Here is a 52,128-nt window from a genome sequence, read left to right on the forward strand (position 1 = left end):
ACTCGTTTCACCTCGAAAATGATTTTTTTTGATCGAATTTGTCGAAAATGATTGGGGGTGCGCTTTAATGGGATATTTCGTTCTTAATACCGTTCAACTTCTAAATTATGAAATTGGATCTATTATGCATACATACAGCCAGAACAAAAATGATGTGCGGTTCAGTGTTCGCGGTCTCGCACTTCTCTTTGGGAATAATTATCCAAAATGTTCTAAACAATTAATACAATTACAAACTCTTCAATTTTATCAATTTGGTCCTAAAAATCGTCCCTAGCTAGCACTTGTTTCCCCTCAAGAGTAGTAGCACGCCCGATAAACTTTGGCAAATTCTGACAAATAAATAAAAAAACTTTGGCAAACGACAAGTCGTGTTAACCCCCCCCGCTCGGTGGTCGTTCCTTTCACAACCTCGGTGACGCCGCTCGCCGCCGCCGAGCGGCCATATCCCCCTTCCTTTCCGGTGAAGTAGCCGGAATCGCGCCCCGACCCGACGGAATCCTCCGACTACTTGGAAGGGGCACAGCGAGCCGCCTCTCTAACCTCGGACGCGTCCGAGTCGGAGTCGAAGTCGGAAAGCCTCCATCTTCATCGGCAGCGTTGAAGAAGCAAGAGATGCTGAAATCCAATCGGTTGATCGGTCGAAGCTTTGCGAACAGAGCTTCGGCCCTGCGTCCTGGGGCGTTCGCACATGGCGACCAGGAGCTCGTCGCCTCTCTGCCTCCGCAGCATTTGGCCCGGAGGACCTCGGCTCGCTTCCTCGACATTTACCAGGTTTCTCTCTCTCTCCTGGTCCTTCGCGGCATCGACTCCTGTCAGAATCCGGTCGTACGAGAATGTTGTTGCAAGCTGATTATTTACTTTTTATTTTTATTTTGCCATTGGGTGTAGATGGGAAACAAGGCAGCGATCGAGAAAGAACGTGCCCGGCTGTAAGCCTTTTCTTTTGTTCTTGTCCTGTTTCTGTAAAATCTTGAGTTCCTGTGACCGACGATGTGTTCGAAATTCGACGATGGGTGATGTGCGATGTGGCGTAGGGCAGCGCGGATGAGATGAACAGAGGCTACTTTGCTGATATGTCGGAGCTTCGGAAGCATGGTGGTAAGGTAATTTAGTGATTCTTCATTGGTATCAAAGCTCACTTCACTGCCTTAAGTTGGTTTTGTGCTGGGATTTCATGTTTTGCAAGGGCTCTTCAATGCTTGATTTCAGAGACTTCGCTTCGTTTTGCGGCATTGATAGCCGGAGTTCCCGATTATTCGATATAGAGTTGAGAGGATATTTCCAGCAAATCATACCTAATTGCATTTTGTTCTTAAGTTTAGCAATGGATCTATTCATTGACCTGTGCCTTGACATCTTGGAATCTGGTAAAATTTGCTGTTTGAAGCAGCCTAAACCGAACATTTGTAAACTCTATACTGGGTGAATGATAACTATCTTATTTGAAGGAAGAACCAGTGTCGGTGCTTGTCATGAAACAGAAACTGATTGCATGGCTATACACATTATTAACTATGTGGCCTGTACGAACCAAGCGAGTCAAATGTGTGATTATGTAAGTTTTGTCCGGTTATCTGTATAGCCAATGTTGTTAGCTTTTCGATATTATTGTGGTGCAGATTGCAATGGCAAATAAAATCATAATTCCAGCAATGGCAGCTGTAAAGTTTCCCATCATCGAAGTCGAGCAATCAGATGGGCAAAGTTTCAAGCTGCCCATCAGCTGCAGTGGCAAAAAAGTCAATCAAAACATGCCATCTGTCCCTAAGGCTACTTTATTATGTCTGTCGTTCCGAGCAAGCTCCCAGGTGGGTTACATGATTTTCTTTTTTTTTAAGAAAAAGTGATAACTCACGACCGAAATTGTGTGCATCTCTGCAGCATGAAGAGGCTTATAGTTTCCTAACTTCTTTGAAGTTATGATGGCGGCTATAAATTTGTTGCAGCTATGCATTGCCTTCTTTCCTGTATCATCAGCAAATTTTGTTGAGTTCGATTATCAAAAAGCATTTTGTTGCCTTCTTTTATGGATTGGTTTAGAATGCCAACATCCTACTTACGGAGATGAAAAATATCAATGGAGTTTCTAAGGTGTTACTGGACATTTAAGCTTGCTCCTTGTTTATCTCTCTTCCAGAGTGCTGGTTCTACCAAGATGATTTTTCTTGATCTGTCACTTATTATTAACTGTTACCTTCTCCCTACTTGGCAGGCAATGATCGATTCTTGGGGTGTGCCTTTTCGAAATGCTTTCTGTGATAAAGAGGATGTACATCTTTATGAGGTACAGGAACAATCTTTCTTTGTCCACCTCGTTTGAGAGAAATTAAGCTGCTACATTTATAAACTCATAAATATGATTAAACCCTGAAAGAAAAATGAAAAGTACCAATGCTTCTCTTGAATCTTTTTCTTTCTGTTACTTGGAGCGGAATGTCAAGTTATTCTCTAAGCCACAGGACCTATGTTAAGCTTCATTACCCCTTTATGGTGACTCCATCCATTCCTGGCAGACCAGGGGAGCATAGATTGCACTTGCTGTTTGTGATTGCCTCATAACACTTGCTGCTACTATGTTCACTAGCTATGGCTTCACTTCCATGTGATTGTTCTCTGTGGTCAACTTTTTGGCCGAAAAAGGCTCAATTGAGTTATTTTTGTTGACTGATGATCATGTTCAGGTGTCCTTCATTGATTCATGGTTATTATGTCGGAAACCAATTAAGCAACTGCTTCTCCGGATTATGAGAAAACCCAAAAGCGAGGATAATCAAGGTCCACTCAGGAGGCAGATTGTCTATTCATTTGGGGACCATTACTACTTCAGGAAAGAACTCAAAATAATGAACCTCCTCACCGGGTACAGATCTGCAAATTCCTCACTCATTTGCTTGCTATCCGCCCTTTCTTTCTTTTCTTTTTTTCAGCTGAGCATTGCCATCGTGTTGTCTTCAGGTACGTATTCTTGCTCGACAAATTTGGAAGGATTAGATGGCAAGGCTTTGGAGCAGCAACTCCAGAGGAGTTGCCCTCCCTTCTCTCCTGCACACCCCTCCTTTTGGAAGAAAAGTAAGGCACCCAAAAGTTCTTTTGCTGGATTGCATCTTTCTTTTTGCTGAACATTTTTCCCCGAACCTGTTCGCATTGAACTTGAGTTAGATCAACACTTAAGTGGCGAAAGGAAACAGATTTTGCAGTTTAACTTACAACCATAGATTTTTGGGGAGATAGTTTGTGTTCTTGAAGAGAAATAAATCCAGGTTGCGAGTGGACCTCCATGTCGACTGTGCATCCCCCGCATACTGTACTTAGCATTAATAAATCCGCAGTCATTTACTTCCAGGTTTTCCAAACTGTAAGCACGGAAGATATCTTAGGCGTTCCTGCTGCTTTAATCACTGTCATTAATCTCATATCTCGTGTGCTGCTTCTCCCTACCATCTTGTTGTACACTCGATGATATTAGCACGCAATGATTCTACTGACTGAATCGGTGGTTATTTTCTCAGCCGAAAAGTTCTTGAATTCGTGTAGAGGTCAATCGCTACAGACATATTATAGACTTCTTTGAGAGAAATTACTAATAAATTGTTATAGATATTTCTTTTTTCTTTTTTTTTGGTCTTAAAATTGTTATAGATATTTCAAAAGTTGCTTTTTCATATGGAAACTTTACTAACCAAAAGAGTCGAATTACCACAGAAACTTTTACTGCGTGATATTTGAAAATGACAGGGTCTTTACTGCCCAGAAATCGCTATTAACTAAAATTGATCATTTGCTTTCTTTCACGTGGAAATCGTATTAATAGAAAGGAGTTATCAACTATATAAACAACTGGTATGATTACTTCGGTCTACCCATATCACCCTCGCGATGGCTTCGCGCACAACGAACATTCCTAACCAGAAAGAAGCAGTTGTCAGGGATGAAAAGGACATTTCGTTTGGAAATAAGACGGTTTTAGCTCCGAGATTACAAGATTTCGAGCATGCGCAATTACTTTTAATGTTCCTAATTAACAGTCGCCGTTAATTAAATTTTGATGGGTAACTTCAAAAGTGCGTCGAATGGTAATTGGGTCCTTGTTTCTTGACAACCTATGTTTAATATAAAAATAATTAGTAAAGGCTTGATAAACGAGATAAATGGCACTTTTGACATAAATATACAGATTAAGGAGATACACGAAGTAAAAGCTAGGAAATGATTTTTTTATTTTTTCTAATCCGACAAATGAGAATTTCATATTGTATCGAGGGCAAAATAATAGAGCGAATCCTACCACAAAACCAGACAATTGCCTAAGATGTCCCACCAGTTCATAACCGAGTATAATGTTTTTTTTTTTGGTAAGGATAACCGAGTATAATGTTTGTCTTTCACATGAACCAAAAACCCAAAATGTATGTCTCGTGAAGTGAGCAAGTGTCAAGTCTATTTCCAGTAAAAGAGCGAGTCCCGTCCTTGGTGCCCAACGCATCAGCAATAAAACATCACATCTTTGACATTGTCTTTGATCGAAGGAAGTGCCCGGATCTCCACAGCAGTGCCCCTTCCTCCTCCCGACGACCCAGTATCCGACCCGTCCCCATCTATGTAATACCTCGCTCGAAAGGCTGCTAAATGGGCATAATAAGCAGGAGGCACTGCAGGATCCACAAAATATCAGTGAAGAGTCAAAAATTTGATCGGGAGTTTTAAAGGAAAAACAGTGAAAAATAACAGATCTTGGCCTAACCTATTGAGACCGAGCGTGTGCATCGAGCATATCTGCAGAGTTCAAATATAGAAAATAAGATAATGATCCGAAACAAGCATTTCCCCAGGCAATGAGTAAAACTAATTAGAAAAGCAGAGGATACTTACGTGTAGCACAAATTGTTAGTGAGGGTTTGGAGAGCATCGGCACTAAAATTGTTCTCATCAAGTAATACATGGTAGTGCGACGGCCTACTAGTACCCTACATCATATGAACAGATGTTATAGTGGATACTTTATTTACATAACAAAGAGAGTTCAATGGTAACATCCGTAAGAGCGTTTCGCTCAACATAAAGGAGATGCATGTCACCTGAATCCCAGCATGGCTATTGAGGTAAAAATCGAATTCAGTGGGGTGGCAGATGCGAGTATCAACAACGGTACCTAATCAAACGTACTAAAAATTTAAGTACTCGAAAACCTAACTCGCTTTAGTAAATTACCAAGAAAGTTAAAGAAGTATCATACCAGGTAGTATATTGCCACTCCTGTCCATTGAATCGCGTCTGTTATAATTCTCAGGAAAGAGGCGTGTGTGGTGCCTCTTTTGCACCACAACGAAGGTAACTGGTGGCAGATAATCCTCTTCAAGTGAGGCACAGGCCTATGTAATACCAACTAAAGTTATATAGCTGGAAAATGATTCTAAGATCTACTTAACGGAAAGATGATAAGCGAATTTTCAATGGACTTATTCCCCACTAAAGTACCTGGCGAATTGCATCCATTTCATAGAGAAGAACTTGCGAGAATTGACCTTCACTAACCCCATCCCTACAGTGACAATCAAACTTCAATGGCAATGACAATCAAACTTCAATAGCAATGACAAACAAAGCTATCTATTCTAACAGAACAATAAAATACGACACCTATAAAATATTATCCTATGAGGTTTATGCCCAGTAGATCTTCTGAAGGCAATAAGCAATTCCCTGCAGGAGAACGTGAAAGTGAGTTGGGGAAAACATAAACTTAATATATTAATGATAGGCACCAAAGAAAACAAACAGGACCTTACCTAATCATCCCTCCAGCTTTCCCCTCCGGGGTCTGTTTAGGGATGTACAAATCGTTAATGATTTCTTGTCTGTGAGTCTGTGCAGAAACAAGGCCTCTATATTTCGTCACTTCTGGCCAGTCCATAGAAGCTACCACCTGGTCATATCAATACCATCAATTGTTTGACCACTTCAAAATGGGAAACAAATGACAGCAAAGTAGGGAAAAGCATACAGCTGCTATGGAAGGATTAGCATCATCTCCAGGTTGTGGATGTGTTACGTCTGCCCCAAAAATTATGGTTGGCATATCAGTGACAAGAGGGATTCTTCTCAAAATGGCGTCATTCAGAACAGTATTCCTTCCGCCAACCTATGACCATCAAGCAGAATGATCAATATTCATTATCAAAGAAATAGAAAAATTCATGCAAAAAAGAACCTCGGAACCTTGACATTAATTTTCAGTGCAAGATTTGCAAGATATTGCTCCTTCATTTTTGCAGCTTCTTTCGGTTGGCAACACTGTGAGACAATTCCCAGTTCAGTTTCGCATACTCTTTTTATCTTCCCTGTGAAGGAAATAGTCATTAGAAACGGAAAAGTTTTGACTCCTTAGAGCTCTAAAGATGACAACTAAAGGATAACTTACCATAAGATCCAGCTATGTCCGGTAAGATAGCTATCAACAGCTGAAGTTCTTTCCGAGGTGAATTCATGTTCGCGAGTCTTGCCCGAGATTCTCTATTAATATCCGCAAGGACTCTTTCAATCTGGCGGGGTTGACCATCACGTATAGGGAGTACTGGTTGTGGGTTAAAAGCCTACGAAGAGATTAAAATTTGTTAGGTGCATATAATTTGTACCTCATAACATCACCAGATAAGGAAAAGAAAAAGAATATTCCATGACATGACAGTGCTCTGTCAGTAGATACCTACCATCCCTTTACTATTACACAACTTGACCAATTCGTCACAAAATTGATGAGTCATATTTTGATTCCACCTTGAGAAGTTAACACACATCCAGGTATCCACTCTACCTCCATCGATCATTTTCTGTAAAGAAATGGCAAAAAGAAGAACTGATTGTGCTGAAAATGTTAGACTAATCAACTTAAGATGACAACACGATGTTTGTTTATTGAATTTTTCTGCACCAACCATCACTGCAGTGATGCATTGTGTGCGCATCCAATGATCATTGTCAATTAATACTAGAAGGAAGTAGCTCACCTTGTTAACCATATTCCACTGCCCCATCAATGGACCAACCGTTGCATCTCGACCACTTTCATGATATTTAAGCTGCAACAATGGCATGCGTCAGCGGATGAAACTAAAAAAAATAGAACGCAACAACTTGAGGCATCCAGTTTCTCACAACAAAGATGTGCAACAGCTTACCATTGGTGGTGGTAAAACACGAGCCTCGACGAAAGCAAGTTCATTTCCCACCGACATTCCAAATTCTTTCGTTAGAAGGAGTTCTTCATCATACTTATTCTCATCAACCATCTGCACAAGCATGCAGTGGCTTAGCTTGGAAATTGCACTGCCTAGAAGAACCTTATCAAAAGGATGTACATATGAAGCCAGCTAACATTTCCTACCTGCCTAATACTCTTTTCCCTGTCATAAGGGCGTTGGCAGGTCGCCCTTAACAGAGCAGTTACTTGTCGTTCATTCAATTTCTTAGTGTACCTCTGCCCAGCAGCAATCCTACAAAGCTGTAAACAGAAAAGCCAGACCTTTCATGACCAGAGCTAAATAAAGCAGACTTCTAAAAAGAGAATCTGAAGAAATAAACAATCTCATCATCATCAAACAAAACCTCCATAGGTAAGAGGACAGGCTTCGTGTCGCTTCCAGCTAGCAGTGTCGGCATTGATACATATTGCAAACCGATGTTGTATTTCTCCCGGAAGTATTGAACAACTGATATCTCTGTTTGGTCATCGAGCATAAACCTGATTGACCAAATACACATTGTGAACATTTCGTAAAACACAAAGATTACTATGAGAATCAAGAAAATAGGTTACAGTTCCTCAAGGTCACATTTATCACAGAAGAGTACAAGAACATGTACTAGATTCAGGGAGGATTGAAAAAATGCTACTATAATCATGCCAAAAGGATACCAAGTGAAGACATTTTGGTTTAAAACTTACAAAAATGAAAAGAAGCACCGCACCATAGGCGACAAGTTCTTATTATCTCAAAAGTAAAACGAGTCAACACAGCTCCTACATGCCATCATCTCACATCAATCTTTCCTTTTTTACTTGATAAGTCGCATCAAAGTTTTCCTGACGACACAATTTCATAAGAAAAAAAAAGGCCGTCAACAATATGGCAATGGGGGATTTGTTCAAAGAACATTTACTTTGCTAGCAGAGAAGGTGGAAACATAAAACTTAATGGTAACCCATCCAACATGGAGACTAGAAGCATTGGTGCACAGCAATTTTTGCCACAGAAGAGGCACGGGAATATCTCAGGTTATCGGGATTTGTTCCTGATACATCGATGCGACACAATATTAAACAACAGGGTCTTCAACATCTAATCTTCTTTCCCAAATACAAAATAAACCGTGCGCTACCATACATGCATTATAAACTAGGGTAGAACCAGACAGAGTAATGCAAAAGAAAAAGAGCGCTCACGTGGTTTTGCTCATTGGCTTATCTGACAATCCAGTGATCCTGTAAGTTCTCCGATATCCTGTATGAGTCATTTCCACCTTAAGTCGTGTCAAAGCCTTCTTCACCTAAGATCCCAAAAAGAGCAAGAGCAATGTCTAAATTGAGAGAGATGAAAGTAACTCACTTGCATAAAAATAATCCGACGCCAAATAACCATCCAAAGAGAAATTAAAGAAAATTACCCCTCTCCCTCCACCCGAAACACACATGCGCACCAACAGGAACCCACACATACAAGGATACTATGGATAAAACAAATACCATTTCAGTTCCCGCGGATTTCACAGATAGTATGGATAAAATACCCTTCTTCGTTTTGCCTTTTTTCCTCTACATAATGCAGATGCATTCACAAGTTCTCAAAGCTGTTCTTGTTTACGAGGTGAACAAATGAAGTATGCATAATTACAAATACTGAAAATAATACATGTAAAAAATTGCTCGAACCCCATCAAACATATTTTAATCGAAAGCATCAAATGTCTTGGGCAACTGAATTAGTTGCATATATTCCATACATGAAATATATTATTCTGCGAATCATAAAATAGAGGACAAGATCTTGATAACTTCTGCTCTCTGAGCTTACATTATGATACCTAAGACTGTCGAACTGCAGAAGCAAGGCATTGCTATCGATAAAGTCAATATGGGCTTTATTTGCAAATACAAAAGGTCATACCTTAATACGGTCCTGATCAGACAATTGGCTCGACATATCTCGACGGTTGAAGTATTTCGCAACAAACTCGGTAACAAGAATTGGCTCGTAGAAAGCTCTAGCCGACACGTCTACAGGTCGAGAAAATTGTATAGAGTGCATCAGTACCATTCAAACTGATATGCAAGATTGGCTGATGTACACGAGCAAAGATAACTGAGTGCTCAAGCGAAGTACCTATATTGAGTGAGAGCCCAAACTGTGTAGGTCTTAAAGACTGATAGTATCCTCTCCAATATTCTAAACCTTCACCGAGTTCACCTTTAAGCCCTAAATCAGTTGAAAAAAATGATCGTCCAACAACAGTATACCTATAGTGATGAAATCAGCAAGTCAACAGATGGATTGATAGAGGAAGCAAAAAGTACACAGTGCCCACAAGTTACCCCTAAAGAAGGTAATGGATACAAATTGCACGTGAAATTACTTTTCAGATGGAGAGGCTCTAAGGACCACATCAAGAACTTGTATTATCTCTTGCGGGCAATCCAATTGTCTACCCTGAATAAACTGCTGAAGATGATGAAGATCGGTCCTAGCGACCAACGATATCGTTACCTTGAATTCACGTTCCTTCCTGCATGATGCCTCCAAATTAAAAACTAAAGAGTGTTCGGATGATTACCTAGTACCAAAACAATAAGGAAGGTTCACCTTCTCGATTGAGAAGAACTACCGGCAGCTTCATCATTTTCTACCAATTTAACAGAAAACACCTTGCTATTGAAAGGGAGGGGTCCTGCTGTGTAGAGACTCTTTCTCCCATCGTAGGCCGGTCTCCTCCTACCCAAATGAGTCTCCCAATACTGTTTGACAAGAACACCTAATATCTCCCTATTGATTTTCTTGTTAGAAACCACGGGATCAATAGATACCTAAATCATTGTGTTACCAATGCCAAAAAAACGAGGTCAGTAAATTCAAGGCATTTCGACTCCAATAAAAATCGAATACGGCACAACAAATTGAAACTCCGACTCATAATTGAAACAATGTCAAGCCATTGAGATGCAGTAATATTAGTTAGCTAAAAAATCATGACTTACGATATACCAATGAGAAACAAAAAGGGGGACTATTTCATCAATAAGACGAAAACAACAATGAGTCGCATAAAAAAACCGCAAGCCTATCTAAATTAAATTCAGAAAGGTTGCAAAGCTGAAGGAGGAAAGTACATTGCTATGAGGAATTAAAGTGCTAACCAGAAACATTTTATATTACAGAAAGATCACAGATATTAATGAGGAGAAGGGAAGGAAAATAGGACTTCTCCCATTAGAACGCATGAAGAAGCCAAGCGGTCAGGCCACTGCTGCTCAGGAAACATGATCAACATCCAAGCCCAAAAAACTAACTAGTACTAATTTCCAAAAAAAAAACAATTCAACTGTGCAGTATCAAAAGAGAATATCGGAAAATTAACAAGAAAAGTTTCAACTCAAAACTGGATGAACGCTGAGGGAAAGATCACAACAAAAGCTCCTGGACCAGACAACTAATCTTGGGCAAGTGTACCTGCAGCCCGACCTGAGTATCAATAAGAGGGGGAAAAAAAAAAAAAAAAAAGACAAGCAAAGGGGAAAAATCCCAAATAGCGCATAAAAGTCTACAAAAAAACAATCAACCAAATAATCACGATAAAACAAAAAACAAAGGGAGAAGCTGAAATGGTTCGAGATCCGACACGGGTGGACTGAGCTTAAAGACAGAGCAAAACGACCCGCTGAACTTTGTGGAGATGACTAACAAAGACCAAAAACCAAACTCAATAGCAAAGCCAGAGCACGAAAAGGAAAAACGTAAGACAAAAACACATGATGAAAGGAGGAAAACAATAGAACAAAATAAACGCCGGCGAGCGAACTCCAAAGCAAAGACAGAGTTCAGTAAAACCCGGGCAGAAAACAGGACGGTTTGAGCAAGACGACAAAAATTTCCACAGGTGAAGTGATTCACTCGGGAGGAGATGCATTACATCGTAATGGTGAAAGTCCTTGTCCGCTACTTCGACTAGAAAATGGTTCGCTCTAACCACGCACTTTCTCCCGGCCCTTCCGAAGCCAGGCCTCGGCGGAAACCTGACTCCCTTCGACGAGAGGGGCGGCGGCGACGAAGGAGCCCGCAATGTGAGCCGCCGCTCGACCTCGCCGCTCAGAGAAGAAACATCCAACGCCGGCGCCACAGGGGAAGTCCCCGAACTAGACGCTCCGGGAGGAGAAGAAGCAGCAGCAGCAACAACAGCAGTAGATGGTCCGGGAGGATACGCAGCTACAGTCGGTCGAACCGGCGACGGAGCCGGGGCCGGGGCCGGGGCCGGAGCCGGAGCCGGACGGTAACCGGAACTGCCGGCGGCGGCGGCGGCGGCGGCGGCATAGCCCCTGCCTCTGCCGCCACCTCCTCCGCGCTGAAACGACGGGGCCGGCTGATCGCCGCGAGAGTCCGATCGCCTGCCTCCCGCGCGGCCGCGGCCGCCGCCGCGGCCACCACCACGGCCTGACATTGGCGAAAATCGAGAGTAGCGAGGAATACAGTTGAAGAGCGAAAACCAATGTGCGAGGCCGAGAGCGAACGAGCGTGTGTAAGAGAAGATACAATTAGAAAAACGAGAGCGCCTGCGTAGATCGCTGTATATATAGAAGGGAAAGAAACTGAGAGAGAGAGAGAGAGAGAGAGAGGGAAACGGAGGAGTGTAGAGGCAGCGAAGGAAAAAAGTGTGACTTAGACCTGAAGTCGCTTGAATACCAGGGTTCTTGCGAGGAAAATATTTTGCCCTGCCGGGACTTTCACTTTTGCACGTAATGGATATTCTTTTCCTTTTTCATACGTGTATATATATATATACACACACGCTCTTTTCCTTTTCGACGCAAAGCATCTCGAGGAAATTTACAAATAAGGATCCGAAGTGGGGTTAGTTTTTTCGAAAGAAGGTCCCGAGTAGATATTGATTCAAATAAGAACATGAAATGATCAATCGGTCTCAAATAAAGGCCTAAGTTCCCGGCCAATTTTCGGCAACCGGAATAGGGATACTTCTGTCCAAAAACCCCCCGAGCATGGCCCATTTTTTAAAAGGAAAATTAAGCGGCGTAAAATGAATAGAAACTAGCTTGTAGTATCCCTTCCTCTTCGCCTCTCTCTAAAAAAGAGAAGGTCATCAGATAAAAAATAAAGAGAGATATAAACATAGTTTCAAAACAAAAGAAAGAGAAAACTTAAAAGTTATAAACCTATTACATTTATTCAAATTCACTTATAAATCTTTTAATTTATCAGTTTAATCCTAAATTTTTTGACGATTCGTCAATTTAGTTTTTTGGCCAATTTTAACTAGAAATCGCCGAGATCCTACATGGCACGGTCGGCACTTATATAAATAATTTTTAAATATTTTATTTGTTTTAAAATTTTCTGATTGTTTCCCTTTTTTTTTCTAAGCCTGGGCCGGCGACGTCCTCATCCAGACCAGGCGAGGGCGTCGCGGCCCTTGGCCAGACCAGGCGAGGGTCACCGGCCCAAGGTTAGGGGAAAAAAAAAGAAAGAAAAAAGAATGAAAGAATAAAATTAGAAAAATAATTAGAAAATTTTTAAAAAATTATTCATATCGGTGATTTCCGATCAAAATTGGACGGAATAACTAAATCGACAAATCGTCAAAAATCTTAAGATTAAATTGAGACAATTTTAAAGGTTTAGGATCGAACTGACACACTGTATCATTACTGTAGAACTTTTTTTTTTTGGTAAGGTAAGATGTATATTGACTTTTTGACGCACCGCTTACAAAGAGGGGATAGTCGAACACAAAAACCTCGTACCCAATGGGACACCAATGGTGTTACAACGGGTAAAAAGGTGTGCGACTATGCATAGCTAAACGCGATCTAAGTGGAACAAAAGAGAGCCAAAATAATGGCTAAGGGAGAACAAGAGCAACAAACAATCTAAAAAGGAAGATCACTCAAAGATTGTTGGTGGGATGCCCCAGTTGTTTTGGATTCTCCGGTTGCGGGGAGTGTCTTCCACGGGCTTAAAGGACAGCCCTCTATCTCTTGTGACCTTTATAAGGTGATTACGAATGGCCGGCAAGGAGAGACTCTTGCCGGCAAGGAGAGATTACTGTAGAACTTGTTTTGGCAATTCTTCCAAAAATGGAATGCGATTGGTCATGGGGGCAGTTGGCATTTGGGGGCAGAAAAGTCGCCGAATAGAAAGAGGCGCAGCGAAAGTCTCCCCCCGCCCGGGTCTACGAGGACGAGGAAAGGAGGGAGCGGGGCCCCCCCACGACCACGGGAAGGAATGATGGTTGGCTTGGCTCGCACCTGCCCATGGCCCCATGGCGTCTCGATTGTCGTGGCGGCGGGAAATCAAGACAACGCTTCCTTTTTGTCCCCGGTCGTCGACGGAGGAATTGAAATTTGTGCTTATTTTAAAATTTCGAAGGGAAAAAAACAAAGGGGGAAAAAGAAGAGGAGGAGGAGGAGGCTAAAGGCTAAATGACGCCGACGGGTCTTTCTTTTAAGTCGTCGAGGTAAAGATCGAAGATGGGTCCTTCAAGGAGAGAACGTTCGGTACAACTTCCTTGGGTCAACCGAGACTCCGTTTTTCTTTAGGATTGGTACCGCGAAAAACTCCGAATTGAAATAGCCTCGACAAATTTATCTCGAACTAACATTTTGAGCACCGAATATCTCAAATGGGTATACATTTAATAAATTCACTATAAACTAATTCTTTTACCGCTAGAAACCCCGAAATCGGTACACCCGACCCTCTTTTAGTTTTCGTTATATTTGATTAATACAATAAAAATTCCGGGACTTAGGTGCCCCAAACCGCCAATTGTCACGTGTCATCCAATTTAGTAAATTGATGGTAAAATTTAATAGAAACTAACGGAAGGTAAATTTATCACGGTGTACCAATTTAAGTTCATGGACCACGTTGAACATTTTCATATAGTTCAGACTACATTGAGCATATACCAAAAGTCCATAAGTATATTGAACAAATTAAAAATTCAATGACCATATACACTGAACAAATTAAAAGTTTAGGGACCACATTACACATTGAACAAAAATTTAGGGACTGTCTACGTTATTATCCCTTTATTCTTAACAATCCGTTTATGGAGTAGAATTACACGATTGCATAGTGACTTTGACTTGTTCTCTAGACTTACATAAAGGTTTTCTTTTTTATTCGACAGCGAAAAACAAGATCTGTGCGTTAAAAAAAAAACAAAACAAAGAAGGAAGCAACACAAGGGATTAATTTGTTTCAACGTGTCGTACCTAGATTATTGTAAATTGCTCAAATTTTTGGTGGTCTCGTTAACAAGTGTCATTGGAAACTTTATGGTAAACATAATAATTAATAGACATAGTAAGAATGTTCCTCTTTGGTCCAATGTGATGAAGCATTCTAAGAATCGAATAACTTTACAATTGAATTTGCTTCCTTTCACATTACCTTATCTCTACGTGGATGTAAGGAGACATTTTTTGGAATATATTCCACCCCAACCTTTATATTTGTTGTCGTGTGTGAACTATCGGCGTAGAGTGTAGATCACGACAATTGCCTTCCTAAGAAAATAACGTTACACGCCATTTGATCCTCGCTAGTCCATCTATGGAATAGAAATACACACTTGCATAGGCTTTGGTCTGTTCCCTAAACTAACACAAAAAATTTCCTTTTTAACAAGTGTCATGAGAAACTACTTTTAAAATGAATACATAATAATTAGACAGAGCATGAATGTTCTTCTTTGGCCCAATGCAATGAAGTGCTTTGAGAATCGAACAACTTTTACGGATGAACTTTCTCCCTCCCACATTACTCGTTTTCTCTACTTGATTAAACAAAAAGCCTAGGGTAAAATGGGTCTCCAGTAGATTCCATGACAATATTGGTTGAGATTCATTCGATTCATGTGAACTAGATTTAAGCAACAATTTTCCGAAATACATCCCATCCCTTTCTTTTATTTATTATCACGTGTGAAATACCGGTGTTGAATATAGATAACAGCAGTTGCCTTCCCAAGACAACGACATGACATACCATTTGATCCTCGCCAGTCTGTCCATGGGATAGACATACACACTCACATAAAGCACGTTCTCTCGACCACCCATAAAGGGTTTTCTTTTTAATTCGGCAATATACAAAATCAATGCATTCAGAAAAGAAGAAGAAGCAAGATTAGGGAGACCTTTTATTTCCATGCGCTGTACCTAGATCATTACAAATTACTCGAATTCCCGCAATCTCGTTAATAAATATCACCGAGCCCTATTTTTAATGTAAAAGCATACTAATTATTATTTTATGTTTTTTTTAAGTAAAAGCATAATAATTTCTCATTGGCCCAATGCGATGAAGCACTTCAAGAATCGAATCATTTTTACTAACCGAACATGCTTCCGTTCCCATTTCCCTTTTTCTCTATGAGATTTAGACAAAGGCCCGCATCTTCCTGCCAAATTAAACAAAAGATTTTTTTGTTTTTTGGGTCGTGAAATCAAACAAAAGTTGAAAAAAGCAAAGATAAAGAAGCTGCATCTGACCGACCTTTTTCAAATTTTAAGCTCCCATGTTATCTTCTGACTTTGATTCTTAGGAAGGGGACGTGGCAAAGGGGAATTTAAAGCGAAAGCGGAGAGGGGAAAGAAAAAGGCCAAAAAACCCCAAAAAAAAAAAAGAGAAACAAAAGAAAGAAAGAAAAAACCTTGTTTCCTCGCAGGTCGCGAAGGACGAGGGCTTGTCGCGTTCGTCCGTACACTCGGGAAGAACTAAGAAATTGACGTGTGCATTTCTGTGGGAATGCGTTGCCGCGGACGCGTTTCGGGAAGCTACTGGTCGGCTCTCGCCGGGCCTGGCAAGAGGAGCCGCACACGTGTCGGATGAAGAGGATCGTGTCCACTGTATTCCCGCGAGGTGCGATGTAGCGGAGAACTGACCCCCCCCCCCCCGGGGGGGGATGTTTCGGAGAAATGGACCACACGGTGGGTCGTCGTGGACTTGTGCTGTGCGAGGTCTTTTTGTTAGGCTTAGGATTGAATCCTTTTCGTTAGCAGAGATGCTATTCTGGTTTCAACAGGGGATTTGTGAACTGCCGTTGCGTCCGAACAGGCACGTGTTTCGATACCCGTCGCGTTCTCCTGCACTAATTCGATGTAAGTGAAGTTGGACCGAGGCGGAACGAAGAAATCGAGACCATTGTCGCGGGTATCTTTCGCGATTGTGAATTTAACCGGGTAGAATTGACTACAGTGAGATTAGGCACATTTTCTGCTGCGATGTTTGGAAATTCTCAACACAAAACCGGACGGTGGCCAAGATGTCCCCCCGCCAATTCATAAGCTCAGCTGAACGTGTTAGCCTTTTCACATGAACCCAAAAAACCCAGAATGTACATCGGGTGAATTGAGCCAACCGCCAAAGTGCATTGGGGTTGGGCCCTATTCGGCCCGGTCCAACCATGAGCCTAACCCAAGAGCTGAAGTGCATTGCGCTCGCTCGATCCTCCCTCACCGGCGCCGATCACCGGCGATGACGCCTCCGGGACCTCCGCTCTCCTGTTTGATCATCGCGGCGAATGACCACGCCTTCAAGCCGTAGTCTCTTCTTGCGTGGCAGATTTGGCATTGTTCTCGTCACGGTAGAGTTCCGGCAACAATACCCATCAAAATGAGCAGAGAGAGCTTCATCACTTGATTCGGGAAGAATGGCCGTGATTGAAGCTCGATCGAGATAAGATTCTTCATTCCTTTTGATCGTTGCGGTGAAAGTGAAGCTAAAAGTTCTCTCTCTTTCTCTAGTTTCCGATTTCGATTCAATCAATAGAGCCGGTTCTCGTTATCTTTCTTGTATTGTGGACATCGCTTCCCGCCGTTCATTTGTCGATTTTTTTTTTTTCGATAAATAAGAATTTCATATTGAGTCAAAGGCAAAATAGGAGAGTGAATCCTAGCACATGCTCAGGAATATTTTTTTTCTATTTTTCCGAAACTCTTTTGAACATCAACAAGGGCCGACCAAACGAAAGCAGAAGATACGTACTTTCACATCGAGCGCTGGAACCTTCTCCGAAAGAGCCGGGCGATTCATATATGATGGATTTGTGTCGGCCTAGTTGTAGTTCTGGCGTTTCGAATTGTGACAATTCTTGATTTTATGGAAAATCAAAATATATTTTGTCAAATAAGATTGGTGCTCCGGAATAAGTTGGGTTCCATATGGCACTTAAGTTAGATATAACACTAACCGCATTTATGTATTGTTCAATCTACGTCTACAATGTGGTAATGCAATTCGGTGATTTTAAGATATGATTCGTATGCAATTTTCCCGCTTTTTCATAGGAAAAAAATGCGGGTAAAAGAGTGCTTTTACGATATTTATCGAGCATAGCTGATAAAAAGATCTTGAATTTTCACAACATTAAGTATAAACAATATAAGAAAAATAATGCACTCACGATGGTAAAACACAAAGATTGACCGAATACACGTTGTGAACATTTTGTAAAACACAAAGATTACTATGAGAATCGAGAAAATAGGTTACAGTTCCTCAAGGTCACATTTATCACAGAAGACATGTACTAGATTCAGAGGATTGAAATAATGCTTCAATAACCATGTCAAACGGATACCAAGTAAAGACATCTTGGTTTAGAACTTACAAAAATGAAAAGAAGCACCGCACCATAGACAACAAGTCCTTATTATCTCAATAGTAGACAAGTCAGAACAGCTCTTCAGAGCCATAATCTCACATCAATGTTTCCTTTTTTTTTGCTTCATAAGTCGCATCGAAGTTTTCCTGAAGAGAAACTTTCATAAAAAAGGCTGTCGACAACGTCGCAATGGGATAGTTGTTCAAAGAACATTTACTTTGCCAAAAGAGAAGGTGGAAATATATAACCCAATGGTAACCCATCCAACATGGAGACTATTTCTTCAATAAATATGAAGCATTGCTGCACAGCAATTTTTGCCACAAGAGAGGCACGGGAATATCTCAGGTTATCGTGTTTTGTTGCCGATATATCGATACTACACAATATTAAACGATAGAGTCTTCAACATCTAATCTTCTTTCCCAGATACAAAATAAACTGTGCGCTACCATGCATGCATTATAACTAGCTGGGTAGAATCAGACAGAGCAATGCAAAAGAAAGAGTCCTCACTTTGTTTGGCTCATTGACTTATTTGACAATCCAGTTATCTTGTAAGATCCCCGATATTCTGTATGAGTGATTTCAACCCTTATTCCTCTCAAAGCCTTCTTCACCTAAGATCCCAAAAAGGGCAAGAGCAATGTCTAAAATGAGAGAGATGAAAGTTACTCACTTGCACAAATATAATCCAACACCAAATAACCATCCAGAGAGAAATTAAACTGAAATACTCCTCTACCTCCACCCGAAACACACATGCTCACCGACATAAACCCACACATACAGGGATAGCATGGATAAAACAAATACCATTTCAGTTCTCGCAGATTTCACAGATATGAATTTCTTCATTTTGCCTTTTTTCCTCTACACAATGCAGATGCATTCATAGGTTCTCAAAGCTATTCTTGTTTACGACGTGAACGAATAAAGTATGCATAATTACAAATACTGAAAATGATACTTGTAACATTGCTTGAACCCCATCAAACATAATTTAATCCAAGTATCAAATGTCTCGGTCAACTGAATTACTGCATATATTCCATATTTGAAATACATTATTTTGCGAACCATAAAATAGAGGACAAGATCTTGATAACTTTTGCTTTTTGAGCTTACATTATGATTCCTAAAACTATCGAACTGCAGAAGCAAGGATTACTATCAATAAAGTCAATATTGTTGATGTTTAGAGTCAGAGAGAAAATAACGACAAAGTGTTTATGGCGGCTCAACCCTAATTAGGGTTGTATGATATGTATTTATAGGAGTGACTAATAAAAGAAAAAAAAAAAAAATAAAAAAAAAAACATAAAAAAAAAAAAAAAAATAAAAAAACACCCCCCATAAATAAAAAAATAAAAAAAAAATAAAAAATATTTTATTAATACCTTAAAACTAATTAGTTATTTTTTTTTAATTAAAATTTATTTTTTTTATTTTTTTAAATTAAAAAAAAAAAAATACGAAAAAATGGATAAAAAGGGTGATAGCAAGATATAAACATAATTACATAAATACCCCATAATACATATAATTATACATTATATCCTGTCGAGATGAGGTAATCGTGGTTGATGCATGCATTGACTAACCAAATTCAAAAAAAAAAAAAAATACCCCTCCCCGCCACGAAATAGAGCACCAACCATTTGTCGATACAACGTCGGAGAAGCGAGAACCTCACCATCATTAGTAGACAATAGAGTCTTCGAGGCTAGAGGAGTAGATACAGGCTTGACCTTAACAAGGTCAAACTTGCGCAAAAGACTATCAACATACTTGGCTTGAGATAAAAGCGTACCGTTAGAGCGGTGATGAGCCTCAATACCTAGGAAATAGTGAAGTGGTCCAAGATCCTTCATAGCAAATTCCTGTGACAGTCGAGTAATCAAAGACCGTAATAACTCAGGAGTATCACCGGTGACAAGGATATCATCAACATACAGCAGGAGATACACACGGCCCCGAGAAGAAGCATAGACGAATAATGAAGGATCGGCCTTACTTGCCATGAAGCCCAAAGATAATTAAAAACTGCTGAAGCGATGAAACCATGCACGTGGAGTTTGTTTTAAACCGTAGATGGCTTTCTGGAGACGGCACACATGATTCGGGAATTCAGGATGAGAGAAACCGGGAGGTTGGCGCATGTAAACTTCCTCACAAAGGATGCCGTGCAAGAAGGCATTCTTGACATCAAGTTGACGTATGGCCCATCCCGAGCAAATTGCAGTAGAGAGACAACCCGAATTGTAGTGGGTTTAACGACTGGGCTAAAAGTCTCGTCATAGTCCAGTCCAGCCTGCTGCTTAAATCCCTGTGCAACGAGGCGAGCTTTGAAGCGTTCCACAGTTCCATTAGATTTTTCCTTAATCTTAAAAACCCATTTACAACCGACTAAATTCTTAGAAGGATCAGGTGGTACAAGATCCTACGTGTGATTAGTGACCAAGGCATTAAATTCATCTGCCATGGCCGCTTTCCAACGAGGGTCAAGAATGGCCTGAGAATAGCAAGTCGGTGTCTCTTCATGAAAAGAATGAGAGATTAAAAATTTTCCTCTGTTTAGAAATTCCAGATTTGGCACGAGTCTGCATAGGATGAGTCGGAAGAGAGGAAATGGAAGTGGTAGAGCTAGATAGAGATGTAGAGGGGATTTGCGGGTTTGCTATGGGAGGAATTTTGTCGGGAGAGGAGTGAGGTTGAGACATAGTGACTGAGTTCGGAGAGAGGGGAGGTGAAGGTGAAAAAGAATTGGAAGTAGATTCAGTAGTTCGAGAGGAGGAGAGAGGCAAATTAGGAGGTTGGGCTTGAGAAGAAAAAAGAGGCGGATGAGAAGTTTGAAGGCCAAAGGAAGTAGAAGGAAGAATAGATTGATTGGAGTAAACAAAAAGTGAAGAAGGTGATGTAGAACAGTGGGGTATGGGACTATGATTTGAAGATTTTGTTGAAAAGGGAAAATTCTCCTCATCAAACCGAAGATGACGACTGATAAAAACACGATCACTTGACCGATCAAGGTAACGATATCCTTTGTGATTTGACGCGTACTCAAGAAATACACATGGCACAGAATGAGGTGCCAGCTTATGAGAGACACGAGACGGAAGAAAAGGATAACAAGCACACCCAAAAACCCGAAAGAACGAGTAATCAAACTTGAACCCAAATAAACAGTGGAAAGGAGAAATATTAGATATGACATGAGTGGGAAGTCGATTAATGGTGTAAACAGCAGTGAGAAGAGCATCGACCCAATCGACCCAATATGAAGAAGGCATATGAGCATGGATTAATAAGGTTCGAGACATTTCAACTAAGTGTCTGATTTTGCGTTCGGATACACCATTTTGAGATGGGGTTTGTGGACAAGAAAAACGTTGAATAATACCATTTTCACGTAAGTATGTTTGAAACGCATTACTGGTATATTCACCTCCCCCATCAGTTTGTAAAAATTTAATTTTGGCATTGCACAGATTTTCGATAAAACAACGAAAGCGATGAAAGTGTGTAGGCACTTCAGATTTATTTTTCATGGGAAATGCCCAAGTGAACCGAGAATAATCATCAATGAATAACACAAAATATTTGAAACCAGAATTAGAGAAAATTGGACTCGTCCATACATCAGAATGAATTACAACTAAAGGAAACGATGCACGATGACTAACAGACTCAAAAGGCAATCGATGAGACTTGCCTACAAGACAGGACTCACATGATATCAACTTAGAACTAGAATTGCAAACACGACTCAAAACTTGTTTATTTGGATGGCCAAGACGAGCATGCCAGCGAGTGAATGAAGCAGAGGAAGCCACGATAGGATGCGACTGAGATGACACCATTGAGTTGGAAATCGGATAAAGATCATGAGAAGAATCAGCTTGGAGGAGAACTTTTCCGGTTTGTTTGTCCTTCAAAGAAAAGGATGAACCATTAAAATCAATGGCACAAGAATTTTTATGGCAAAGTTGAGCAACGGATAGAAGATTGCGAGCAAGATTAGGAACATGATAGACGGGAGACAATAATAAAGATCGAGAACCAGTATGTAAAAAGGCTTTACCAACTTGCTTAACAGGCAATAAACGACCATCACCAACCAAGACTTTTGTCAAATCGTAAAAAGGTCTAGGATTTAGGATGTTACCAATATCACTAGTCATGTGTGCCGACGCTCCACTGTCAAGATACCAAGATGAATCAGAGGTCTCACCAACCGAGAGAGCTGAGAACGAGTCCGACAGATCAGTAGTGGTAAAAGCATGGTTGAATCGTTGTCGACATTGTAGTGCGGTATGCCCGGCTCCATTACATATCTGATAAGTAAGATGAGGCCTAGATCCGAGAATACCTCCCCGTGTAAAAGGGGGAACATAGGGCTTCGAACCACCACGAGACCGACCAGAGGAGGTGGATGAGGCATAGGGAGCCGATAATGATTGCGAACCGAACCGATCATAGGAAGATTGCCAATTCGATTTATCACGCGAGAATCGTCCACCTTGTCCCCGACCAGATCTACGACCTCTAGAATTACGTCCACCTCGAGATCCTCGAAACGGTGGACTGGGTGAAGTGGTGTGACCAATCAAAGCATGATGAATATCAGATGAAGATGATGCACTGGATTTTCGAAGAAATCGTTCTTCTTGGATGAGGACACGTGACCGCAGATCACCAAAGGAGAGAATTGTAGGGCCGTTTGTGACCATAGTCACAAAAGGATCATACTCAGATGAGAGCCCATTGAGGGCTTGAATCACCAAGTCCTTGTCAGAGACGGAGCAATTGATTGCGGTGAAAGAGTCCGCAATTGACTTCAGAGGCTGGAGATAATCAGACATTGACTGATCGGGTTTCTTCACAGTATTCTGAAAATCCAATTTTAGTCCAATTTCCTTGGCCGCGCAGCGATCAGTAAAACGTTGTCCTAGAGCAAGCCAAATCTCCCGAGATGTCCGAAGGTCGTGAACTTCACGGAAAATTTCGACTGTGAGGGTCGAATTGATCAAACTACGAACACATTGATATGTCTTCACCCAGGTGGAATAGGAAGTATTGACCACTACAGTGCCAGTCTTATCATTGATAAGCTTCGGCGGACATGGAAAAGAACCATCCACATAGCCCAGCAGATCGTTACAGATTAAAATAGATTCAAACTGAGATTTCCACAAAAGATAATTGTCTACATCGAGTTTGATGGAGATGAGACTTGTGATGTTGGGAAGAACAAGCGACGGCGAGGATGATTGCACAGCCGTAATTTGAGTAGCAGCAGAGATCAGAGTAGCAGTGAAGAGTGAAGAAGAGGGGAAAGTGGGCGCAATAGTATCGGGAGGCGATGGGAAATTGGGATTAACAAAAAAAGAAGGTGGGTAAAGAGATGGTAGAGAAGAAGAAAAATTTAGAGATGTATTGGACATTGTTGAGATAGTAATTGGAGCAAAGGACGTGTTGATTTGGGGTAGAGATGTTGAAGAATTCGATTCGTTTTCCTGCTCTGATACCATGTTGATGTTTAGAGTCAGAGAGAAAATAACGACAAAGTGTTTATGGTGGCTCAACCCTAATTAGGGTTGTATGATATGTATTTATAGGAGTGACTAATTACAGAAAGGGTACAGATATAAATATAATTACATAAATACCCCATAATACATATAATTATACATTAATAAATATGGGCTTTATTTGCAGATATAAAAGGTCATACCGTAATATGGTCCTGATCAGACAACGGCGTCAACATATCTCGATGGTTGAAGCGTTTTGCAACAAACTCAGTAACAAGAATTGGTTCATAGAAAGCTCTAGCCGACACGTCTACAGCTCGAGAAAATTGCATAAAGTGAATTGGTACCATTCAGACTCATATGCAAGATTGGCCGATATACACAAGCAAAGACAACTGGCTGCTCAAGCGAAGTACTAATATTGAGTGAGAGCCCAGACTGTGTAGGTTTTAGAGACAGGTAGTATCCTCTCCAGTATTCTAAACCGTCACCGAGTTCACCTTTAAGCCCCAAATCAGGTGAGAAAAATGATCGCCCAACAACAGTATACTTATGGTGATGAATTCAGCAAGTCAAGAAATGGATTGACAGAGGAAGCAAAAGCGCACAGTACGCACAAGCTGTTAGATGTATGCCCTAAAGTTACCATGTAATAGTTACATGTTAGGGATTTAAGTTGTTCTTTCAGTTACATTATTTATTTAATGGCAAGGACGCATTCATTCATTTGTCCAATTATTTAAATATATGAATGATTCCATAAGATCAGTTGTGACTGGACCTATTATTGAGACGTTAAGAATATGTGTGACAGGTTCACAGTTAGACTGAATCTTTAAATTGTTCTCGGTTGATGGATCATTGAGTGGATATTAATGATCCTGTTGAGACCGGTGTGTTCGTAACTTCACTAATAAGTATTGGATACTTAAAGGAATGACGAGTCACGAGTCATTGGATATTGCGATACCCGAGTTAGAACACAGGTGCTTGTATCAGACAAGTTCACTGAACATGACATGCATAGAACGATTAGCAACATGAAAACTTTTAGCGTGGTCAATGTCTAATCGTTCGTGCTCCGGTCTTGTGTAAATAATCCTTAAACCTGAGGTACAGTGTTGACTTGTATGTTGGATGGCTATGGTTCACAGGTGCGCATATTGCCGCTTCGTTGATTCGTCTCTGTACTTAATGGCCATAGTTCGTTCACATACGAAATTACACGTGTGCGCAAAATGGAATCTGTCTCCTTGTTATATGCAAGGTACAATAATGATGTCCTATGCAATCTAATCTTGACACTGCATTGAAATCCTTGGCCGGGGTTGTAACCGAGAATGAACTGTTCATGTCTCATATAAAGTGCATGTCAATTAGATTTGTGCATATGATCGAATTGGTGACTTGACAAATATTCCATGGTCTTTATTCGATCAGGACATAGTATGGCAGAGGGATTGAATTACACTGTAACCAAAGCTGACAGGTTCATTATGTTCTTAAAACATTCACACTGTCTGGGTAGCCATAACATATTGCTAGATGTCAATCATGGCTTGTAGGACCTAGAGGTTGATCGGGACAATCAATTCTCTTGGGAGTACTAATGTGTTAGTGCAAGTCTTACTACCAGCTCAGTGATGAACCTAGGGATGTCACACACCATAACCAATTTTGGATGACGTAGTACGGAAGAGACGATATTGCAAATATGTTTGTAATCGAATTGAGTCGGACTCAAATTAAATTAAATGGGATTTAATTTAATTCAATTTTTGTCATGGGCGTGTGTGCATATGATGCTCACAAAATACACATATGCTGATCATGCACTTCTATATTTGTATATACATGTTTATATTTATTTATATAAAAAAAAATTTGTCGCATGCACGTGGCCAGCAAGCGCTGACCATGTGCATGGCACACGGTCAACAAAGGGTTGCTGATCGTGTGCATGACTGAAATATTGAGAGTGCGAAGAATTGTTGCAACAAGATTGCTAGCACAATTTTATTGGTGATTATCTGCAAGTTCTTCCTTACGTTCGTCGTGCGATTGGTGGTGTGTCTGAACTAGAGGTCCGACGGCTGTGGGGCTCGAACTGAAGAACATTCGAACCGAAATCGTTTTGGGCACGCTACGAGAGGTAATCCGTTTAACCCTCTATGGTCTTTCGATTTTTGATTGAAACGCACGAATAACGCCTTTGGAGATACATGTATGGTTATATTTTTCCGCTGCGTTTATATTTAATTTTAACTATGCATGTTACGAAAGAAAACCAACACAAGCTACCCCGAAAGAAGGTAGTGTATACGAATTGCCTGCGAAATTACTTTTCAGACGGAGAGGCTCTAAGGATCGCACCAAGAACTTGCATTATCTCTTGCGGGCAATCCAATTGTCTACCCTGAATAAACTGCTGAAGATGATCAAGATCAATCCTAGCGACCAACGATATAGTCACCTTGAATTCACGTTCCTTCCTGCATGATGCCTCCAAATTAAAAACTAAAGAGTGGTCAAATGCTTATTTAGTGCCAAAACAATACGGAAGATTCACCTTCTCGATTGAGAAGAACTACCGGCTGCTTCGTCATTTTCTACCAATTTAACAGGAAACACCTTGTTGTTGAAGGGGAGTGGTCCTGCTGTGTAGAGACTCTTTCTACCGTCGTAGGCCGGCCTCCTCCTACCCAAATGAGACTCCCAGTATTGTTTGACAAGAACACCTAATATCTCCCTACTGGTTTTCTTGTTATGAACCACGGGATCAATAGATACCTAAGATAGCAATGTCAAGCTATTAAGATATCAGTAATATTAGTAAGCTAAAAAATCATGACTCGAGAAGAATAATATAATATAAAAACTGATGAGAAACAAAAACGAGGACTATTTCATCAATCAGACGAAAACAACACGAACCGCATGAAACACCACAAGCCTATCTAAATAAAATACAGAAAGGGTGCACAATAGACAAACAGTGAAGGGGAAAGTACATTGCTGTGAGAGATTAAAGTGCTAACCAGAAGGAAGTTAAATATTAATGAGGAGAAGGGAATCCATTCCTACCACAGAACGCGGGCAGAAGCATTGCAGAACTTTGATAACCAAACACTGCTCAGGAAACATAATCAACAACCTAGGAGGTCCTAGCTCAAAAAATCTAGTAGAAATATGAAAAAACAATTCATCATCAAGAAGGAGATGCAGTGTCAAAAGAGATTGTTATAAAATAAGGCTCTATTTGTTTCGTGAAAAATAAATAATTTGAAAAATATTTTTCGAAAAATTATTGCTTATATTACTTAGAATAACTAGTTAATAAAAAATATTTTCATTATTAATAACAATTTATGTTTAAATATTTTCGTGAACGATGAAAATACTCGCCCTTCATGTAATCTTGTAAACAATACAAGCCATATTTTTAAGAAAATAGACCGCTAAACTTTGGGGAGATGACTAACAAAGACCAAAAATCAAACTCATTCGCACAGATGAGCGGTAATGCCAGGACAAGAAAAGGAAAAATGAAAGACAGGTTGAACAAGTCGAAGTCGAGAACAAAGGGAAAAAATATCATGATAAGAGCTCAACTACGCAGATAAATCCATAAAAGAGGGAGCCAAGCAATGAAAAGAGAGAATCTAGCGAGCGAACTAAAGCAAGACACCATTCAGTGTTGAAAAAGAACAAGCGGCAAGTATGGTTCAATAACCTCTAAAGAGAGCAAAAAGTAGAAGAGGACACACACAAAAAATTGCTGCTGAAAAACTCTCGTACTATTACTCAACAGATCACAAGCCTATTGAATAGGCATAACATTGAAAACTACTCAGCAAGAAAATAACAACAGGATAACAATAACAAAGACCCACTAACATATCCCACTAACTAAAACGTGTAGAAACAAACCCCTACAAACTAGGACTCCACTACTACATTATTGAAGATATGTAAAACTGAAATTTGACCACTTCAAAAACTACTTCACGTGCTGGTGTTGTGTTTGTTCAATACTCCCCCTCAACACCAGCTTCTACTTTTTTCACCATACCGAGCTGATGATAGAAACTTTCGAACTTATTGCTACTCAAGCTTTTTGTAAACAAATCTGCAACTTGGTTTTCTGTTTTGACATGCTCCAACTCAATTTCTTCTTGCAAGACTTTCTCTCTAATAAAATGATGATGCACCTCCACATGCTTAGTTCTTGCGTGAAAAACTGGATTCTCCACCAAACGTATTGCCGACGAGTTGTCGCAGTACAAAGAGACACCATACTCTGTTGGTTGATGCAAGTCTTTCAATAACTGCTTAAGCCAAGTGCTTTCTTGAGCTGCCATCGCTGCTGCTCGGTATTCTGCTTCCGTGGTTGACAAAGACACCGTTGGTTGTCTTTTACTACACCAAGAAATTGCTCCGGACCCAAGCATGAAGACATACCAAGTAGTTGAACGCCGGGAATCATGGTCACCTGCATAGTCGGCATCACAGTAGCCAACTAGTCTACAATCTCCACCTTTCTTGTACATAATACCATAGCCAAGCGTACTCTTCACATATCTCAAGATTCGACGAACTGATTCCAAATGAGTCTTCTTTGGATTTTGCATGTAGCGACTCATCACACCAACTGCAAAAGAAACATCCGGTCTTGTTAAAGTTAAGTAGATAAGACTACCCACCAACTGCCGATACATGGTAGCATCTTCTAAATCTTTCCCTTCATGAGCACACATTTTGACGTTTGCCTCCATCGGTGTCGAGATTGGCTTGCATTTAAGCATTGCAAATTTCTTCAACAAGTCTTTTGAATACTTTTGCTGATGGAGAAATATTCCTTCTTGAGTGTAGTCGACCTCTAAACCAAGAAAATGTTTGAGCTGTCCAAGTTCTTTCATCTGAAAGCGAACTGACAAATTCTCCTTGGTTTGGAGAATTTCTTCTTCCCAATCTCCTGTGATGATTAAATCATCCACATACACCAGCAAAATAGCTAGCTTCCCTCCTTTAGCTTTGACAAACAAGCTAGAATCCGCACATGTCACCGAATAACCACTATGAGTAAGAAATTCAGCAATCTTACCATACCAAGCCCTCGGTGCTTGTTTTAGCCCATAGAGAGCCTTCCGGAGCTTACACACATACTCAGGATGATCTTGATTCTGAAAGCCCATTGGTTGGCTCATGTAGATCTCCCGATCTAGCTCCCCATGCAAAAATGCATTTTTCACGTCCATTTGCCACAAGTTCCAACTTTTGCTTGCTGCAAGTGCCAGTAGAACTCGTACAGTTGTAAACTTCGCAACTGGACTAAATGTTTCATCATAGTCTAGTCCATATTGTTGAGAGAACCCTCGAGCTACCAGACGAGCTTTGTACCTCTTTATTGATCCATCTGTGCGGCACTTTATCTTGTACACCCATTTGCAAGAAATAGGCTTCACATCTCTTGGCTTTGGTATGAGCTCCCAAGTCTGATTTCGCTCTAACGCAGCAATTTCCTCTTCCATAGCCTTAATCCATTCCGAACTCTGAGACGCTTCCTCAAATGTCTCAGGCTCTTTTGCATCTGCCTCTTCTACTATGGCGGCATTAGCATACTTAGGATTTGGCTTTCGGGCCCTTGTTGACCTTCTAAGTGCAGTTGGTGTACTTGATCCACTTGGCTCATCTTCTTCGCTTGGTCTTTGGTATACACCTGTTTGCCAAGGATTTTGAGCTATGCCTTCTTCAACATTTACATCGTCGTCTGCAACCTCTATTTCACTTGAACTCAACTGGAATTGAGAAATTTCTAACATTTCCTTAAAAACATCCGAGTCCGGTAGTACTTCCTTGTTCGAGGACCACCATGAGGAAGCTTCATCAAACACCACATTCCGAGATGTGTAGCATTTCCCGGTTGTTGGATCGCAACATCGCCACCCTTTTCTTTGACTGTCGTATCCTACAAAGATACACCTAACAGCCTTTTTCTCCATCTTGCTACGTAACTGGTCAGGTACAAATACATAGCACACGCATCCAAAAACTCGAAAATGACCAACAGCAGGCTTCGTGTTCCATATTTTTTCAAAGGGTGAACGAAAGCATAACCTTTGTTGAGGAAGCCTATTGGTCACGAAGGCCGCAGTCTTCATAGCTTCCGCCCAAAACCGTCCCGGAACATTCTTTGAATGAAGCATACTTCGACATACTTCTGCCAGATGCCTGTTTTTCCTTTCTGACACCCCGTTTTGCTGCGGAGTGCTAGCACATGTGAACTGATGGCGTATTCTGCACTCCTGAAGGAAATCTGTGAACTCATTTGAGATGTACTCTCCCCCATTGTCGGTGCGTAGACAACGGACTCTTTTACCAACCTCCGCTTCCGCTACCTTCTTGAACTCTATGAATTTTGAAAGAGTTTCAGATTTTTCCTTCATAAAGTAAACCCACACGTACCTCGAGAAGTCATCAATGAAGGTCACCATATACTTCATCCCACCAACGGAGGCTTGCTTAATTGGTCCAAACACATCATAGTGTATTAACTCTAATGGTTCTTTCGCTTTAAATTTAGACTCTTCATACTGCAACTGGTGCGCTTTTCCATACTGACAGCCTGTATATACAGTGTCTGTTCTCACTTCAAGTTGTGGAAGTCCCTTCAACATCGACTTCTTCATCATCACATCTAGCTTGGAATAGCTAACGTGACTTAGTCGCATGTGCCATAAGTTTGTCGTCTCATTCCTTCTCGTCTTGTCTACATATGCGGTTTCCGCAGACATTACGTAGACGGACTCCATTCTTCGTCCCTTCATTGCGGCTCTTCGTAATCTCAAGGTCTCGATATATCTTCACATCTTGTGGACCAAACAGAACAAAATGGCCAGAAGATGTTAATTGTGCTACCGAGAGAAGATTTTTTCTCATACCTGGAACATGATAGACGTTTTGGAGTGGCACCTCGGCATCGCTACATTGGGGAGAGACGGTCGTATTACCGATGTGGGCTATCGGTAACTTTGAGTTATTCGCCGTCACCACCACCCGACTTCCCTTGTACTCCGACAAGTTCTGCAACTTTTCTTTATCGCCGGTCATATGGTTTGAGCAGCCCGAGTCAACAATCCAATCATTCTCATAATCGATTTGATTGAATGTTGTTGCAGTAAGGGCTAGCTCCTCCTTATCTACAGCAAAGAAAGCCTCAGCATCCCATTCGTCTTCGTTTTTTGAAGTAGCAGCGTTACTCTCGATGGCCTTCTTTTTTGACCAGCAATCTTTCGCCATATGACCTTTTTTATTGCAGTTGTAGCACTTCCCTTCAAACTTTTGGCCATTGCCGTGGTTCTTAGAACCTTTCCATGCACGAACGCTCCCTTCATCTTGATGACTTCTCGCCTTGTCATCGTTCTTTTTGGATCCACCGTGGGCATGCCGCTTGAAATTCCACTTGCCTTTGTTGGCATAGAGTGCCTCTTCTCCATTCTTCAATGAGACTCCTCCCATTTGCTTGGCTAATGCTTCTTGACCAGCTAGCAAATTTTCGAATTCGACAAGCGACGATTTGAGTTTGCCATCCTTGTATGGCAGCAACAAAACTCCTGAATTCTGGCTTCAAGCCATGGATGATGATCCGCTTCATCCTGGTATCGCCAATCGGAGCCTCCGGATCCAATTCAGTAATCTCTCGGCATAACGTCTTCACTTTGTGGAAGTACTGAGTGACCGTCATGTCGCGTTGCGCCATCGACAACAACTCACTTTCTAAGAGTTGGAGCTTCGTATCGTTCTTCTTAGAGAACAGCTTGGCGAACGTATCCCAAGCTTCTTTGGGAGTTTCCGCATCTCGGATATGCTCCGGCACATCCTCTTCAACTGTCGTCTTCAAAACGAACATGGCTTTACCTGCTTTAATCTTCCACTTCCGCAATGTCCCATTCGCATCTTCAGCCTCCGGTTGTCTCACATCGTTTCCATTGACAACCTCCCACAAATCTTGGCCCTGCATATAAGACATCATGCAGGTAGACCAAGAATTGTAGTTTTGGTTGCTGAGCTTCTTGATTCCGCCAACGACTTGAAGATCACCCATCTTGGCAATAGAGATGCTCACGAAATACCCAGAACCTGGCTCTGATACCAGATTGTTGAAAAAGAACAAGCGGCAAGTATGGTTCAATAACCTCTAAAGAGAGCAAAAAGTAAAAGAGGACACACACAAAAAATTGCTGCTGAAAAACTCTCGTACTATTACTCAACAGATCACGAGCCTATTGAATAGGCATGACATTGAAAACTACTCAGCAAGAAAATAACAACAGGATAACAATAACAAAGACCCACTAACATATCCCACTAACTAAAACGTGTAGAAACAAACCCCTACAAACTAGGACTCCACTACTACATTATTGAAGACATGTAAAACTGAAATTTGACTACTTCAAAAACTACTTCACGTGCTGGTGTTGTGTTTGTTCAATATTCAGCATAACCCACACACACATACACACTGTTATGACCAAAACCGGATATGAGCAAAGATGAAAAAAAAATTCAGTTAAAAAATGGAGGAGACGCATTACGTCATGGTGGTGAAAATCCTTGTCCTCTACTTCAACTATAAAATGATTCGCTCGGACCAAGCACCTTTTCCCGACCGTTCCCAAAGGTCTCGGCGGAAATCTAATCGCGGAGGCGTAGCCTCTGCCTCTGCCTCTGCCGCCACCTCTTCCGCGCTGAAACGACGGGACCAGTTGCTCGTGGCTCGAGTCCGATCGCCTGCCTCCTGCGCGGCGACCACCAAGGCGTGACATTGAGGAAAATCAAGAGAGATCGCGATTCGAGAGAGGGGAATCCAATTGAAGAGCGAAGCGACCGTGCGAGACCGAGACCGAAAGCAATGCGTGTACGAGAGATGCAACTAGGAAAAAGAGAGCGCCTGAGTAGAGACGTATAAAAGGGAAAGAAATTGAGAGAGCGAAATGGACCACGTGGTGGGTCGTGTGGAGTTGTGCCGTGCGAGGTCTTTTTTGTTGGGATTTAGATCCCTTTTGTTAGCAGATGCTGTTCTGGTTTCAAAAGGGACTTGTGTAACTGTTGTTACGTCCGAACATACCAAACCTCCACCGCAAGTAATTAATCAATAATGTCTCTATGCTGCCTGTACGTGGGTTTTACTAGCCCGAATTAGTCCAATCGCGTTCTCCTGCGCTAATTCGACGCAGGTGAAGTTGGACCGAGTCGATACGAAGAAATCGCAACTATTGTTACAAGCATCTTCACCCTTGTCGTGACATAGGGATGTCCATTTGTGTTTTTTAAGGCGAAGACGTCGATTACATTCCTATCCAAAGGGAAGCTCGATAGACCGTCCTCGCCGCCCTCCTCAACCCCACCACAATGCCAATGACACCGAAATCGAAATGAAATTTGATGCACTTATTTCAATCATACGAAGCATCCAAAGATATGCAATTCGTCGTCAACTCCACATTTTGTGAAGCAAAAGGATCCATTCATACCTTCATTTCCACTTAGGAACATGATCGACTGCATACGTACAATTCTTGGACGTGCAGCTTTCTTCTGGCACCATCAAGCAAACCTCATCGAGAGAAGGCAAAATACAAATGAGTTCAAAGAACTTTGTTCTCACGTCGGGGCGCATGTAGATCGGGTGAAGTGAGCCAAGTGCCAAAGTGCATTGGGGTTCGGCCCTGTTCAGCCATGAGCCAAACCCAAAAGCTTCATGACGGACGCCAATCCAATTGAATAGCAAGTCCCAGGTCTAATTGGTTTCGGTCGCGGCCCAGAATCCAAGCCCATCACCTGAAGTGCTTTGCGCCCACTTGATCCTCCTTCAACAGTGCCGATCACCGGCGATGACGCCTCCGGGACCTCACCTTCAAGCCGTAATCTCTTCTTGGGCGGCAGATTTGGCATTCTTCTCGTCATGGTAGAGTTCCAGTGACAATACAGATCAAAATGAACAGAGAGAGCTTCATCGCTTGATTCGGGAAGAACAGCTGTGATCGAAGCTTGATCGAGGTCGGATTCTTCATTTCTTTCGATCGTCACGATGAAAGGGAAGCTAAAAGTTCTCTTTCTTTCTCTGGTTTCCGATTTCAATCAATCGATAGTGCGGGTTCTCGTATTGCCAGTGCTCACCTAGGTCAACTCAGTCTATCCAGAACTATCGTCGTCGTCGCTTCCCGCCGTTCATTTGGGAGGCTTCGATGCGGCAAACATTCTTCATAGAGTCAAGCACATTGCGACACTTTCGTTGATTTTTTTTTTTTCGATAAATGAGAATTTCATATTGAGTCAAGGGCAAAATAGGAGAGCGAATCCTAGCACATGCTCAGGAACATTTTTCTATTATTCTGAAACTTTTTCAAACATCAAAACGGCCCGACCAAATGAAAGACTTTCACACCGAGCGCCAGAACCTTCTTGGGAAAAAGCCACGCGATTCGTCTATGACGGACTTGTGTTGGCCCAGCTGTAGTTCTGGCGTTTCGAATTATGACAATTCTTGATTTTGTGGAAAATCAAATTTATTTTGTCAAATAAAAAAATTGTTGCTCTGGAATAAGTTGGGTTCCTTGGAGCAGTTAAGTTAGATGTAACACTAACCCATTCATGTATTGTTCAGTGTACATCTACAATGTGGCAATTCAATTCGGTGATTTTAAGAAATGATTCATATGCAATTTTTCAGCTTTTTCATAGAAAAAAATGCGGGTAAAAGAGTGCTTTCACGATATTTGTCGAGCATAGCCGATAAAAAGCGCTTGAATTTTCACAACATTAAGTACAAACAACATAAGAAAAATAATGCACTCACGACGGTAAATTTTCATTGCTTAACAAGTACGAGATTTTTAGAACGGTACAGCATCATGGCTAACATCTAATTTAAGATACAACGCGAAAGTTCCTATCAAAATTTAAAATATCATTAACATTTTAAAATACGAAAATACTATACGTTTAATAAACGTTTCAACATATATCCTTCGTGAAAATTTTTAGTGTCTCATCTCAAAAGGGGTAAAAAAAAAGGTGAAAATACGCTAGTGGTAAAATTTTTAACTAAGTAAAAGGTTAAAAATGAAAAATCAATCCCGATACGTCACAAAAAATTGTTTCTATGAACGAGTCATCTCTCACTTTTTGTCTCTTTAAAGGGTTTTTTCCCGAAAAAGGGCCACAATTTTTGGCTGTCGGCAAATTTATTCTCAATTTTCAAGTATTTCACAAGTGGCTTTAACTTTTACTCTCGAGGCAAATTTGTCCTCAATTATCAAATGTCTCGTAAAAAGGCCACAACTTTCATGCGAGAGACAAATATGGCCACCGTTAGACTTTACTTAAATGGTCTCCGATCTTATAAATAGAGAACGATATGGTCAACACGGCAAAAACCCCAAACAAAAACAATGCCATCCCCTCTTCTAATGAAAACAACATCGTCAAGTTAGGGCTTCAAAATCAAATATAAAGGGAAAGAAGCTTGATCTGGGGCTTTAGGATTAGGGCTCTTGAGAGCCAGATACCGGTTCGTCCACGGGAGAATGTTAGGGTTTCAATTTGGGGCTTGATTCCATTAGATTGAGAGAGAGAGAGAGAGAGGCACTCAAATTGAGGGATTTGGGCGAAATTGAACTTACTTACTCACTCGTCAAAATCAAAACTAAGATGCGAAAAGGGGAAATGTGTGATTTGTTCAACTAATAAATCGAGTCGACGGCGTTGACTGAACTGGGCTGCATTGCTCTGTTTTTAGTTCAAGAACCTAAGCCCCAGATCGAGATCAAATGCCCTAATCCCGCTCCCTCTTCCTCTCCTCTCCTCGATCTGATTTCACGAAGCCCTAGCTCGAACAATATGTTTTTGATTAAAATGAGGGGCACGGCCTTGTTTAAATCTAGTAAATCTAAGCTAAGTTGATGTTGCGGCAGTCGCCTTTCCTCCATTCGACCGATCAGGCGCCATAGAAGCAAAAGTCTACCCGAAAATCTACTGGTGGCCAGATTTATCCCACAGGAGAAAGTCCGAAAGGATTTTTTTTTCACGAGATATTCCAAAGTTGGAAAACAAAATTTTTTCAAAAAAGCTGGGGGGGTTGACTTTATAAGACCCTAGAATATTAAAATGATGCAAATGATTTAACGTGATCTTTGAACTTTTAATTCGTTCAATGTGGTTCCTGAACTTTAGCCCAATGCGCAATATCATCCATAAACTTTAAATTTGTTCTCAATGTGATCCCTGAACTTTTGATACACGTTCAAACTAGTTCCTGGACAATATAAAAATATTGAATGTTAAAGGTCAAGGATCACATTATACATTATGCCGAAGTTTAGGGTCCACATTAAAAAATTAAAAATTCAAATATCACGTTATGCGTTCGATCAAAATTCAAGCATCATTTTTGTCATTATTCCCAAAATTAAAAAGATAGATTTTATGCCATGAATGAAGAGTGGGGCCCTTTCTTCTTTTATTTTTATTTCTTTCTTTTAACGAGGCGTGAAGACTCGGTTTTTGACTACTACTCCCACGGTCCCACCCTTCGAACTTCCACGCTATTCAATTCATTCGAGCTTTCATTTCCCTCCCTCTCCAGAACGGCGAAACACGGACGGGAGGGCATGGCCGCGTCCTCCGCCGGCGCGTGGGCCCTGATCGCACTCGCGGTGTTGCCGTCGGCGGCGGCGGCGGCGATCCCCGGCGGCTTCCCGGCGGCGCTGACTCTGGAGAGGGCCTTCCCGCCGGCTCATAGCGTCGGACTGGGCCGGCTCAGGGATCGCGACAGGGCGAGGCATCGGGGGATGCTGCGGACTTTCGATGGCGTCGTCGATTTTCCGGTCGGAGGCAACTCCGATCCTTCCCTCCTCGGGTACCGAATTCGATACCCTCAGCGTGCAATCACATTTTTCGAAGTTCCGCTTCGAAATCGCACGTCCTTTGCATGTCCGTTTACTAACTTCGAATGCAGCTTATGCTCCGTGTGGAGCTAAAATTTGTCGAGCTGGTGCTGATTAGAGAGGTTTTGGGTTCTTCGTTCCATTTGATTTGACCTCGTACGTGGTGCTGATTATGTTTAGATTGTGGCTTCTTCTCTGTAGGCTGTATTACGCGAGAATTCAATTAGGCACTCCTCCGAGGGAGTTCTATGTACAGATAGACACCGGAAGCGACCTCCTGTGGGTCAGTTGCAGCTCCTGTAATGGCTGCCCTCGAACGAATGCGCTCAATGTATATATTTTAGCGTTGCATGTGTATTAACCCTACACTTTCTAATGCTTATAGTTCTTAAAAAACTGAGTGAATGTCACTGGGTATGCTGCGACTCCCAATAGATGCCGCTCCATGTTTTCGATCCGGGGAGCTCGTCCTCAGCTTCAGCGATCTCTTGCTCGGATGAAAGATGCGGTCCGGGAGTTCAAACACCGGATTCTGTATGTCCCACTCAGAGCAATTTGTGTAGTTACTCGCTTGCGTATGAGGATGGTAGTAGGGCTTCCGGATATTACGTGACGGACTTGCTTACGTTCGACATGATAGAAGGGAGTACTGCTGTGAATTCATCAGCTGCTGTTATGTTTGGGTAAGCAAATCGTAAACATGTCAAAAGTAAGTTTGCCAATCCTTATTAATGAAACTGAAGGGGTTCTATTAATTTGATGGTGGATTGAGCAGGTGTAGCACTTCACAAACAGGGGACTTGCAAGAGTCAGAAAAGACAATTGACGGGATTTTTGGACTTGGGCAGCAGGAAACATCTGTTGTCTCTCAACTGGCTTTACTCGGAGTAGCTCCCCGAGCATTCTCACACTGCTTGAGAGGAGATGGTGATGGTGGGGGTACACTAGTTCTTGGTGAAATTCTGGATCCAAATGTTGTCTACACCCCACTCGTGCCTTCACAGTAAGTTTATGGTGAAAATGAAAGAATGTTGCGCATAGTTCTAAGAGTTTTAAATGAAGCTGATATACGTGTTATGTTTTCTCTTCTCTTTGGAAGGCTTGACTGTGTAGCTCTGCACGTTATAATCTGCATATGTTAGTGTGCCAGCTGGATGGGTCACAGCCTCCGAGATGTTGGAGCCTATGTTTCTGTGTTATTGTGATGTAATATGTTGTAAATTTGCCATCCTAACTAAGTTTTGCTTTAATTCTCATTCCAAGGATGAACTCAGTACGGCATTGATGAATGCTTCTATAATAGGAAAGCTCCTTTTGGATCCCTTTTGTACCATGTCAAAGTATTGTTGGTCTTAACCCTGTTCCTTAATCTGGAGATTTTTCTACTCGATGAAAATTTTGAGTGCTTCGACCTTCTAATACAACCACTAGTCAGTCTTATCCCACCTTCCAACTTCTTCTAATAGTACAAAAAATTTACAAATCATGTTGCCTCTATGTTCATTTTACTGGGCCGCTTGTCCAATTTGCAGGCCTTATTATAACTTGAATCTGCAAAGCATTTCCATGAATGGTCAACCTCTCTCCATTGATCCATCAGTATTTGCAACATTCAGTGATCGAGGAACCATAGTTGACACAGGAACAACTTTGGCATACCTTGTTGAGGAAGCTTATGATACACTCATCAATGCTGTAAGTTTTGGAAGAAAATACTATTGCTTGCACATGCTTAAAATGGGATGACTAGGTTAGAAAGTTAATTGTCCACCAGGAGTTAACAAAAGTTCCGAAGAAGTTGGACTAAGGTTGCAGGCCAAACACCATTTCTTTACCAGTTTGTTATTTGTTTCATACAGATTGCAAACAGTGTTTCTCAAACTGCACGCATGCTTATGAACGAGGGAAATCACTGTTTTTTGACTACCTCCGAGTCAGTCTTTCCTAAATGGTCTCTCCATTCATTTATATGAAGTCCCACTGGTTAAAAAAGCTACTACTGACAAAAGGCTTTTGCATGTGCAGTGTCGTTGACACATTCCCTCAAGTTAGTTTTGATTTTGAAGGCGGAGCCTCAATGATATTAAGCCCTCAGGAGTATCTTGTGCAGCAAAATTCTTTTGTAAGCGGTTAAAAATGATATGAAGTCATGGTTCTATCTATTTAGACTCTTCAAAACATTCATAATTTATTTCTTTTATTTTTTGGTCAAAATTCACGATTTATTTCAGTTGCTGACAATCTGCAACTTAAATTTGCTGGGATTTGACTAGTAATTGGATTGTGATTTGCAATAATTCAGTTTATGTTGCTTTATGTTGAGGACTGTGATTCTGGATTGTTGTTGCGTCAATAGGTTTCTTGTTCTTGTCTTGCTGCTGCTACACTATCAGATTCTTTTGGCTAGTCGAGTTCATAGTAGATTTCTCTGGAAGAAACTGTTGAATGCTGTCAATTAAAACTTACAAGTCTGTACATTTGCTTGTCTGTTCTCTTCCTGTGAAGCTGCATCTGATCTAGTCATAGGAGCTACTTAATTTTGCTCAGTGACATGGGCTGTTAGGTGGCTGACTTAGTATGCACTATGCTGACAGATGTTGTGAATATTGTCCTCACAGGATGGTGCTACATTCTGGTGTATGGGCTTGACAAAGGCTCAGGGCCAAGCTAGAACAATATTAGGAGGTGAGACCCTCTGGTGTATGTTTCATCCCTCTTGCCCCCCTTTTTCTGGCTTGAACACTCTTGTATAAGTTGAATTTAACTTTTTATTGCTCTCAACTCAAACAACTTGCATTTGCGCGTGTCCCAGCCTATGCCGTTTTTAATGTTTTTCAACAAATATTCTAATATCTTGTTATGTGATTCCCCCCTCACATGAATCAAAGGTGACCCAATCAGATGGATCAATTCATCCATATGAAGTTGACAGTTTCCTAAAGAATGATTATTGTGTTCCCCGTGCGTGCCTCAATAAGCTTGGCATTTTCAGTTTTTGCAACTTCCTATTAGTATAGCTCAGGGAAAAAGATTTATGAAGCATTACTCTTTCAGTTTGATTTTTGTTTATGCTTAGTGAATTGTGAGAACTGGAAACATTATAGACTGGTCTTTTCTATTTTAGGGCCAAAGCTAGTTCTCATTCTTTATTTTTGGGGGGACCTCAAGAAAAGACACTCTTTTGCGTTCTTCACATCATGTTTTGACGTAGTAAATGTGGATCAAGATGGATGTGCATACTTGGATTCTCTACCTCTAAAGCAATCGAGATTACTGCCTTATTCTACAGATATTGTTCTGAGAAACAAAATCGTCGTGTATGACCTGGCTGGTCAGCGGCTTGGATGGACTAACTACGACTGTAAGTTGCTTTCTCTTCGTCCCAAATTGAGACTGAGCAAGAATCTAATTAGGATGAGGTCGTCCATCATCTTTCTTCTCGCCAGCTGGGTTTTCACAAGTTGAACAAGTGATTCCATCCTTTCACCAAACAGTAAATTTTCCATCTTTTGCATGAATAATTCTTCCCAGGTTCCCTCTCGGTCAACGTCTCCACAACCACGACCAATGGCAAGGACCAAGGAGAGTACTTCCATGTGGGGCAAACGAGTCGTGGCAGTGGTTCGGACAGGGTTGCACCTTTTGAATTCATTCAATGGGGATTGAGAGTCTGTTTTATCACCGTATCCTTGCTCGGTAGTATTATTAGGCTTTGTTAGCATTTGCACTAGGAAAACATCCCTCGGTGTTCCTATGCACCTTTCCTTTCGGGTACGGAAACAGCCCTCTTGTTTCTCCGGTGCCACCATGCAGCCAACGGCAGGGGACACCTTCTTCCTGTATATTTATCTTTATTTTTCGCTCGAGAATTATTGTAATTTTTTCTCCTTTCAACTAGGCTTGTTAAATTAATGTTGATTATATCTAATGTGACTTTCGGGAAGCGTCGGCAATTGTACCGGATGCGAGGATTGGGCTTCTCAAACTAAAATGTTATCCGATTGCATCGATTGCATTCCCTATCTGGAAGGAAAGCTTAGTAGAGTTTTAAACATCATCTTTCTTCACCACCCTCAACCCCATAATGCCAATGACAACTAATTTGAAATCCAAACATATGGCACATCTTTCAAATCATAAAGTAAGAATGCCAGAGAGAATAACCAATTAATGAAATTTGTCATCAGTTCCACATGCCACGGAGCAAAAAGATCGATCGCCATTTCGATTTTCATTTAGAAACATCTCCGACTGCATATGTAAAAACTCTGTTCCACATGCAGCTTTCTTCTGCACAAACCAGTAAAACCTCATCGGGCGCATGTGAGGCACTTTCAATATCAAACATCCGCACCAAAAACGATAACCAAACATCAAGAGGTGTCCAACACAAAACCAGTCAATTGCCTAAGATGCCTCACCAGTCAACTGGGTCTAACGTTTTTTTTGGTAAGGAAACAAAAACCCAAAATGTATGTCTTGTGAAGTGAGCAAGTCAACACAAAACCAGTCAATTGCCTAAGATGTCTCCCCAGTCAACTGAGTCTAACGTTTGTTTTCACATGAACCAAAAACCCAAAATGTATGTCTTGTGAAGTGAGCAAGTGCCGAGTCTATTTCCAGTAAAATAGTAAGTCCCCTCCTTGGTGCCCAACGCATCAGCAATAGAACATCACATCTTTGACATTGTCTTTGATCAAAGGAAGTGCTCGGATCTCGACAGTAGTGCCCCTTCCTCCTACCGATGACCCAGTATCTGATCCGTCCCCCTCTATGTAATACCTCGCTCGAAACGCCGCTAAATGCGCATAATAAGCAGGAGGCACTGCAGAATGAACAAAATATCAGCGAAGAGTAAAAAATCCAACAGGGACTTTTTAAAGAAAAAAGGACAATGGTGAAAATAACTGATCTTGGCCTAACCTATAGAGACTGAGCGTGTGCATCGAGCATATCTGCAGAGTTCAAATATAACAACAAAGATATCATACCAAATAAACCTTTTCTCTAGGCAATGAGCGGAATCGATTAAATAGACAGCACAATAATTCTTACGTGTAACACAAATTGTTAGTGAGGGTTTGGAGAGCATCAGCATTGAACTTGTTCTCATCAAATAATACATGGTAGTGCGATGGCCTACTAGTACCCTACATCATATGAACGCATGTTTAGACACGGTATTTACATAACAAAAAGAAAGTTCAACGGTAACATATATTGGTGCATTTTGCCTAACATAAAGGAGATGGGTGTCACCTGAATTCCAGCATGGCTATTGAGGTAAAAATCGAATTCAGTAGGGTGGCAGATGCGAGTATCAACAACAGTACCTAATCAAACATAGCAATAATTTAAGTACTTGAAAAGCTGACTCACTTCAGTAAATTAACAAGAAAATCGAAGAGGTTATGGTACCAGGTAATATATTGCCGCTCCTGTCCATTGAATCGCGTCTGTTATAATTCTCAGGAAAGAGGCGCGTGTGGTGCCTCTTTTGCACCACAACGAAGGTAACTGGTGGTAGATAACCCTCTTCAAGTGAGGCACAAGCCTACGGTAATACCAACTCAAGTTATAACAGGAAAAATGACTCTTATATCTACTTAAAGAAAGATGATAGCAAATATTCTATGGACTGATTCCCCACTAAAGTACCTTGCGAATCGCATCCATTTCATAGAGAAGAACTTGAGAGAATTGACCTTCACTGACCCCATCCCTGCAGTGATAATCAAACTTTAATAGCAACGACAAAGCAAGCTATCTACTTTAGCACAACGATAAAGTACATCACCTGTAAAATATTATCCTATAAGGTTTTTGCCCAGTAGCTCTTCTGAAGGCAATAAGCAATTCCCTGCAAGAGAACGTGAAAGTGAGTTGGGGGAAAGCATAAACATAATATATTAATGATAGGCGCCACAGAAACAAACGGCATCCTACCTGATCATTCCTCCAGCTTTCCCCTCTGGAGTCTGTTTGGCTATGTACAAATCGTTAATGATTTCTTGTCTGTGAGTCTGTGCAGACACAAGGCCTCTATATTTCGTCACCTCTGGCCAGTCCATGGAAGCTACCACCTGGTCATATCAATACCATTAATTGTTTATACACTTCAAAATAAAAAATGACAACAGAATAGGGAAAAAGGCATACCGCTGCTATGGAAGGATTAGTATCATCTCCAGGTTGTGGGTGTGTTACGTCTGCCCCAAAGATAATGGTTGGCATATCAGTGACGAGAGGGATTCTTCTCAGGATGGCGTCATTCAGAACCGTATTCCTTCCACCGACCTAAGACCATCAAGCAGAATGATCAATAATCATAATCAAAGAAATAGAAAATTCATGCAGAAAAGAACCTTCCAACCTTGACATTAATTTTCAGTGCAAGATTTTCACAATATTGCTTGCTCATTTTTGCAGCTTGTCTAGGTTGGCAACACTGTGAGACAATTCCCAGTTCAGTTTCACATATTCTTTTAATCTTCCCTGTAAAGGAAATGGTCATTAGAAAAGGGAAAGTTCCAACTCCCTAAGAGCTCTAAAGATGACAACTAAAGGATAACTTACCATAAGATCCAGTCATGTCTGGCAAGATAATTATCAACAGCTGAAGTTCTTTTCGAGGTAGATTCATGTTTGCAAGTTTTGCCCGAGATTCTCTATTAATATCCGCAAGGACTCTTTCAATCTGGTGGGGTTGACCATCACGTATAGGGAGTACTGGTTGCGGGTTAAAAGCCTGCAAGGAGATTAAAATTTGTTAAGGTGCAAATAATTTGTATCTCATAACATCACTAGAAAAGGATAAAAAAGAAAAAGAATATTCCATCACATGACAGTGCTCTGTCAGTAGATACCTACCATCCCTTTACTACTACACATCTGGACCAATTCGTCACAAAACTGATAAGTCACATTTCCATTCCACCTCCTCGAGAAGTTTACACACATCCAGGTATCCACTCTACCTCCATTGATCATTTTCTGTAGAGAAATAGCAAAAAGAAGAATTAATCATGCTCAAAATGTTACAGTAACAACTAAAGATAACAATGCGATGTTTGTTTTTCGAATTTTTCTTCACAAACCATCACTGCAGCGATGTATTGATTGCGCATCAGATGATGATTGTTAATTGATAATAGATGGTAGCTTACCTTGTTAATCATATTCCACTGTCCCATCGACGGACCAACCATTGCATCTCGACCACTTTCATGATATTTAAGCTGCAACAACGGCAAATATCAGCTGATGAAACTGGAAGAAATAGAATGCAACTAAAAGGTACAACAGCTTACCATTGGTGGTGGCAAAACACGAGCCTCAATGGAAGCAAGTTCATTTCTCACCGACATTCCAAATTCTTTTGTTAGAAGGAGTTCTTCGTCATACTTATTCCCATCAACCATCTGCACAAGCATGGGGTGGCTTAGCCTGGAAATTGCACTGAATAGAAGAACCTTATCAAAAGGATGTACAAATGAAGCCAGCCAACAATTCCTACCGCCCTGATACTCTTTTCCCTGTCATAAGGGCGTTGGCAGGTCGCTCTCAACAGAGCAGTTACTTGCCGTTCATTCAATCTCTTAGTGTACCTCTGCCCAGCAACAATACTACAAATCTGTAAACAGAAAAGTGAGACCTTTCATGACCAGAGCTAAATAAAGCAGACTTCTACGAGAGAATCTGAAAATCATCAAACAAAACCTCCATAGGTAAGAGGACAGGTTTGGTGTCACTTCCAGCTAGTAGTGTGGGCAACGATCCATATTGCAAAACTATATTGTATTTCTCCCGGAAGTATTTGACAACAAATTTCTCTGTTTTGCCGTCATCAAGCATAAACCTGATTGACCAAATACACATCATGAACATTTTGTAAAGCACAAAGATTACTATGAGAATCAAGAAGATAGGTTACAGTCCCTCAAGGTCACATTTATCACAGAAGAGTACAAGAGCATGTACTAGATTCAGGGAGGATTGTCATAATGTTACAATAGTCATGTCAATAGGATACCAAGTGTAGACATTTTGCTTAAAACTTAAAAAAATGAAAAGAAGTACCGCACCACGGGCAAAAAGTCCTTACTATCTCAAAAGTAAAACAAGTCAAAACAGTTCTTATGAGCCATCATCTCACATCAATGTTTCCTTCTTTTCTTTTTTACTTGACAAGTCACATCAAAGTTTTCCTGAAAAGAAACTTTCATAAAAAAAAGGCTGTCGACAATATGACAATGGGGGAGTTGTTCAAAGAACATTTACTTTGTTGGAAACATATAACTTAATGGTAACCCATCCAACATGGAGACTATTTTTGTCAATACATATGAAGCATTCCAGCACAGCAATTTTTGCCGCAAGAGAGGCAGATAAATATCTCAGGTTATCATGTTTTGCTCCAGATATATCAATGTCACACAAAATGTAAACGACAGAGTCTTCAAGATATAATCTTCTTTCCCAAATGCAAAATAAACTGTGAGCTACCATACATGCATTATAAACTAGGATAGAACCAGACAGAGCAATGCAAAAAGAGTCCTCACGTTGTTTGGCTCATTGGCTTATTTGACAATCCAGTTATCTTGTAAGATCTCCGATATCCTGTATGAGTGATTTCAACCCTAATTCCTCTCAAAGCCTTCTTCACCTAAGATCCCAAAAAGGGCAAGGTCAATGTCTAAATGGGAGAGATTTTCGTAACTCGCATAAGAAAAAACCATCACCAAATAACCATCCAAAGAGAAATTAAACAGAAATACCCCTCTGCCTCCACCTGAAACACACATACTCACCGACAGAAACCCACACATACAGGGAAAAATATGAAGAAAACAAATACCATTTCAGTTCCCGCAGATTTCACAGATATGTACTTCTTCCTTTTGCTTTTGTCCCTCGACACAATGCAGATGCATTCACAGGTTCTCAAAACTGTTCTTGTTTACGATTTCAACAAATAAAGTTTGCATAATTACGAATAATGAAAAAGATACTTGTAACAAATTGCTCGAACCCCACCAAACATATGTTAATCCAAGCATCAAATGACTTAATCAACTGAATTAGCTGCATATATTCCATACTTGAAATACATTATAGACGGGCTTTTGCCTAAGTAGAAGAGAAATCTCTTCTGCGAACCAGAAGATAGAGGACAAGATATTGATAACTTCTCTTATCTAAGATTACATAATGATCCCTAAGGCTGTCGAACAGCAAAAGAAAGGCATTGATATCAATTAAATCAATATGGGCTTCATTTGCAGATATTAAAGGTCATACCTTAATACGGTCCTGATCAGACAATGGCCTCGACAGATCTCGATAGTTGAAGTGTTTTGCAATAAACTCAGTAACAAGAATTGGCTCATAGAAAGCTCTAGCCGACACGTCTACAGCTCGAGAAAATCGCATAGAGTGAATCAGTACCATTCAGACAGATGTGCAAAATTGGCTGATGTACACAAGCAAAGATAACTGGCTGCTCAAGCGAAGTACCTATATTCAGAGAGAGCCCAAACTGTGTAGGTCTTAGAGACTGGTAGTATCCTCTCCAGTATTCTAAACCGTCACCGAGATCACCTTTATGCCCTAAATCAGGTGAGAAAAATGATCGTCCAACAACAGTATACCTGTGGTGATGAATTCAGCAAGTCAACAGATGGATAGATTGAGGAAGCAAAAGTACATGGTGCGCACAAGTTAACCCTAAAGAAGTAATGTATATGAGTTGCACGCAAAATTACTTTTCAGATGGAGAGGCCCTAAGGACCACATCAAGAACTTGTATTATCTCTTGCGGGCAATCTAATTGTCTACCCCGAATAAACTGCTGAAGATGATAAAGATCAGGCTTAGCGACCAGCGATATAGTCACCTTGAATTCACGGTCCTTCCTGCATGATGCCTCCAAATTAAAAACTAAAGAGTGGTCAAATGCTCATTTAGTGCCAAGACAATAAGGAAGCTTTACCTTCTCGATTGAGAAGAACTACCGGCAGCTTCATCATTTTCTACCAATTTAACAGAAAACACCTTGCTATTGAAAGGGAGGGGTCCTGCTGTGTAGAGACTCTTTCTCCCGTCATAGGCCGGCCTCCTACTACCCAAATGAGTCTCCCGATACTGTTTGACAAGAACACCTATTATCTCCCTATTGATTTTCTTGGAAGCAACCACGGGATCAATCGATACCTAAATACCAATGCCAAAAAAGATGTCAGCAAACTGAAACTGAAACAAAGTCAAGCTATTAAGACCCGAGGAATACCATAATATAAAAACCAATGAGAAACAAAAATGGGGACTATTTCATCAATCAGACGAAAACAACAATGAGCTGCATGAAACACCACAATACAGAAAGAGTGCAAAATAGACAAACACTCAAAAGGAAAAGTACATTGCTATGAGGAATTAAAATGCTAACCAGAAACAATTTGCTCAACAGAATCACATATATTAAGGGGGAGAAGTGAATGTAAATAGGAATTCTCCCATTCCTCGAAGAAGCGTTGCAGAACTTGGATAACAAAACCAAGACGACAAAGAACAGCGCACTGCTCAGGAAACATGATCAACATCCTAGTCCAAAAAATTAACTAGTAATAATTTCCAAAAAAATATCAATTCAGTGTCAGAAGATAATATCAGAAAATTAACAAGAAAAGTTTCAACTCAAAACTGGGTCGAACGATGGCGGAAAGATCACCACGAAAGCTCCTGGACCAGTCAACTAATCTAGGGCAAGTATCTCTGCAACCCGACCCCAAGTATCAACAAGAAAACAAAAAGAGACAGGTAAAGGGGAAAAATCCCAAACATCACGTAAAAGTCAAAAGAACAATCATCCAAATAATCGCTATAAAACAGATAAAACAGACGATATGACAAAAAAGAAGAAGAAGCAGACAACAAAAACAAAGAGAGATCCTGAAATGGCTCATGATCCGTGGACTGAGCTTGGAGGACCAGCAAAATGTCCGAAACGTAAGACAGGAACATATGATGAAGGGGAAAAACACCGTGACAAGAGCTCAACTACGCAGATGAATCCATCAAGGAAAAGAGAGAGAGCAAAACAATGACCCAGAAAACAAAAAAACAGCATGCAGTGAAACCCACACATACACCTGCTGGTAATGGCCAAGACCGGCACAAAAACAGGACGGTTTCAGCAAGATGACGAAAACTTTCACCAAATAAGACGAAGGAGGAGGAGATGCATTACGTCATAGTGGTGGAGATCCATGTCCGCTACTTGAACTAGAAAGTGGTTCGCTCGAACCACGCACTTTTTCCCGAGCGTTCCGAAGCCGGGCCTCAGCGGAAATCTTTCCCCCTTCGACGAGAGGGGCGGCGGCGAAGGAGCCTGCAATGTGAGCCGCTGCTCGAGCTCGCCGCTCAGAGAAACATCCGGAGCCGGCGCGACAGGGGTAGCCGCCGAACTTGATGCTCCGCCAGAAGAGGCAACAGCCGGTCGAGCCGGAGAAGGAGACGGAGCGGGAGCGGGAGCGGGAGCCGGAGCGGGGGCCGGAGCGGGAGCTGCAGCGGGAGCCGGAGCCGGCTGTGGAGGCGGACGGTGGCCAGGACCGCCGGCGGCGCCAGCGGCGGCGGCGGCGTAGCCTCTGCCTCGACCGCCACCTCCTCCACCACCTCTTCCTCCTCCGCGCTGGAAGGACGGGGCCGGCTGCTGATCGCCGCGAGAGTCCGATCGCCTGCCTCCTCCGCGGCCGCGGCCGCCGCCGCCGCCGCCGCCTCCTCCACGGTGTGACATTTGGTGGAGGGAACAAGAATCAAGGAGAGATGGGCGATTCGAGAGAGGGGAATGCGGTTGAGGTACGCACCGTACCGGCGAGCGAGAGCGAGAGCGACGAATGTGTCGAGTGATACAATGCCAGAAGCGCCGGAGCAGAGTGATATTTATATATAAAATGGAAAAGAAAATTTAGGGGAGAAAAAATCGGAGGACTAGGCCGCTAAGGAAAGTGACGTGGAGCTAAAGCCACTTGAATTCCCAGGCTTTGCGGGAAAATTTTGGCCCACGATTTTGCCTAATAAAAATATTCTTTTCTTTCCTGACCAAATAAATTCATTTATGTATATTTATATATAATTTTTCCGCCTAACAGATAGATATTCATTTCTTTCCTGACCTATAAGTAAACTTACGTATGTGTAATAGGACGTGTCACGAAGTTTAGCCGAATCTCACTTCAATCAATCGTGTCACTGTTAAATTCCAATCTCGCTCAAAGAGTCAAGTAAGAAAATCGGAATTTAGAGTTTACATCGTGGGGAAACAGAGCCCACGTCGAGTTTCCTGATTGACGGGATACAAGTCAGGTCACGACGAACTTATCGCCACACAATTGCCTAGTTCGAACCGGTAAATATGAAATATCTAAGCAGCGGAACCTGCGTACATATACAAGCCAAAACACAAGCTTGAAAAAAGTAATTTCGTTACGATACGTCGGTTGATCCCGTGCTCTCTCGAGGGTTCTAACCACTCCTCTGAAATCCGCACTTGTTCTCGGGTGCGGTGCTTTCTTGACAAACTCATCGCGAGAGATCCCATGGTAGGCGTCGAAGAGACAGAGCGCTTTGTCATCTGGTGACCAACGCTGCGCTCCTCTGACGCGTTTTGGTTAAAAATATGTCATGATAAATTTTATCTTTCGAAAGATCGCGATGCGTGAAAGAGTCTTTTTAATCTTTGAGCCCGCATACAGACAAATTCAATAGGGCGAGATGGATAAGCATGACTACGGAATTTTTACGGCGAAAAGATAGGATATATAGGCATGGTTTTCAAAACAGAAATTTTTACTGATTACGGACGGACTCTATCGGGCACTTTGGGTGTAGAAGAGTCGCTGAATAAGGAGAGAGGAGTAGAGCTAAAGTCTCTCCGACGGTGGACGGCGAGGGCATTATGGGGAATCCGGGAAAATGTGGGGGGGGGGGGGGGGGGGGCCCACCAAGTCAAACCCCCCCCCCTCCCTCCCTCCCTCCCTTAAGCCACCTGGCCGCCCGTCTCCCCCGATCTCGACACGTGTAGCGCCCAACTGACGTCGAGGATCGCGCGCGGGGGCCCACCTCCCCACGACACCCGGAACGATTGATTGCTCGCAGCAGTCGCAGCTTCCCATGACGTCTGGTCGTGGCGGCGGGCCGATGTTGGCAGAAAAATCGGAATTTGCGTTTATTTGAAATTTCCCCGAAAAAAAAAAAGAAGAAGTGGAGGTTAAGGCTAAGCGACCGAGCCTTTTTGAAGCGATTAAGATAAGATTAAAGATGGGCCTTTCTTTTCTTTTCTTTTCTTTTCTTTTCTTTTTTGGGGTCGGAAAAGATGGGTCTTTAGAGACATCTGCGTACGTACAGCGTCATCCGGCCAACCCGAGACGGTCTCTTTTGTTTCACTTTCATTTATTTTTTTTGGCCACTTTGGCTTTCCTTCCGGGTCCCTCAGGATCGCCAATTCTTTCTTTTTTTAAATTCGATTTCGAATTTACGTGCGTGCGAAGAAATTGGTACGGGTTGGACTGACACGAGACGAAGAAGGTGGCGCGAAATGAAGGGTCACGAGAGAGAGAGAGAGGGGGGCCCGGGGGGAACCCGGAATTTAATATTTAGGGTTAATATAATGAAAACCTCCGGCCTAATATATATTGTGATAAATTTATTTTAAATTAAATTTTTTATCATTAAAAATTTCAAATCGGTACATATGTGGTAAATTTATCACAAATTAATTTTTTTATTACCAAAAACTCCAAACTGATGCATTTGTGACAAATTTACCTTTCTTTAAATTGGATTAATATAAAAAAAATCACAAAATAGTACATATGTAACAAATAGAGGATAAAACTCTAAACTAGTACATCCATTAATTACCATGTGTCATTTAACTCAACAATTTGATAGTAAAATTTAACGGAAACTAACAGAGGGTACTAATTTGGGGTTTTTTGTGGTCAAAAAATTAATTTGGGGTAAATTTGTCACGGGTGTATCAGTTTGTAATTTTTTGTGGTACTAACCCTAATATTTACGAATTACTCTGTTGAGATTTTTCTTAGTAATTGTTTTCCAATATTTGACAAGCAATAAAAAAAAATACTATAGGTTTCGACGTGCACGTTTTTTTTTTTCACGTCGCTTGTAATTTGTATCTTAAAACTCCTATTGTTTCATGAAAAATGAATGACTTAGAAAATGATTCCTAAAAATGATTGCTCGTTTCGCTTGAAATAATTAGTCAATGGAAAATATGTTTTCATTATCGACAATAATTTATATCTAAACATATTCGTGCACAATAAAATTATTTTTCGTTCATTTTTTGTAAGCGATACGAACAATTAGTTCTTAGAAAAATATTTTTCAAATTATTCAATTTTCGCGAAACAAACGGAGCCTTACATTTACAGTATATTCCTTAGCTATACTTAACGAGTGCTTAATAAATATAGTCGCAGTTCGTCGAAGACAACAATCATATCTTCTCTTAAGCTAGCAATGACTAGTGTCGATGCATGTGTTACGCGTGTGCATGAGCATCACGAGAAAATAGGAATCGGATTTTGATAGGATTGACTAGATATTGGATACATCCTAAGTAGTCATTAAGTATGTGTAAATCCAGTGATTACTTCTTTAAAAGATTGTAGTGGGTAGTTTTGATTTTTCGTTCAATGGTAGTTTTGGAAAGCAGAAGGGGAGATATAGCTGGGCACGGAGACCCAACTATTCAAAAGTTCATGAAATACCTTGCAAAGTCTATGAACCTGCTTCGCCATAATTTAATCGATAACGAATCGAGTTTTCACCACATTAGATGGAGACGGATTTTGTGCCGGCTCATATATGAGTGTCAATGGATCACAAGGAGCGATGATGATATTCTGGGACGATGGCTAAAAGATTTTTTGTCAGAGTTTGATCAACAACGAGAGATCTTGAGACTGTAGGTAAGAAGGAAATTAAGGATAATTGAAAATTTGCATTGCTAAAGGATAAGAAGGTTTTTGTCATTATTGTGGGGGGCTGGCAATGAACACACTCGGAGTATTTTAAACTTGCTACGGTTACATACAAATGTTACTAGATTTTATATATATATAACTTCGTAGTGGTTACAAGAGGTTACACAATTTACTCCGTAATCTCCTATTATCTGGTAATAATCTATTTATGAGAAATTAAAACAATTCTAAAATAGTGGTAATAGATATAACCACCCAATAGCTATTCTTGTGTCAGTTGCTCACTATCAATATCTATGAGTTCGTCAATAAACTTTAAGGTTCTCATTGATAACTTTCACGTTGCGTGTCACCAATGACTTCATTGGCGAGTTGTTAATTATTTTCAAGTTACTGATATTTCTGTTTATAAACAACTAAACTCTGCTCGCATCGACCAAGTCTATTCCATGTCAATAATAACAAAAAGTTTTTCTTTTTTTGGTGTAAACATAACCGATTAAGTACACACCTTCGCTGATAATTGAGGGACCAACATTCAAATTGGTCTTTGCTGATGGCCCAGTAAATTTTTTAGTAAAGGACTCGAATACCGGATCGAGGTCTTTCAAAAAAGAGCTGCCACATTTTTTCCCTTAGGCTCCATTTTTTTGCGGAAGATGAATAATTTGAAAAATATTTTCCCGAAAAGATCGTCTGTACCATTTGAAATAATTAATTGGTCAAAAT

The 52,128-nt window shown here is 41.1% G+C and overlaps 5 protein-coding genes across 8 annotated transcripts; 2 read left to right on the forward strand and 3 right to left on the reverse strand.

The window, feature by feature from the left end:
• Positions 1–313: 313 nt before the first annotated feature.
• On the forward strand, positions 314–3,343 carry LOC115687447 (uncharacterized). 2 transcript variants are annotated; one of them, XM_030613027.2, is made up of 7 exons: positions 314–774; positions 892–932; positions 1,043–1,106; positions 1,623–1,811; positions 2,216–2,287; positions 2,685–2,863; positions 2,959–3,343. In XM_030613027.2, the coding sequence occupies exons 1-7, from the start codon at positions 616–618 to the stop codon at positions 3,074–3,076; spliced, it is 822 nt and encodes a 273-aa protein (XP_030468887.1). In that variant the 5' UTR covers positions 314–615; the 3' UTR covers positions 3,077–3,343. The 2 variants fall into 2 exon arrangements, with proteins under 2 accessions (XP_030468887.1, XP_030468888.1); XM_030613028.2 differs by having other exon boundaries at positions 728–774; positions 1,038–1,106.
• A 1,081-nt stretch (positions 3,344–4,424) lies between these two features.
• Positions 4,425–11,769, reverse strand: LOC115687444 (protein argonaute MEL1). Its single transcript, XM_056309115.1, has 22 exons — positions 11,182–11,769; positions 9,858–10,078; positions 9,631–9,780; positions 9,381–9,514; positions 9,165–9,274; positions 8,444–8,547; positions 7,606–7,741; positions 7,385–7,501; positions 7,179–7,289; positions 7,008–7,079; positions 6,711–6,830; positions 6,422–6,593; positions 6,220–6,341; positions 6,005–6,142; positions 5,790–5,926; positions 5,641–5,703; positions 5,479–5,542; positions 5,237–5,372; positions 5,079–5,152; positions 4,873–4,967; positions 4,745–4,776; positions 4,425–4,652 (listed from the first exon to the last, which is right to left on the reverse strand). Exons 1-22 carry the CDS (start codon positions 11,704–11,706, stop codon positions 4,486–4,488), a joined length of 3,000 nt encoding a protein of 999 aa, XP_056165090.1. The 5' UTR covers positions 11,707–11,769; the 3' UTR covers positions 4,425–4,485.
• Positions 11,770–25,732: 13,963 nt separating this feature from the next.
• LOC130137685 (protein argonaute 1-like) lies at positions 25,733–33,404 on the reverse strand. The gene is made up of 5 exons (XM_056309607.1): positions 33,279–33,404; positions 32,972–33,035; positions 32,033–32,235; positions 26,005–26,225; positions 25,733–25,927 (listed from the first exon to the last, which is right to left on the reverse strand). The coding sequence occupies exons 1-5, from the start codon at positions 33,402–33,404 to the stop codon at positions 25,774–25,776; spliced, it is 768 nt and encodes a 255-aa protein (XP_056165582.1). The 3' UTR covers positions 25,733–25,773.
• Positions 33,405–36,034: 2,630 nt separating this feature from the next.
• Positions 36,035–40,328, forward strand: LOC115687446 (aspartic proteinase 36). 3 transcript variants are annotated; one of them, XM_030613026.2, is made up of 10 exons: positions 36,036–36,357; positions 36,587–36,716; positions 36,821–37,068; positions 37,161–37,388; positions 37,918–38,080; positions 38,245–38,318; positions 38,411–38,507; positions 39,004–39,070; positions 39,675–39,746; positions 39,917–40,328. In XM_030613026.2, exons 1-10 carry the CDS (start codon positions 36,110–36,112, stop codon positions 40,102–40,104), a joined length of 1,515 nt encoding a protein of 504 aa, XP_030468886.2. In that variant the 5' UTR covers positions 36,036–36,109; the 3' UTR covers positions 40,105–40,328. The 3 variants fall into 3 exon arrangements, with proteins under 3 accessions (XP_056165091.1, XP_030468886.2, XP_056165092.1); XM_056309117.1 differs by having other exon boundaries at positions 36,233–36,357; positions 36,457–36,716; XM_056309116.1 differs by lacking the exons at positions 38,245–38,318; positions 38,411–38,507 and having other exon boundaries at positions 36,035–36,357.
• A 257-nt stretch (positions 40,329–40,585) lies between these two features.
• LOC130134479 (protein argonaute 5) lies at positions 40,586–48,315 on the reverse strand. Its single transcript, XM_056309114.1, has 22 exons — positions 47,637–48,315; positions 46,380–46,600; positions 46,153–46,302; positions 45,905–46,038; positions 45,689–45,798; positions 44,950–45,053; positions 44,105–44,243; positions 43,902–44,018; positions 43,696–43,806; positions 43,552–43,623; positions 43,256–43,378; positions 42,962–43,133; positions 42,759–42,880; positions 42,545–42,682; positions 42,332–42,468; positions 42,183–42,245; positions 42,044–42,107; positions 41,804–41,939; positions 41,645–41,718; positions 41,441–41,535; positions 41,309–41,340; positions 40,586–41,210 (listed from the first exon to the last, which is right to left on the reverse strand). The coding sequence occupies exons 1-22, from the start codon at positions 48,180–48,182 to the stop codon at positions 41,044–41,046; spliced, it is 3,027 nt and encodes a 1,008-aa protein (XP_056165089.1). The 5' UTR covers positions 48,183–48,315; the 3' UTR covers positions 40,586–41,043.
• Between the last annotated feature and the right edge of the window lie 3,813 nt (positions 48,316–52,128).

The sequence above is a fragment of the Syzygium oleosum genome, unplaced genomic scaffold, assembly GCF_021117445.2.
Source record: "Syzygium oleosum isolate NSW1041296 unplaced genomic scaffold, Sole_v2.1 Sole_v2.03, whole genome shotgun sequence".
NCBI classification, from domain to species: Eukaryota; Viridiplantae; Streptophyta; class Magnoliopsida; order Myrtales; family Myrtaceae; genus Syzygium; species Syzygium oleosum.

Coding starts and splice junctions, on each gene's coding strand:
- LOC115687446 (XM_030613026.2), top strand. CDS start 36,110: ATGGCCGCGTCCTCCGCCGGCGCGTGGGCCCTGATCGCACTCGCGGTG. Junction 36,717..36,820: donor CTCGAACGAATGCGCTCAAT/GTATATATTTTA, acceptor GACTCCCAATAG/ATGCCGCTCCATGTTTTCGA. Junction 39,071..39,674: donor AGCTAGAACAATATTAGGAG/GTGAGACCCTCT, acceptor CTTATTCTACAG/ATATTGTTCTGAGAAACAAA.
- LOC130134479 (XM_056309114.1), bottom strand. CDS start 48,182: ATGTCACACCGTGGAGGAGGCGGCGGCGGCGGCGGCGGCCGCGGCCGC. Junction 43,134..43,255: donor TGTGTAGTAGTAAAGGGATG/GTAGGTATCTAC, acceptor ATCTCCTTGCAG/GCTTTTAACCCGCAACCAGT. Junction 41,211..41,308: donor CACACGCTCAGTCTCTATAG/GTTAGGCCAAGA, acceptor TTCATTCTGCAG/TGCCTCCTGCTTATTATGCG.
- LOC115687444 (XM_056309115.1), bottom strand. CDS start 11,706: ATGTCAGGCCGTGGTGGTGGCCGCGGCGGCGGCCGCGGCCGCGCGGGA. Junction 8,548..9,164: donor CTGATCAGGACCGTATTAAG/GTATGACCTTTT, acceptor TTGGGATCTTAG/GTGAAGAAGGCTTTGACACG. Junction 7,742..8,443: donor AAGCCAATGAGCAAAACCAC/GTGAGCGCTCTT, acceptor TTGGTCAATCAG/GTTTATGCTCGATGACCAAA.
- LOC115687447 (XM_030613027.2), top strand. CDS start 616: ATGCTGAAATCCAATCGGTTGATCGGTCGAAGCTTTGCGAACAGAGCT. Junction 1,107..1,622: donor TTCGGAAGCATGGTGGTAAG/GTAATTTAGTGA, acceptor ATTGTGGTGCAG/ATTGCAATGGCAAATAAAAT. Junction 1,812..2,215: donor CGTTCCGAGCAAGCTCCCAG/GTGGGTTACATG, acceptor CCTACTTGGCAG/GCAATGATCGATTCTTGGGG.
- LOC130137685 (XM_056309607.1), bottom strand. CDS start 33,404: ATGACGAGAAGAATGCCAAATCTGCCGCCCAAGAAGAGATTACGGCTT. Junction 26,226..32,032: donor AGGATTTTCACCACCATGAC/GTAATGCGTCTC, acceptor TTGCTATCTTAG/GTATCTATTGATCCCGTGGT. Junction 25,928..26,004: donor AGTTCTTCTCAATCGAGAAG/GTGAATCTTCCG, acceptor GGCATCATGCAG/GAAGGAACGTGAATTCAAGG.